This window comes from Oryza sativa, chromosome 8, assembly GCF_034140825.1.
Source record: "Oryza sativa Japonica Group chromosome 8, ASM3414082v1".
NCBI lineage: Eukaryota > Viridiplantae > Streptophyta > Magnoliopsida > Poales > Poaceae > Oryza > Oryza sativa.
In genome coordinates this window covers 3,174,738-3,246,347 of record NC_089042.1, presented here as the reverse complement: position 1 = coordinate 3,246,347, position 71,610 = coordinate 3,174,738, and the positions used below count along the sequence as shown (strand labels likewise).

The 71,610-nt window shown below is 40.6% G+C and overlaps 5 protein-coding genes across 6 annotated transcripts in view; 3 read left to right on the top strand and 2 right to left on the bottom strand.

The window, feature by feature from the left end:
- Nucleotides 1-7,960, top strand: part of LOC9267835 (DNA-directed RNA polymerase II subunit RPB1) — a 10,400-nt gene extending 2,440 nt beyond the window's left edge. The window contains exons 4-14 of the mRNA XM_015794333.3: nucleotides 1-30; nucleotides 123-284; nucleotides 363-583; nucleotides 1,342-1,483; nucleotides 1,582-1,917; nucleotides 1,995-2,281; nucleotides 2,385-2,643; nucleotides 2,751-5,866; nucleotides 5,977-6,048; nucleotides 7,005-7,064; nucleotides 7,532-7,960. The exon at nucleotides 1-30 is cut by the window's left edge and continues 129 nt beyond it. Coding sequence (XP_015649819.2) covers nucleotides 1-30; nucleotides 123-284; nucleotides 363-583; nucleotides 1,342-1,483; nucleotides 1,582-1,917; nucleotides 1,995-2,281; nucleotides 2,385-2,643; nucleotides 2,751-5,866; nucleotides 5,977-6,048; nucleotides 7,005-7,064; nucleotides 7,532-7,637 — 4,791 coding nt within the window. The 3' untranslated portion in view covers nucleotides 7,638-7,960. The remainder of the gene's footprint in view (nucleotides 31-122; nucleotides 285-362; nucleotides 584-1,341; nucleotides 1,484-1,581; nucleotides 1,918-1,994; nucleotides 2,282-2,384; nucleotides 2,644-2,750; nucleotides 5,867-5,976; nucleotides 6,049-7,004; nucleotides 7,065-7,531) is intronic.
- Nucleotides 7,961-42,033: 34,073 nt separating this feature from the next.
- On the top strand, nucleotides 42,034-50,178 carry LOC4344690 (protein NRT1/ PTR FAMILY 6.3). The gene is made up of 3 exons (XM_015794641.3): nucleotides 42,034-42,507; nucleotides 43,217-43,815; nucleotides 48,894-50,178. The coding sequence occupies exons 1-3, from the start codon at nucleotides 42,034-42,036 to the stop codon at nucleotides 49,753-49,755; spliced, it is 1,935 nt and encodes a 644-aa protein (XP_015650127.2). The 3' UTR covers nucleotides 49,756-50,178.
- A 6,937-nt stretch (nucleotides 50,179-57,115) lies between these two features.
- Nucleotides 57,116-60,918, bottom strand: LOC4344689 (vesicle-associated protein 1-3). The gene is made up of 8 exons (XM_015795638.3): nucleotides 60,602-60,918; nucleotides 59,780-59,850; nucleotides 59,604-59,685; nucleotides 59,374-59,489; nucleotides 59,113-59,274; nucleotides 58,964-59,008; nucleotides 57,992-58,069; nucleotides 57,116-57,534 (listed from the first exon to the last, which is right to left on the bottom strand). The coding sequence occupies exons 1-8, from the start codon at nucleotides 60,648-60,650 to the stop codon at nucleotides 57,424-57,426; spliced, it is 714 nt and encodes a 237-aa protein (XP_015651124.1). The 5' UTR covers nucleotides 60,651-60,918; the 3' UTR covers nucleotides 57,116-57,423.
- Nucleotides 60,919-61,965: 1,047 nt separating this feature from the next.
- Nucleotides 61,966-65,710, top strand: LOC4344688 (uncharacterized). The gene is made up of 8 exons (XM_015792717.3): nucleotides 61,966-62,238; nucleotides 62,322-62,431; nucleotides 62,544-62,594; nucleotides 62,758-62,901; nucleotides 63,011-63,100; nucleotides 64,963-65,069; nucleotides 65,173-65,257; nucleotides 65,347-65,710. The coding sequence occupies exons 1-8, from the start codon at nucleotides 62,043-62,045 to the stop codon at nucleotides 65,443-65,445; spliced, it is 882 nt and encodes a 293-aa protein (XP_015648203.1). The 5' UTR covers nucleotides 61,966-62,042; the 3' UTR covers nucleotides 65,446-65,710.
- Nucleotides 65,711-67,292: 1,582 nt separating this feature from the next.
- The window catches only part of LOC4344687 (oxysterol-binding protein-related protein 2A), a 6,513-nt gene continuing 2,195 nt past the window's right edge, over nucleotides 67,293-71,610 (bottom strand). For both annotated transcript variants that reach the window (XM_015792869.3, XM_015792870.3), the window contains exons 2-10: nucleotides 71,313-71,610; nucleotides 70,957-71,035; nucleotides 70,289-70,695; nucleotides 69,671-69,826; nucleotides 69,273-69,440; nucleotides 69,037-69,177; nucleotides 68,202-68,429; nucleotides 67,992-68,105; nucleotides 67,293-67,875 (exon numbers count right to left, since the gene is read on the bottom strand). The exon at nucleotides 71,313-71,610 is cut by the window's right edge and continues 65 nt beyond it. In XM_015792869.3, coding sequence (XP_015648355.1) covers nucleotides 67,720-67,875; nucleotides 67,992-68,105; nucleotides 68,202-68,429; nucleotides 69,037-69,177; nucleotides 69,273-69,440; nucleotides 69,671-69,826; nucleotides 70,289-70,695; nucleotides 70,957-71,035; nucleotides 71,313-71,610 — 1,747 coding nt within the window. In that variant the 3' untranslated portion in view covers nucleotides 67,293-67,719. The remainder of the gene's footprint in view (nucleotides 67,876-67,991; nucleotides 68,106-68,201; nucleotides 68,430-69,036; nucleotides 69,178-69,272; nucleotides 69,441-69,670; nucleotides 69,827-70,288; nucleotides 70,696-70,956; nucleotides 71,036-71,312) is intronic.

Genomic DNA, 71,610 nt, shown 5'->3' with positions numbered 1-71,610 from the left:
GTCATGATGGATACCTCTTCCAGAAGTGAGGTGAGTTATATGCCACACTTTTTTTTTTAACCTTCCTACTGGATGATTTTAAGAATGATGCACCTTCATGAACTCACTGCTATTCTTTACAGGATGATTTGACTCATCAATTAGCTATGATAATTCGACATAATGAGAACTTGAGGAGGCAGGAGAGAAATGGGGCCCCAGCTCACATAATAACAGAGTTTGCTCAATTGTTGCAATTTCACATTGCAACATACTTCGACAATGAACTTCCTGGCCAGCCAAGGGTGAGCAGATTACAGTCATTTTGCCATTTTATTTGATGCAAATAAGTTATCCTGATTATCTTTTGTTGCAATTTTCAGGCCACACAGCGTTCTGGAAGGCCTATTAAATCAATTTGCAGCAGGCTGAAAGCAAAGGAAGGCCGCATTAGAGGAAACTTGATGGGAAAGCGTGTTGATTTCTCAGCTCGTACTGTCATCACACCAGATCCGAATATTAACATTGATGAATTGGGAGTGCCATGGAGTATTGCTTTGAACTTGACATACCCAGAAACTGTCACTCCATATAACATCGAGAGGTAATAAAAAAAGGGGCAATTTCGTTTCTACCCCTACTTTGATGTCTAATATTGATTTTACCCCTACTTTTTAGGGTTTTCGTTTTTACCCTCACTTTTTTGAACTGAATGCTTGTTTTGCCCCTACTTTGGATGGTGAAGTTAACGGTGTTAAGTAATTGATAAAATGACGTTTATACCCTCTCATGTATGTTCATTAATTGTGTTTCCCATTTTATACATGTAGCTTTGGAACTTTATTTTTGGGAGTATATTTAAAATTAGATGACGCACATTGACTAATATAACAATTTGGACAAATTCTGAATTTGATGGAATTTTGATAAAATTTCAGCATTTTGATAGAACTTAAACAAAATTTTGACAACATTTTGTAAAATGTAATTATCTGTTCCCTTTAGATATTAGTCAATGTGCTTCATGTAATTTTAAATATACTCACAAAACTAAAGTTCTAAAGCTACATGCATAAAATGGGGACAAAAACACAATTAATGAGCATATATGAGAGGGTATAAATGTCATTTTGTCAATTACTTAACACCGTTAACTTCACCATCCAAAGTAGGGGTAAAACAAGCGTTCAGTTCAAAAAAGTGAGGGTAAAAACGAAAACCCTAAAAAGTAGGGGTAAAATCAATATTAGACATCAGAGTAGGGGCAGAAACGAAATTGTCCCATAGAACACATCTTTACTGTTATTGAGGCATGATCACAGTTCTTTAATGATCACTTACACCTAAATTCAATGATCTCAGATTGAAAGAGCTTGTTGAATATGGGCCTCACCCTCCCCCTGGCAAGACAGGTGCAAAGTATATTATCAGGGAAGACGGTCAGAGGCTTGATCTTCGTTATGTGAAGAAAAGTAGTGATCAGCATCTGGAGCTGGGATACAAGGTGAATACCAACTTTATTGTAGAATCTGCTTTACTGATGTTCATATGACAATATTGTCTTCTATATTAGTCCCCTCATTTGGTGTTCTATTTTGTCAGGTGGAAAGGCACCTCAATGATGGAGATTTTGTTCTCTTCAACCGGCAGCCCAGTCTTCACAAAATGTCTATCATGGGGCATCGCATTAAAATCATGCCGTATTCAACTTTTCGCCTAAACCTGTCCGTTACTTCACCATACAATGCAGATTTTGATGGGGATGAAATGAATATGCATGTTCCACAGTCATTTGAGACCAGAGCTGAAGTTCTAGAGTTGATGATGGTTCCAAAATGTATTGTGTCTCCTCAGTCGAATAGGCCTGTTATGGGTATTGTCCAGGACACGCTTCTTGGCTGTCGCAAAATTACTAAAAGAGATACTCTTATTGAAAAGGTTAGCAAGTCTGCACATGATACCTTAAGTAGTTCTTTTCTGCTCAGTTATGCTCATCATTCCCTTTTTTTCTCCAGGATGTGTTTATGAACATCTTAATGTGGTGGGAAGATTTCGATGGAAAGGTCCCTGCCCCTGCCATTTTGAAACCAAGGCCTATTTGGACTGGGAAACAAGTTTTCAACTTGATTATTCCCAAGCCAATCAATTTAATTAGATTTTCAGCCTGGCATTCTGAAGCTGAAACAGGATTTATTACTCCTGGTGATACTATGGTCCGGATAGAGAAGGGAGAGCTTCTATCTGGTACACTTTGCAAAAAGACACTTGGGACATCAACTGGAAGTCTTATTCATGTTATTTGGTGAGAATGCTGTAATTAACTTTTAATGTTGAAGATTAGCTGCAGTTTTTAGTTATATTCCGTTTGGCCTTTCGCTTAGCAAGTTATGTCTTGCTCTTTGCAGGGAAGAGGTTGGTCCAGATGCTGCTCGCAAGTTCTTAGGTCATACACAGTGGCTAGTCAACTACTGGCTTCTGCAAAATGGTTTCAGTATTGGAATTGGGGATACAATTGCAGATGCTGCCACCATGGTGAAGATTAATGAGACAATCTCAAAAGCTAAAGATGATGTGAAGGAGCTTATTAAGCAAAATCAGGATAAACAATTGGAAGCTGAGCCAGGACGCACCATGATGGAATCATTCGAAAATAGAGTAAATCAGGTACTGCTTGACTGTCTAGCTTTGTTCTGTCTATTGAAAAAGAAAAACCTACCCTTTCTCCATTTTGTAGAATTGCAACTTGCTAATCTACCCTTTCTCCATGCTAGGTTCTTAACAAGGCTCGTGATGATGCTGGAAGTAGTGCCCAGAAGAGTTTGTCTGAAAGCAACAACCTGAAGGCTATGGTTACTGCAGGCTCAAAAGGAAGTTTCATCAATATTTCTCAAATGACTGCTTGTGTCGGACAGCAGAATGTTGAGGGCAAGCGGATCCCATTTGGCTTCATCGATCGAACGTTGCCCCACTTCACAAAAGATGATTATGGTCCTGAAAGTCGTGGGTTTGTGGAGAACTCTTACCTTAGAGGTCTGACACCACAAGAATTTTTCTTTCATGCTATGGGTGGTAGAGAAGGTCTGATTGATACTGCTGTGAAGACCTCTGAGACTGGATATATCCAGCGACGACTTGTGAAGGCTATGGAAGATATCATGGTGAAATATGATGGTACGGTAAGAAATTCCTTGGGAGACGTCATTCAGTTCTTATATGGAGAAGATGGCATGGATGCTGTTTGGATTGAGTCACAGAAGTTGGATTCCTTGAAGATGAAGAAGGGTGAGTTTGATAATGTATTTCGTTATGAACTGGACGATGAGAACTGGAGGCCAAATTACATGTTACCAGAACATGTTGATGATTTGAAGACCATTCGTGAGTTTAGAAATGTGTTTGAAGCAGAGGTTCAGAAGCTAGAAGCTGACCGGTTCCAGCTTGGCTCTGAGATTGCCACAACTGGTGATAATACATGGCCTATGCCTGTCAACCTCAAACGGCTTATCTGGAATGCACAGAAGACATTCAAGATTGATCTCAGAAGGCCTTCTGACATGCACCCAATGGAAATTGTGGAGGCAATAGATAAGCTGCAAGAAAGACTGAAGGTTGTTCCTGGTGATGATGCTATGAGTATTGAGGCTCAGAAGAATGCAACTTTGTTCTTCAATATCCTGCTTCGAAGCACATTCGCTAGCAAGAGGGTCTTGAAGGAGTACAGGCTTACAAAGGAAGCTTTTGAATGGGTTATTGGTGAGATTGAATCGAGATTCCTTCAGTCTTTGGTGGCTCCTGGTGAAATGATTGGATGCGTAGCTGCACAGTCCATTGGAGAACCGGCAACTCAGATGACCCTGAATACTTTTCATTATGCTGGTGTCAGTGCCAAGAATGTCACTCTTGGAGTTCCCAGGCTGAGAGAGATCATTAATGTTGCTAAGAAGATAAAAACTCCATCATTGTCAGTTTACCTAAAGCCTGAGGTGAACAAGAAGAAAGAACTGGCTAAGAATGTCCAATGTGCCTTAGAGTACACTACTCTGCGCAGTGTGACACATGCTACAGAGATATGGTATGATCCTGATCCACTGGGAACCATTATTGAAGAAGATGTTGAATTTGTCCGGTCCTATTATGAAATGCCTGATGAGGATATTGACCCGGATAAAATTTCACCGTGGCTGCTGCGTATCGAGCTGAATCGTGAGATGATGGTTGATAAGAAGTTGAGCATGGCTGATATTGCAGAGAAGATCAATCATGAATTTGATGATGACTTGTCATGCATATTTAATGATGATAATGCGGATAAACTGATCCTTCGTGTCCGCATCACAAATGATGAAGCTCCAAAGGGAGAAATACAGGATGAGTCTGCTGAGGATGATGTCTTCCTCAAGAAGATTGAAAGTAACATGTTGACAGAGATGGCACTTCGTGGAATTCCAGATATTAACAAAGTTTTTATCAAATATGGGAAGGTCAATAAATTTGAGGACAATGTTGGCTTCAAAGCAGATAATGAGTGGATGCTTGATACAGAAGGTGTTAATCTCTTGGCTGTCATGTGCCATGAAGATGTTGATGCTACTAGGACAACAAGTAACCATTTGATCGAAGTAATTGAGGTTCTTGGAATCGAGGCTGTTCGTCGAGCTCTCTTGGATGAGCTGCGGGTGGTCATATCTTTCGATGGTTCTTATGTCAATTACAGACATCTGGCCATTCTTTGTGATACAATGACATACAGAGGGCATCTGATGGCTATTACAAGGCATGGTATCAACCGTAATGACACAGGGCCTCTTATGAGATGTTCCTTTGAAGAGACGGTGGATATCTTGCTTGATGCTGCTGTATATGCTGAATCTGACTACCTGAGAGGTGTCACTGAGAACATTATGCTTGGCCAGCTTGCACCTATCGGTACAGGAGGCTGTGCATTGTATCTCAATGATCAGATGCTGCAGCAGGCCATCGAACTTCAACTCCCAAGCTATGTTGAAGGCCTGGACTTTGGCATGACACCAGCACGCTCGCCCATCTCTGGGACACCATATCATGAAGGAATGATGTCACCGAGCTACCTGCTAAGTCCAAACATCAGGGCTTCCCCCATTACAGATGCTCAGTTCTCGCCATATGTTGGAGGAATGGCTTTCTCACCAGTACCTTCACCAGGCTACACTCCATCGTCAGGGGGTGGTTACAGTCCATCTTCTCCGGTATACAGTCCAGGGCCAGGATACAGCCCAACTTCTCCATCATATAGTCCTGCTTCACCCAGCTACAGTCCCACTTCTCCATCATATACACCTGGCTCTCCTACTTACTCTCCAACAAGTCCATCATACTCGCCTACCAGTCCATCATACTCGCCAACATCTCCAAGCTACAGCCCTACATCACCTAGCTATAGCCCTACATCTCCAAGTTACAGCCCGACCTCGCCAAGTTATAGTCCCACTTCTCCGAGCTACAGTCCGACATCACCAGTTTATAGTCCGACTTCTCCTGCATATAGTCCAACTTCTCCTGCATACAGCCCCACATCACCATCTTATAGCCCCACATCACCATCTTACAGCCCCACATCACCATCATATAGCCCAACATCTCCATCATACAGTCCAACATCTCCGTCTTACAGCCCCACTTCCCCCTCATACAGTCCGACATCACCCTCGTACAGTCCGACATCTCCTGCATACAGCCCTACATCACCTGGTTACAGCCCGACATCTCCAAGCTACAGCCCAACTTCACCAAATTACAGTCCAACTTCACCAAGCTACAATCCTTCTTCGGCCAAGTACAGTCCTTCCCACGCGTACTCTCCAAGCAGCCCAAGGCTGAGCCCTTATAGTCAGACTTCACCAAATTACAGGTAGCAATTTGTTACATGAACTATATAATCTTTCGCTTTGGCAGCATGCTCGATTGGCATGTCTTCATATATGCACCCTTGTTTATTTTGCTTATATTTTTGTTCCTCAGCCCAACATCGCCGACATACTCACCTACCTCACCATCATATTCACAACCAAGTCCGTCATACAGCCCAACAAGGTAAGACTTTATCATGTGTTTTATATCACTAGCCGAGTGTCCGTGCGCTGCAATGGATTTAAATAAACAATACCACAGATTTGCCGCTAACATGTAGATTGGCCTGTTTAACTGTAGAATCACTATAAAATATTTTTATCAGGTTTTCAGCTTGGAGAAGCACCTATTAGAAATCTTTTGTATCCTCAGAATCGTAAACTACCAACTGTTTTTTAATCTTGTATCAAGTTGCTCCTAACAATATAGTCGCTTCCATCTACAAAATGTAGAGCTAATTTTGTATTGACCATATATGAGTCTACAATCGTTAGGATTGAAAGCATTCAGTTAGTAGATGTGAATGTAATCGACATCACCCAAACTGTTGTGTCCTGCTACACTGGCCACATACTAAAAACTGCACATACGGTTTGAAAAATTCGACTTGCTTTCTGTGAATAGTGCTAATAAAAAACAGTTCTAAAGTTCTAATTTGCCTTTTGCTCATAAGTTCTATTTGTAAAAGATATAATTATGGAAGATTAACTTGATACAAAGATACAAATAGAATCCGTTTTCAGCTCATAAGTTACCTTGGTTCAAAATCCAAAATCCGTCCTAGAAATGTCGTTAGAAAGATTTTCCATTATTGACAATTTGACATGTAGACCAAAAGACCAAAGTTGCAATTCGACTTCTGTTAACTGATGAGTGAAAACTGAAACGAGTTATGCATGTAGAGTTAGTTCTAGATACAAAACACTGATGCTAAATAACAACAATTTTCTCAGTTAATTGTTTCAAATGAAGCCAAGATTAACTAATATAAATAATAACCTATGACTGTAAGCCATGGCAGAGGCATATGGTATTCTCCAGATAAGTTCCATATAAGTCTATTGCAGTAATCCTTTAATGTTCCTTGTCATATGAGACGATGAGATGACTTCTAATGTGCTGCTCTTTTCTGTTTTCAGCCCATACACCACATCTGGAGGGCCCAGCCCAGATTATAGCCCAACATCTCCGAATTACAGGTAAAGGCCCCCTTTGAATTGGAGGAAAAATGGAGGAAAAACAAAGGAATTGAAATCCTACACTATTCATGCCTTTGATTCGTAGGAGTAAACTTTCCTATTCCTACAATTCTAGAGCAAAAACGTAGTAAACTTTCCTATTCCTACAATTCTAGAGCAAAAACGTAGGAAAGTTAACATTCACTCTAATCTCTTGGAAAACTTTCCTTAAGTCTATCTCTCTCATCTGATTCCTGCATTTTTCCTGCGGTCTAATCAAACGGCTATTCCTATATTTTTTATGTGTTTTGCAATCCTCTGTTTTACACTTGCATTCTTACCAAAATCCTGTGTTTTTCCTATTCCTCTGTTTTTTCAATCCTACGATTCAAAGGGGCCAAAATTATTTTTCAGCATAATCTATCCTTCCTGTGAACCCAAGGCTTCATTAGAGTTCTCACCATCTCAATTATCTACCCTATGTACAGCCCTAGCGGAAGCTACTCCCCCACTGCACCGGGCTACTCACCATCCTCCACCGGCCAGCAGTTCTCTCCCCAAGCTGCCGACAAGGACAAGGAGAAGGCAAAATGAAGCCGCTGAAGAAGGATGGGTGGTGATTTGCTGGGGATGAATCCGCTGCGCGCTGCACCGACTTTTCCAGTTTTTGTTTGGTTGATGAATTATCTCAATAGTAAGTTTCCTTGTGCTGCTAATAGCAGCGAGGGTCTCATGTACTCATGTATGACTTGTCCACCAAAGAAAGGACCTTAACTTTTACGCATGCTTTGAAGCTGCTCTTTTTATCATAGGACTCAATGCCAATATCCATCGAGTGCCATGGCTCGATGGAATTATGCTAAAGTTGTAAGACTCTTGTCTGCCATTAGAGCTAAATCTTCTCTGAATTGCTGTCTTGGACTTTTGGCATGTTATACTTGTGGAATTTCGCCTGTGCTCGCAAATGTTGATGAACATGTTTTGCATACAGTTCTTGTGGGGTGGTCAGCTGCCTGTGTTTTTTTGGTTGCTTCCGTGTAATTTCGTGGCGATTTTTTTTCCATGTACTTTATTGTTGTGGAATAGCCTCGTCGACCTATTCGTGATAATTAACTTATATGTCAATTATATGTCAAAAAAAGTGAGGGTGAAATTAAAAAGGTAGGACATGACACGTGAGACGCTGCCTGGGGAACAATGCGATCGACAAGTGTATGGCCACAAACATGAGACGGTCGGCACCACTAAGAAAAAAATATTCCATCATCTTGCTTATACTCGCTTTTAAATTGCTAGTTAATTTTGTAATATTTATTTACGCTTTTTAATTCGTAGTTTATTTTGAAATATTTAGTTTTGAATTATTAAGAGTCCCATCGATTGACCTAATAAGCTAAAATAAAAGCCAAAATTTATATTTCTGGATTTGATTCTAAAGTTGATTTTAAAAGTAATTTATTTTTAGCATTGGCTTTTAAGCCACTATGAACAAATATATAAAAGTTTTACCTATAAATTAAATTTTATTCTTTTATTCCTAAATAAACCGTTTTGACTTATTAGGTAATATGAGCAACCGATGAGGCTCTAAATTATTTTTTTAAGTTACTTATAAGCAATGTGAATATGATAGGTAAACCTTTTATATATATTTTTAAGTTACTTATAAACCAAATGATATGGCTGATCAGCCAGCCGCTGTCAGCATTCCAAACGTGTCTGTGTTCTTATCACAGTTTTCCCAACTCCTCTCTCTCGTTATCCACGCGCACGCTTTTCAAACTACTAAATGGTGTATTTTTTAGAAAAATTTTCTATACAAAAGTTGTTTTAAAAAAATCATATTGATTTATTTTTTTTTAAAAAAATAGCTAATACTTAATTAATCACGACTGCTTCGTTTTTCGTACCAGAGAGGGAGAGTTCCCAACCAGAAGGTGCGAACACACCCAAATCAGTGCCACGAGATACACATAATTTTTATAAAGATACCGAGAGGATAAAAGCGTAGTCACGAGTATAAACCAACGTTTTGACTTGATAACCATACGCACGCAATAGTGCACGTATGATGATCCAACGCCATCAACCTTTTTCTATTTTTTCCCCCCTTTCTTTCCAGATACCGTTACACTACACCCTGGTTGATGATACTATATTCTACTAGTTGTGTCATATGTCACCACATAGCTAGTACTATTAATACTGTGTTGGTAGGCTCTATATTTTTATTGTTTGCAATCCTGGTACGCTTTGAAGTGTATTTTAGATATTGTTTTTGAAAGACTTGAAAGACATTATAAAAAGAAATAAATTTGGTGTCAAATCGTTGAGCAAGAGTAAACTTATGAGCATAGAATAGATTATCTCTCAAATAAAAATAAAATCTTGGGTGTACGGAGTATATCGATACCTTCCAAACTATCGTACTATCTTCGTTTTTAATAGAAGACTTAACTTATGAACACATGTTTGGCCATTCATTTTATTTAAAAAAATTATATAATTATAATTTATTTTATTGTGAGTTGTTTTATCACTAAAAATATTTTAAGCATGATTTAATATGTTACACATTTGCATAATTTTTTTTAATAAGATGAATGGTCAAAAGTGTGTCAAAAAGTTAACGGCGTCATCTTTAAAAAACGAAAAGGGCATATTTCTAATATAATGCACGTAGTATGATCCAACTTCATCAACCTCCTCCTTTCTTTCTTTCTTTTCTTCTTCTTTCTTTTTTTCATATACCACCGTGGTTGATGGTTGGTGCATCCCATGGCTAGTAAGTACTCCTATATACTACTAAGTTGGTAGGCCCTGGATTGTTATTGTCCATGCATATGCTGAAAATTTCATTTTGGCAATTGCCAACCGAAAGAGTCCCAGCCCATACACTTGAGCACCTGCCGTCATCAACTGCCGGCCCAAGCCCGGCCCCACATTGCAAGTGCCCGTGCAACGTGTGCTGGGCCCCCACCTGCATTATTTTTACCACTAAGCCCATTGTTTTGACCTTCTTCCTTAGTTGCCTTTCTCACAAAAAGTCAAACACTGATTACACCAATAATTATACAGGAAAGTAATTGCAAAGTGAAGGAGCCCTACTACATGAACCAAGATGAGAGTGAGGCCCACATATCACCCAAGAGACATTCCCAAGTGTATGGAGAGAATTATATGTACCAATGTTTACATATAATTTCATATGCTTTTCACATGTTTTGGAAAGTGAATTCTAGCCTCAAAAACCACTCACTGACCCAAATTGCAAATTGGGGGCTGGTTTCCATGGCCAGGAGAGGCAGTTCGCGTGTGCAAGTCACCCCCCACATGTTTTTAAAAAGGAAAAGTCTATACGTACTTTTTTTTTATAAAATGCTTACAAACTCTGATGTGGCAAGCTGTGAGTAAATTTAGATCTCTTGTAACTTTCATCTAGCTGAATCAAACGGTCGAGAAATTTGTTAGTAAGAGTTTTGTAAGAAAATTTTAGTACGTGTATAAGGGCATGTACAAAGGTAGGGTCCGATATGGTCTCTTAGTTAGTACATATTATTTAGAGACTATACTGCTACAATAGTTGAGACAACAAGAACTCTTAATTATTAATGCACCAAAATATTTTTTTTACTACTGTTCTTTCCTTTTCTCCACCCTCATGCAACAAAATTTCCTTTAATAAATGTTAAGAGTCGACTCTGAGCTGTTGTCATACATAGCAACCATGCTTTATCTTTCCTCTCCTCTTTCTTCCACATCATCAAATTTACTTACATGGCAACAAAGAGAGACCACTATTACACACGGTTGTACACATGGGCAGATCCAGAATAAGATTTAAGGGGGGACTCATTTCCTTCTTCCTTCTTCAGTCCCCCCTACTCTTCGTTTTCTCTCTATTCTTCCCCTTTCATCTCCCCTTCTATCAATAGTAATCCAGCGGAATAGGGGGGACTCTATGCCCTAAGTGCTCTTTCAAAAAAAAATAGTCACCCCACAGATAAGCAGTTAGCTGCAGCTCATTCCTACCTTAAAAATTTTCCAACTGCCTTTTGGTTTTCTACGGCTCTATGCCTTTTTTTTTTCAATAATGGAGTTCGATCCTTTTTCTTACTGTACACCTTTTTTCTGATAATAGAGTTTGATCCTATCATTCTCTAGGCGTAGCCTACTGGACCGTGTGCCACCCTCTGCAAACGTGGCATGACACGTCGGACATGAAGTGCAACAAGCCAGTGCCACATTGACACATCAGCACACGACAAATGGTGTTTAGTTGCAGGTTCAGGTGCTAATGTCCACTCAAAAGAGGGAGAGAGAGAAGGAAAGAGGGGATTAATCATTATCTTTGTCATGAGGGTTTAGTGGATCAATCCTCATTTTGTCTGGGATCTTGGGAGTTTATAATTAGTTGGTGTAGCATGCATGGATTGATGCTCCATGGCCTTGCCTCTGCTGTGATATGTCGGCCTTGATGCTCACTCCTGATTGGTTGTTGATTTGGGGGCTACATTTCTCTCTGCCACAGAACTTGCTCTTCAAGGGAACAAACCACAATCTGAAAAGACTCATTTTGCAAATGAAAATGTTCACTCATGTCAATCATCTCTAATACTATGTAGGAGTACTATATTTTTGTGGGAGTATTTATGCCATATTCTAGTGGGTTCACTTTAACAAATTTATATTGGTTTACACATCCATCTCCAAAGGCCTTAGCCCTTAGGTGTGCTGATTATAACCAAGAGCAGAACAACACTTTCTCATGAAACTTGTTTTCTCGTACTACATATATGTGGTAATTATGGTTCATTGAGAATAATATGATTTACTTGAAATATAACCATTGCGGAGGTCAAAAGTTATTTTCTATTATTAAAAAAATGATATAGGTTCGATCAGATATACAATATGGATTCGACATGGTTCATTACCTATTACATGCGTCTATAGAACTCTCCTAGCTTTACCACCAATATGTCAACTATCACAATTTGTCTAACGAAGTCCTAAACTAGTCGCAACTTTCTTGTTGTTCTAGACTTCTTTTTCGTAGATAATGTGTTGTTCTTTTCTTCTATTTACCTTTGCTACGGACTTCTTTTCTTTTTCTTATTTTCTTCACTTTATTTGTTACAATCTTTCAACTATCACAATTTATCTAACCAAGTCCTAAATTACTTGTGACAATTGGTAGAGAAAACTTGATTGTTGTTTACACTTCTTTTTGTACGATAATGTGGTGTTCTATACTTCTTTCTTCTCATTTTCTTCGCTTTATTTTTTGCAGTGAAGGATAACCATTCATCTGCAAACCATTAGTGGAGCCCCCATAATCTTATAAGCCCAGCTCATTGCATGTTCTGACCCCATCCCTGTCATTTGATCTATCTGTAACAAATAGTGCAAATATAATCTCTGAAAGAAAAGAATTTAGTAACATGCATTTGTCCCCCCACTATCTTCAAAAGTAATAAAATGTTGTTGCTTTGACTTATCTCAAAAATTTAGTCACTCCATAATTGAGATAATGCGTACATCTTCAATGAACATAACAGCTCAAACGGATCCTAATTTCCAAGGAGTCTCGTCAAATTCCTCGATAGAATTTGTGAACGAAGCTTTACAAAAAATAGTACTTAAAGTTTGTCAACTGAGTTTATTATTATAAACAATAATCAAGAACCAATCATGATTACTCAATCATCTATTCATACATCTAATTAAATTAAACAATGGAACATAATTGAGTAAATAAAATTTCCACTTTCAAAAGCCTGTGATCTCTCCTGTTATCATGTTATATCAAACTATATTATCTCTATTGGTCAACTCAGAAAATAATTTGTTTCTTTCCTATTACTTTTTTGCTTGAACGTGTGTAGCGCACATGCTCACGATAATTTCTTCACTGATACACTGTTTAGCTGTTAGAACAATAGTCGTGTAAGTTTCTGCATTCATTTAGTTGTTGTCAGTCCTTTTTGTTCTGTTGTTGGGTAGCATCCAAATATGCAGTGTTTTGTGACGTTGTTGTTGCTATTAGCAGCCCCCTTTTCTTCTTAGTACTCTCTCCGTTTTAATTTACTTGTCAGTCTAGCATTTAAAATTTTAATCAAAATACTTATCGTTCTCACTTTCGAGAGTACTTATAGAGTGTAGCAATGTAATTTGGCTTTGGGAATTTTAATGTTTGTTTTGGAAGATGACTAGGCTATAATTAATCAGAGTAGCAATGTAATCTGGCATAACCACTAGTTTAGTTTGAGATCGTCTAGAACGACAAGTAAATTGAAACGGAGGGAGTACAATAGACACGCAGATCAACTAGTCTTGAAGGAAATCATCTAGAAAGATACATGCTATCACCCTATCACCAATTTCCTAGATCGTTCCTTTGTCTTATAGTCCTGATCTGTGGTGTTCATGCAATAGCAGCTGAATGATCTTTTTCTCCAAGATGTGACTCCCATGATGTGGTTCAACGCATTAACCATGCCAATATGTGTCAACAGAGGCTGAGTCAAATTTGTAATGGTGATCAGTCAGAATGTGTTCGGAATTTTGATAGAAATCGAATGTGGAGTGTTTTGCTTTGTCAGCTAGTGATTGCAACATCCAACTGTGTTCCCAACACCTGTCTAGTTGTTGGACACAGTTTGTCAGGCTTCTTGTGCATGGCAGATATCAAACAGGAAATACCCTGAATGTTGCATCTAATGTTGGACTCATATTCCTTTTTGTATTCATTGTTCAGGGATCAAGCCTTTGGAAAATAGTGGCCGATGTTTTCAGGCCTTAATTTTTTTTAAAAGGTCAAAAACACTTGTTTTTTTAAACAAAAAGAACAATATGAGTATAAATACCCACTACTCAACTACTCACTCAACTACTCACCCCATTATCTAAAAAAACTCAACTACTCACCATTCTGTTTTAATAGTTATATACGTTTATAAATGCAATTTTCTAGGGACCATATGAATACAACATATTATTGCTGCACTCCACATCTGTAACTCCTGCATTGGGCAGCAGTTGTGCCAACACTGTTTAAACATATGAGGTTTCATGCACCTAGTTACTATCTCTCTGTTACAAAATAAAAACATTTCTAGGTTCTTTGGTAGAAACTAACATAGAGAAAATATTTTCTTTTAGTCACTTCACTGGTTAAATTTTGAATTGCTTAAATTTCCATCCCAAGTATCTCATTGGCTGAAGATGTATAAATTTCTGTGTATTGGAATCAGTGTCCTAGCAATGATTATATTATGGTATAAATTTTGAATCCTAGGAATGTTTATATTTTGGAACTGATGAAGTTGAACTTAAAAGTAGAGCCCACAGCATCAGTATTCAGTGGACAGCACACGCTAGATTCTTGAAAATTGAAAAAAAAGGGAGTTGTAATCAATCCTCGTAGGAACAGGAGACAAAAGTTTAACATTATTGAGTTGCAGTCCAGACAGCAAATCTGCTCAAGAGGAATGCTCCACTACATGCAGTTTTCCCCAGTATAATCTCTCTAATCTGAATCCCCTTCTCTCTCATCCATTATACACACCAAAATATGAGCAGCAACAGTGTCCTAGCAATGTAGTCTTCTCCTGCAATTGTTCTGTATCTAAATTCCACTTGTGCTACTTGTCTGTTTATAATTGTCTCAAATCCTTGGAAAACTATGTCCTACTGGCTCTCCCCAGTTTTTTTGCCACCTCAGGGTGTGGTTGATTGCTACGCATAATTTTTATTCAGCCGAGCGAAACAAATGTACAGATTTTTTAGATAATGAAACAAATGTATGAATGGTACTTTAAATTTGATTTGATGGTTTTAACAAGTAATTGTTTAATATTATTATAAATACATGATATGGGCTATGAAGATATTTAATTTGCTCCTGAAGTCCACACTTTGCTACTTCAAATTCTGGTCGGTTCTTGCTGGGACTATGTGTTTCAGTCACCGAAAACTCCAAACAGAACTTGGTCGAAAATTTGCTGGTCAATTCTGACCATTTTTGTGACGAAATGTTAGATTGACAACACACTAATATTTCTCTGTCTGAAATAATATTGAGAAACTTTTGTCTAATCGAGCACAGTTTGGAACACATATTGTTCAATTCCTGTTGGGATATCAGAAAATTCAGATGTTTGTGATGCTGTAACACTAACCGATACGGGACAGATTTGAACAAAATTCTTGCAGAAATCCTACAATGCAAACACGGTTTTACCTAAATTGGGCTAGTCTTTCTCCAAGAATAAAATAGCCCCAAATGCCTTTCGTTTAATAAAAAGCAGAGAACAATTTTAACAAACAACATGATGCACATATAATAAAGTGCATACAGTTAATAGTTTTAAATCAGCCACCTGACAATAACATGAATGATAGAATCTACGTATACCCTTACAAGAAAATAAAAGATGATTAGATAAGGTCAAGCAAAAGAAAGGAAGCCATGGTACCAGTTGTCATTATGTCTTATAATATGATGGCTACAAGCTATATAGTTCTAATATGCATGCTATTTTTAAGGGAAATATGAGTGCTGATTGGTGCAGATGATATGCGGCAATTTTTTTTTGGATCAAATATGACTACAGAGAGCATGTGAATGTGATGTAGATCACCAATCAATTAAGCTTTGACTGCCGTTGAACCAGGTATTATTATTAACTCCAATGGTACATAAGTTAGTAACCAATAATGCAGTTAGAAAATCATAGAGTCAGCATCCTATCTGGAAATGTGTTGGATAGGCTATCACATTACATGGTGCTAGAATACCTCTCCATTCAGAAAACTGGAGTCTTATAAAATCAACTTTTTTAGTTCACAAGTTTGAGTTGACGAGTTGCTAATGGAGGACATGCAAAGTTATATATACATATATGTAAACATGTTCATTGCTACAATGCTACTACAGCCATTTGCATCTCATTCTGCCACATATTTGATTGTTCCTAATATTCACACCAAGATGCACCTGAAAAATGAAGTTCTGAAGAAATGAGAACTGATGCAGTCTGCATCACAAGATTTTGCCGTCTCCTTGTAGTTTGAATATAATGTCAAGTGGTATCCTGCTACTCTAGTTTGTAGGCTGAGATTTTTTTAGAAAGAAGCCTAATCTTGCATATATGTTCATCCCACAACAAAAAGCATGTGAGCAGTACAGATGGATACTTGCCACTTACTTCAATAATGACACAATAGAGTTTTTGAGAAACTGGGCCGCCTTGAACAGAATAGCAGACTGCAAATACTGTTTGTGTTGGAGGTGATCAACTGCGCACTGTTGTAATCAGATAAAAAGGAAAAGAAACATACAAAATTCATATGATCATGAGATATGTACCCCTCTGTCCCAAAATATACCTACTTCTAGAATCAAAATGTGTCTCAAAATATAACAACTTCTCTACCTACTTTCTCTTTTAAACCGATCATAACATTTTCCCCATTTAATTTTTCCACATACTTCCTATTCTCAACCAATCACAACTTTCCTCATTTAATTTCACCTACTCCTTAGTACTCGCGTCCAAGACTAAAACTTCTTATATTTTTGGATAGAGGTAGTAGTAATTACAGTGTTAGGCATTTGCAACAATTACACCACTGCATTTTTGAGAAGTGCCAGTACCTTTCATATGAGTTATTGTCAAGAGGACCAGTTCAATAATGCAGCCTGCAATTAACATTGCCTGGGGTCTAGGCTGCTTAAAAAAGTTGCTGCTGTACTACTCCACAGGTCTTCACCCTATCAAATGAAAGAGCAACTTTTGCAGAATTTTGAGATATCTATCCAGCTACTACCGGGAACTTTCATCAGCTGAACTGTACATGTATATCAAATGAATGGAGATTTTGAACACGATGTAATGCCATTCAGATGGACACATGTATGAGATTTTCATCAGTTCTTATCCTGCTTTGAAAAGATCTTCTTTCTGGATGCTCAAACAGTAATCCAATTTACTGTTGGATGATTTTTTACTGTAGCGTGATACTGTAGCAGCTGATCTGTGCCGTCCGATAGAGATCCAATGGCTCAAAATATGAGCCAATGCAACTTACTGTAGATCCTCTGCATTTTACTCTTCAATGCAGAGGATCTCAATCCCTTCTTTACTGCTTGGGTAGTGTCTAGTGCCCCTGCTGCTTTGCTCTGTTTCACAGCAAAAAGTCACCAGTACATGAGGACAATAATGTGGACTGCAGTGCAGGATTGCCTTGCAGGCATAGAAATGGCCAGCAGCTTCATGCAATCCCTTAAAAAAAAACACCTTTATCCTCTAAGGCCAACTGATTGATAATGGCCAGTTTAGTTCCTACGCAAAAACTTTTCACCCTGTAACATTGAATGTTTGGACACATGCATGGAGTATTAAATATAAAAAAAAACCAATTACACAAATTGCGTGTAAATTGCGAGACGAATCTTTTAAGCCTAATTGCTCCATGATTTGACAATGTGGTGCTACAATAAACATTTGCTAATGACAGATTAATTAGACATAATAAATTCGTCTCGCAGTTTATAGGCGGAATATGTAATTTGTTTTGTTATTAGTCTACGTTTAATACTTTAAATGTGTGTCCGTATATTCGATGTGACACGTCAAAACTTTTCACCCCTGAACTAAACAGGGCCAATCTCACCAAGAACAGGTTAGTTATTTTTTTCAGATAATGGAAGTGGCTACATCTCCGGCCTCTGCCAATAGACACACAGCCAATTTTATATGATAAGTAGTGAGTACTTACTTCGGAAGCTTTAGTTTACTTATAGCTTGAGGGGATTAGCTTTTTTTAGATAAATGGAATAATCTGAAGAGATTAACTGAGCAATGGCTTCAAGGACAGTGACAAGTGGAAGGCCATTCTGTGGACACTCCAATATACACATCGCCATCAAGAGAGTCAAGAAAAAAGTTCAATAATGCAGCAGGAAGTTAACATTACCCAGCAAGTATGCCATTTAAAATGTGGTTTACAAATCGTTCTTTGTCTCCGAGACGCTGCAAACATCCAAAAGGACACGCAAGCTTGCTAATTAGAATAGTTCATTTTAAAGTTTGCATAGCATATGGTGTGTAATTCTTAATACAAATACCCCTATCAATCATCTTATGCACCTATCATCAATAGCATATATATGAAAGCTAGCCCATTTAATTCAAGTGGCAATACTAGCCATGTAAAATGCCTGTGTGTACTAGTTGAATTTTTAATTATGGAATCTTCTCATCGTGTTTGTTCTTATGGCATTATCCTCATCTTCAAAATAAAATGGATTAGGATTGCTTCTGAGCTTAAGCAATTGTTGATGGCCTTTCCAGTCTTGCAATATATTTGTTACATGGGTTTTGGTGAGATTTCAGGGTCCACAATCTGGTCATGTCTGTAAGAATATTAGATGGCAGGATTCATATGTATTGTAGTGTGTGAGAGCTCAATAATGCAGCTTGCTTAACAATCTTTGAAAGATGATTAAAAAAAGCATTGGGACAAGAACATACAATTTTGAAGATATCAGCAGCACATGTTTTGTCTTGGCAGTGATCCAAACCGGGAGTTAGGTTTGGATTTCAGGACACCTAAAACTGATGTAACAGCAGTTTAGAAAGTTGTGACAGCAGATGCAGGGTTGGAACTTTTCGGCGCATACTTTGGGATTTATCGAACATCTCACACTGTAGCTAAATATATTAGCAAATAATAAAATTCTATTAGGAAAATATTTTTTCTTGTTTTTATGAGATGCTCATTGTTAGTTACTTGTCCTAAAAATACCTTTGCTATCTTTATCTTTCAAGAGACGAACATGCCGTTTCTATCTGTCCTTTGGCCCTGTTCTTTTCCGGTTCTGGAATTTGGATTTTTCGTTTGCATGCTCTCCACGCTTCTAAACGGTGCATTTCATGCAAAATTTTTCTATAAATTTTTTTGGAGTACTTTACTAAAGCACCATATATCCATTATCTAAAAATTAGCATCATATATGTAAATTGATATCTCTTTACGCTGCTTCCATTTTTCTTTCTAATTTCATCTGGGAAAGATAGAATATTTCCAACATCCGCATAAACTGCTTGTCAGTATTTATCTTGATTGTCATCATATTAAATTTTCTGCAGTAGCACTAGTTTTATTATGATATCTTTTGTACAAGCATTTTGATCAGCTAAACCCAACTAGGTTCCAGTGGCTATCAGTGCAGGATTTGATAATAAACTCACAAAGCTAGAACCCAATAAAATTGCTTTTGAATGGGCACTTTGGCCAAATAATTATCTGTAGATAGTTTGGCAAAGTTGCTAAAGACAGTTCTATTTAATACAGCTATATTATATTTATTGCTGAATTTATGCTAATATATAGGATTAGCAAATTAAAAGGCTAAAACCAACAAATGAGGGCCATACACCTTGATGTTCCCAAAATAAAATTAAGCATTCACAGTACACTGGAAATAATTAATTTGTTAGATCCATCCACACTTAAGGAGGCTGCCGTTGCTCCTTGGAGAATCTAGAAAATTGCCCAGCTTAACAAACTTGCAAAGAAACAGACAAGATAGAGATATCATATCATTCATATTAATTAGTTGTTTTGCTTGCCTTATGCCATTTGGGGAATAAAGACCAAAGATGCAAGCCTCAAAGCTATAGCTTTTGGTGTTCCTTAGATAGTGCACATTTAGGACTGTGCATAGGGAGATAAAAACCACAACTTTGTGATCAAAGTGGAAAGGGAACAAATGAATAGTCATTCGATTTGAATTATTTTAGAGTTCTCCAAATATTGGAATAGTTCTTTGAAAAAAATAAAATGGAGAGGTAATGATACATAATTGCGACAATTGGTGCAACAGGGGATGGAAAAAATGATTCCAACAAATTAACAAGGACCGCGTTGGTGATAGTGCGATCCGTAGTCCTGAGCACAAACAATGGCAACACCTTAAGCTGAATAAAGAAATACAGCCCTTGATTTTTTTTTCTCCTAACAAAAAAATGTCACCACATTATACACATCCATTTTTTTATATCTACATCAAATTCCTAAACAACTGCGAAGTGAGCGTAGCTCAATTGGTTAGGTTCCTTATGGTGGAACCAGCCCAACCGTGTTTAAGTTCTAGACTTAGACATGGGTTATCGCATTTACGGCTAATTATTCTTTCAGTGGTAGAAGCTATGGGCGTCTATATTGTGTTTGTACTAAAATCATTCGGTCGAAATGCATGGAATAGAAAGATCGTTGAAATGTGAGGAAGATAATAATAACCTTAATTACACATGCCTTCTACCTGCAGAGTTAAATACATAATTATATATTAGATATTTGGTGAAAAAATTGCGAATGATATTGGAAATTTGTGCTTTCGTTTTTTAACTTGATGTTGCCATATTTCCCAGTTCTGTAAATGCCACCAAAAAGTGATAGCTTGCCCTGTCCACGAAATTTGCTGTTAACCCAGGTAATATAACCATCGTCAACCTTGTTAGATTTCTTTTTAAAAAAGAAGAAGACCAAAGTGCAGTTGATAAATATATTAGACCACTGTCGAGCTAAGCCATGACGTACGTCTTGTTGCAATGCAGAAATCACCAATCCCATCAGACTTTCTCACTGAACTTAATCAGAATACATATGGATGTACATAGCCATATATGGCTAGAAACCAACCACAATGCAAATGCAATGCTACTAGATGGTCAGTCCTCTTCGTGCCGTTCCAACATGAAGCTCATGTACAATTAGCCCAACATCTGTAGTGTCACATTGACTTGTACAGTACAATCCATCTTTCTTGTTGTTTTTCTTCTGTCTTTATTTGACATTTATAGTTTAATTTGAAGCCTCACACGTGTTGATATGTAACATACTCCCTCCGTTCCCGTTATAAGACTTTTTAGCATTGCCCATATTCACATATATATATATATATATATATATATATATATATATATATATATATATATATATATATATATATATATATATATATATATATATATATATATATATATATATATATATATATATATATATATATATATATATATATATATATATATATATATATATATATATATATATATATATATATATATATATATATATATAGATATATATATATATATATATATATATATATATATATATATATGTATGTATGTTAATAAATCTAGGTACGCATATATGTCTAAATTCATTACCATATATATGAATATGGGCAATGGTAGAAAGTCTTATAATATGAAACGTACGAATTATCAAATTAAAGTAGCATCACAGAGAATCTAAAGGCAAGAATGAAAGAGAACACATGTACAAACAGTACCACCAGAGTTTTAAACCAAACACAAACAGTACTATCTTTGCTTGTCCCTGTCTATGTAGCTCAAGTAGATGGAGAACAATCTATCAATTGGTATGTACTACCTCCGTATTTAAATATACAGACACTGTACGCACTTCTCTTTATTTAAATATACGATACTGTTAATTTTATTTGGTCTTGTGTGCAACTTTGACCACTATTTACTGTTAGAATATAATGATATTATCTCACAAAAAAAATAATATTATAGTATTGAAAAATGTACCCATATGATTTTTATGTTTTCAAACTAAATATTTTTGAGAGCTATGAATGATTATTACTTATTAAAGTTTCAAAAGTTCCACGTAATACAAACCAACAATATCATATATCTAAATACGGAGAGAGTATCTCCAAATTGTTTGAACCTTGCTAATTTGGATGCAATTTTGTAAGAATTTAATTGAAACCATTCAAGTGCTGCAGAAATATGTGGATTCCCTCATTGCAAGCAATGCATAACGGTCCGTGGTGGAAAAACCTAATATCTATTACCTGAGTTAAAAAAAAACCCTTAAAAGCTTCAAGATCAGGAGATTAATGGGTAGACAAAACAAGGAAGAGAGAGAGATTTTGGTATCACTCTCACAGATGAGGTAGGGTACAATTACAATCATGGAACCCTATGGAGGAAGAAAAAGGAATATGTCTGCTTATTGTTGCTTGGAGAGAAGCAACACTTGATTTGTGTGCCAGGATCAAACTCTAGCTAACTTGTTATTCCAGCCTCATTAGCTATGCACAACTCCCTTGCATCCATTCATGGTGGTCCTAACCTAAACCAAAAGGGAGATCACAAGATATATAATGTTCCTTCGTTGAATTCCTAGAGAGGGTCAGAACTGTCTCACTTTCTTCACAATTTAGGCACAAACACTAGTTCCCAATGCATGAAGATGAGATTAGTTCGAATCTAAATCCAACAGCTATGGAGAAAATGACACCATTCATGTTAAAACCATAGCCGCAAATATATAAGTTCAAACTAGGAATATGTAGCGGAAAAATACGGAAAATCTATGAGGATGTGATGCACGTACCCAAACATTATTAGTATCTTTCTCCAAGTTGATGATCGATAATGTTCTTCATGAGTTGAATGCAACAGGGAATTTGGCAACCTTTGAATCCAAGCAAGAAAGGAACTTTTTCATGACGAATTCACTTCTTTAGGAACATTTTTTCAGGACCATTTCATGAATTGATACCACAATTTGAGTAGTCATTTTAACAGGCCAGATTTTTTTTTGTGTGAAATGGAGATGGACAAATATTAAGGGAGTAGATTTGAGAGCTCTGATTGTTGGCTGAAAACATTAACTTGATTTTTGTAATTTGTACATTCTATAATTCTCTGCCCTCTTGTACATGGACACACTTATATTTATCGCCCTAAGTGGTTGCGTTGGCGAATACAAAAAGAAATATCATGGGAGACTGGACAAACTAGATAAAGCTCTAGCCCCTTTTGCCATGGATGTATGGTTTCAAGAGGGTTCAGTGGAGGCTCCTATAGTCGGAAAAATTATTTAGTAGAAATCACATATGTAGTGGAAACTATCGTTAGATTAAAAAAAATGAATGCTTGATATTTATCCATGTCATCAATGGTAAAAATTTTACTCCCAAATTCAACAATAAGTAAAAATTTTACTGAGAATAAAACGTTTACTCTTGGTGATATGGATGAATCTCTGACAGCCCTTCTTAGATCGATCGGTATAATTTTTTAGGTTGGCACTACTCCCTCCATCCCAAAATATAAGTATTTTTAGACTTCAACGTAGTTTCGATATACTACTTTGACCAACAATATTTATAAAAGTAATATGTTTTAAATACAAATAATTGCATAATATAAACTTTTTATATCGCATGAACTTTTTATGTAAAAGATCGTACCTTTAGCACTTCTCATATCAAATATACTAGAGGATGCCCCACGCGTTGCTGCGGGACTTGGTTAACATCAATTTGTTAGATAAGAGGTATAATCTCAAGAAGAAACAAAAAAAACAAATAGCTTTCTTGGAGAAATTCTTTTTAGCAGCCCTATCAAAATTTTGTAGATAATTTAGGTAGCACATGTCAACTGAAGGAGCGTTCAGCATAAAGCTCTTTTATACGGATTAACGGTCTGGATACATGTAGATGTGTGTGGAGATGGGCCAATGTATTCATGTGGGCTACATTTGGCACTGAGGAGGCCAAGAGACTCACCCGGTCGGTGACTGATGGGTTGGGCTCTATGATGCATTCCATCCAACGTCTGAGAAGCAATCTAATACATTCATCTAACGGTTCACAATTTGATGATGACGTGAAAGCACGAGATTTGAGCGTTTGGCCTTAACTTTATAGAAAGAAGTGATTAGCTTGTTTACTTGATGATGTTGTTTGTAATAGTAATTGCATCTAATGGGTTATATAACTCATATAGCAAAAGAGGATTTGCCCTTGGCAGCAACAGTGCTTGTGCACCGTCGACTTTGCTAAGCTAGAAAGTAGATGCACACATATAAACCCACAACCGTTATTAATATCGATTTCTCTAGTAGTACCACTTCTTACTAACGTTACACATGAATATATTCGGAAAAGAAAAATACAAGCTACACCTACACGTGCAGTTCTATCAAAACAAGAACCAAAAAAGAAAAAAAAAGCTACACGTGCAGTTTAATTTACCACGCGAAGAGCAGAGAATTTATTCAGAAAAAAGAACGAAAGTAAAAAAAAGGAAACAAGATTAGAGAAATGAAAAAAATGACAACACGATCACTGACAGCCTCCTCCTCAATGGGCATCGAATCCTCAATGGGCTACCGGCCGGACAGGTCACCGGTCGCCGGCCAATCAGCCGGTGACAAGTCAGCACGGTCACCGCCGACGTGGCGCTCCGAGAGCTCTCCACGTCTTCTTCTTCCTCGCTCTGATGCTGTTGTAGCTGGAGGAGAAATTCAGAGATAAGGTTCAGATATAGATGCAGATGCTGCTGCAGTGCTGAGCTGATCGGAGACGCAACCGTCGCTGGCCGGCCGGCGGCGGCCGGTGGTGGTGGCGGCACGCGTCGACCTCGCCGGCGGCATCTTAGCCTATCAAGAATCACATCAGATTAAAATAACTAATCTTAATTATTGTCAATTATTTGTGTTGTTTTTTCTCTTCTTGCTCAGCTCTGGCTTATTAGTTATTATAGGTGTTTTTTTGTGTGGGCCAGATAGTGAGATAAAGAATACAAATGATGCTTTGAATTAATTCCATATTTTAGTTGCCCTTTTATGGGGGGCATTTCTGCCTCCCCTAGCAATAACCTGGCTATGATCATTATCAAGTTGATCAGCTGCAATATTTGATAGGCTGGATGACTTCCCAATAGGAGCATCAATTTACTTCAATTCTCTTCCCCCCTTCATTTTCTTCCCTTTTCTTCATTCAATGTGTGCCACTGATAACATATTTTGTATTCGGTTAATACGATTTGTATTTTCAAATAATCTTGTCGGTCGAAGAAAAGTACAGTTTAAAATGAGAAATCTTGTTAAAATCATGAATTGGCTAAAGAGGCGCGCTTGTTTTTTTTCTTCCATTTGATCCACTGTAATAAAAAAAAACCAATGTAATCATCTCACATGGTTTATTCCGTTTTGATATCTTAGATTCCTAGCTCCACTCGTGCAAGCGTAATATGGTTTTGATGTTATATATGATTTTGTCAAAAGGTATGGTGGGTGAGGTAACCAATCTTTGCATGTAAACCTATGGAGTTATGACAACTATAACCACAAAATATTCCCAGGAAGAGGGCACCAAATATTTGTAGTGTAACTTAGATCACACCAAAATATGGGATTGCGGGCTACATATTAAAATCACTTTATGCCAAATCCTTTTGAGTTACACGAAAAAAACACAAATATCTCTATTAATTATTTATCTTGTTAGTATTAAAATATCCGGTGGCAATAAATTGGTTTCAAATCTCACCGACATATTCAGTACGTACTTATAACATTGTTTTGTATCCATTTAAATTAGAAATATGATTGAGGAACAAAGGTGGAAATTGTACCATCTGAATTGTTAATGTGGCTGATTCGTTTTTTCTTATTGGCTTTTAATTTATTTGGCACATGAATTTATTAACTGGAAGTGGATCAGCATGCACAGTTCTCTAGGAGGGAACCCTACAAGATGAAAGAATATTTTGGATATAGTCTATGTTATGTACTTATTAGAATTATATATAAATCTAGGTCGAATTGAGAAAAAAAAAGGCACTAGTGAACCAATTGACCTTATTGGAATGTGATTGAACTTTTATGAGTGTTTTATCGCAAGTGTGAAGAAAACAGATTCTGGATCCAAACCTGAAGTTTTGCCAGTGCCACAAAACAAGTTTTGAGTATCAAATTCAAAATTTATTGTTGCAGCGAGCACTAATATTATGAAAAAAAAAGTATACTTAAATTCTTTGTCATAAAATTAACCTTTAAGGGATTCCAATTGTGTGTTACCCCACAGATAATCTATGCTACAAACTAAATTGTTCTTGTAGGTAAATTGGTTCCCTTCCTATATATTCACTCTTTTCTAGAAAGATACATTCACAAGACTTATATATACCCTTTTTCGAGAAAGATACATTCACAAGACTCTTGCACTTTTGAGTTTTGAGGGAACTAAGCCAACCAGAGGGGGGGTGAATGGTTGGTATACCCAAAAACCGAAAACTTTTAGCGGAAATAAAAGTTACCCTCGAAATCGACGGAACGCGGTCTGACCGAAGTTGTGTGGACCCCCGTTTTTATAACAGGAATCATTCGTGTAAACCGTACCATTTCCCTGGATCAAGTAGTCTGGTACACACGAGTTCATAGCTGAAATACCAAATGCACATACACGAGAGTCTAGTGCTAATTATTACATCATAAGCCCTCAGGCACTGTCTTAAATCATTAGACCAAGCGGTCCGGAATACAACCAAAAGCAGAATTAGATAAGGCAGCGGAATTTAGGCAGCGGCATGCCATTGCCACAGGCAACGACCGTACTAAGACCTACTGAGCGCCATCGTCTTCATCTTCCTCCTGGTAGTAGGCATAGGGATCCTCCGGAGCTTTATCTCCCGCTTCTGATTAAGTTTATATTTGCAAGGGTGAGTACCAACCGTACTCAGCAAGCCACCACAGCAACAATGCATATGAAAGGGGGTATTTCAAAGGATGGCTATGGTTCTTTTGCGCAAAGCAAGTTTTGTAATTCTTTTCACAAACCTAAGACCTAGCATTGACTGATCAAATTTTAGTACCAGTGTTTATATTTAAACAACGACGGTTCTGTCCACCATCCATTGTGATCCCAAGGATAGCTTCCCACCATTGAATCGTTATGGTTTTCTGAGGACGCTCACTTTCCCCCTTCTCAGGAAGTGGCTCCATCAGCATAAAAATTCATCATGCAACAACCCATCCCACACAAGTTAAGAATTTAGAGACTAGCTGTGGAGATTATGGATATCCCATATCTACACGGCGATACTATTTGGGCTGGATATAGGATACCGAATATGTATAGAATATCTTATTTGTATCTCGGGTTTGTTTCTTAACTTGTACAACAAGGAAACACCTTGAGATTTAGTCGGTCACGACTGTATTTGTATTCCGTTAGGGATATAGATTATCTTTTGTAACCCGGACTCCTTCCCATATATAAGGGGGGTCCGGGCGCCTCTAGGGGCGGAGGTTAATTTTCTCTAAAATCATACAATCAATAATACACTCGGCGGATTCATCCCCGGACAGGAGTAGGGTATTACTTCTTTTATAAGAAGGCCTGAACCTGTATAAATCTTTTGTCTCCAAACCCATACACTTTTCTAGCTTGATAGCCACCCCCTTTTATTATTGCCGAAATCTAGTTTCGACAGTTGGCGCGCCAGGTAGGGGTAGCGTCAAGCTTTTCGCCGATCAGCGCAATGGGTTCCGTCTCCGGCATCGACGACCTCGTCTTCCCTCCCGGGCAGACGTTTCGGTTCGGCAGCCTCGACTTCATCACCAACAACTTTGGCAAGATTTCTCTCCTCGACTCGGAATCAGACCAGTCGGGAGAGAACCGGATTTCGGTCGGGTTTGGATTCCCGAACGCGGCTGAAAGCTACTTCAAGACCATCTCAACCGAGTCGGCTTCAAACCACTCGGCCGAGATCGCATCTTCTCCAACGACACCAGACCAAGATGATGGGACTTACCCACCAGTCCTGATGAAGCTCCCCGACGACTTAGCGGCCGTCTCCACCACGACAGCGTCTTCATCCCGTAGGCCTAGGCAGAAGTCGGCTTCAACACCGATTTCGCCTAGCTTCAGGGAAGTTGGCGTCATCCTCCAACCACTCGGCACGGTTTCGACGGATCAGCTGGATGACTACAACAGCTCTCCCACCGCCGACTCACGTCCTACTGACATCGTGGAGTACGACGAATTTAGTTCTCGCTACAACGACTTCAACGACTTCGACGACTTCGACGGAAGCCTAGATGACAACTACACCCCTCTCTACTTTGGCGTTTTCATGGCCAATAATGAGACGGAGGAGCAACGCCAAGCCCGGGAGACCGAAGAACGTCGCCGACTGGAGGAGGAGCATCAAGCACAAGAACAAGAACGGCTACGGCGTGAGCAGCAGGACCGTGAGCGGACCGCGAAGGAGGCTGAGGATCGACGTCAGCGAGCTTTGGAAGCAGGGCGCCGAGCGCGTGATCTCATCGGCCAACAAGACGTCGAAGGGACACCGGTTTTCCGTACCCCTCAACAGAATGCGGTTGCCGCGATCACCCTTCTCGACACCCTCCTCAACCAAAACGAGCTCAATCGATCCGACCACGTCGTCAACATCTTGAACCAGACGAAGACCATGATTGCGGCCTCGGTCCCAGTTAACTCCGAAAGTGTCCACACGCCGACTGGCAGCCGAGTTCCCCACTTCCGATCTCATGACTACCGTCATCCAAGCCTCAGCATCACCGGCGCAGGATCCAACCGCAGGAGCAGGGGTCACGACGAGCGGTCTGTTCACTCACCTCCCGACCTTCATAGGGAGCGCCGAGTGGAACGGCCTCGCTCACCACCTCGTCGCCGCCCCATCGATCTTCGCGACACAATCATACAGCGCCGAGCGGCTCGAGGCTACCATCACTCGCCGGACCGCCACGACGACGACCTTGACGGAGTAGCAGCCTTCACCGACGACCTGCGTCGAGTGGATTGGCCAGCCGGCTTCAAACCGACTGGAATAGAGAAGTATGACGGCACCACTAACCCCGAATCGTGGCTCACCGTCTACGGTCTCGCAATCCGCGCAGCAGGAGGAGACAACAAGGCCATGGCGAACTATTTACCAGTGGCTTTAGCGGATTCCGCCCGATCTTGGCTCCATGGATTGCCCCGTGGCACAATTGGATCTTGGGCCGAACTACGCGACCACTTCATCGCCAACTTCCAAGGCACCTTCGAGCGTCCCGGCACACAATATGATCTCTACAACGTCATTCAGAAGTCCGGAGAATCCCTTCGAGATTACATCCGGCGGTTTTCTGAACAACGTAACAAGATCTCCGACATCACCGACGACGTCATCATCGCCGCGTTCACCAAAGGGATTCGCCACGAAGAACTAGTCGGCAAGTTTGGGCGCAAGCCTCCCAGGACAGTCAAGCTCATGTTTGAAAAAGCCAACGAGTACGCCAAAGCTGAAGACGCCGTCACCGCATCAAAGCAGTCGGGTCCCAGTTGGAAGCCAAAAAAGGATACGCCGGCTACGGGAGGAGGTGGAAGTAACAATCATAAGGACCGCAAGCGTAAGCCTGCGGAACTTGTTGCAACCGCCAGCCACTCTTCTCGACAGCGTTCGCGCGTCAACACGTTCGACAAGATCATGAACTCCCAATGCCCGCACCATCCTAACTCCAACCATGTGGCCAAAGATTGCTTCGTCTACAAGCAATTCGCGGATCAATACACCAAGACTGCACGGAAGAATTCCGACGAAGAACAAAGCACGTCGAGGAAGAAGGACGACGGCGACACCCCGGCAGGTTTTCAAGATCACCGCAAGGAGCTCAACCATATCTTCGGCGGCCCCCTGGCTTATGAGTCTAAACGGAAGCAGAAGTTGACTGAACGGGAGATCAATGCTGTTCAGCCCGACATGCCCCAGTATCTTCGATGGTCAGAGATTGCAATCAAGTTTGACCGCTCGGATCATCCTGACCGAGTGGTCCACCCGGGGCGGTACCCCCTGGTACTAGACCCAGTGGTCCGCAATGTCAAGCTTCGCAGAACCCTCATTGACGGTGGCAGCGCACTCAATATCCTCTTCGCCAAGACCTTGGATGATATGCAGATTCCTCGCTCCGAGCTAAAACCAAGCAATGCGCCTTTTCACGGAGTGATTCCAGGATTATCCGCAACTCCACTCGGCCAGATCACCCTCCCGGTCACTTTCGGCACTCGGGAAAACTTTCGCACAGAGAATATCAGCTTCGAAGTCGCCGATTTCGAGACAGCTTACCATGCCATACTCGGACGCCCGGCGTTAGCCAAGTTCATGGCCGTCCCGCACTACACTTACATGATGATGAAGATGCCTGGTCCCCGAGGAGTGCTATCCCTACGGAGTGACATCAAGCAAGCCGTCACATGCGACAAGGAGAGTTGCGACATGGCTCAAACCCGCGAGATGGCGTCTGCCCGAGAGGATATCCGACTGGCTGCAGCCACGGCAAGCGAAGGAGAAATACCTGCTACCAAGACTTCAAAAAGTGGAGAAAGCGAAGCCAAGACTAAGAAGATTCCCCTAGATCCCTCTGATCCTACTAAAACTGCTGTAATAGGCGCCGAGTTAGATTGTAAATAGGAAAGCGCGCTCATCACCTTTCTTCAGAATAATAAAGATATCTTTGCGTGGAAACCATCGGATATGCCCGGTATTCCTAGAGAGGTGATTGAGCACTCCTTACATGTCAAAGAAGATGCAAAGCCCATCAAACAACGACTCCGCCGATTCGCACAAGACAGGAAGGACGCGATCAAGGAGGAATTAACCAAGCTGTTAGCAGCAGGCTTCATCAAAGAAGTCCTTCATCCCGACTGGCTGGCAAACCCGGTTCTAGTTCGGAAGAAAACAGGGCAATGGCGCATGTGTGTCGATTATACCGACCTCAACAAGTCTTGTCCCAAAGATCCTTTTGGGTTGCCTCGCATTGACCAGGTAGTCGACTCGACCGCCGGCTGTGAGCTTCTCAGTTTTTTGGATTGCTACTCGGGGTATCATCAGATCCGACTGAAGGAATCCGACTGCTTGAAGACTTCATTCATCACGCCTTTTGGGGCATACTGCTACGTCACCATGCCGTTCGGACTAAAAAACGCAGGAGCAACTTATCAACGTATGATCCAAAGATGCTTCTCAACGCAGATCGGCCGCAACGTTGAAGCCTATGTGGATGATGTAGTCGTTAAGACCAAGCAAAAGGATGATTTGATCTCGGATCTAGAAGAAACCTTTGCGAGCATCCGTGCTTTCAGGATGAAATTGAACCCTGAAAAGTGCACCTTCGGAGTACCGTCAGGGAAGCTGCTTGGCTTTATGGTGTCTCATAGGGGCATCCAAGCCAACCCGGAGAAAGTTACTGCCATCCTCAACATGAAACCGCCAAGTACCCAGAAAGATGTTCAGAAGCTGACTGGATGCATGGCGGCGCTCAGCCGATTTGTTTCAAGACTTGGCGAGCGGGGGATGCCCTTCTTTAAGCTGCTGAAGAAAACAGATAATTTCCAGTGGGGACCCGAAGCACAGGAGGCCTTCGAAGATTTCAAGAAACTCCTCACCGAGCCACCAGTCTTAGCCTCGCCACACCCGCAGGAGCCGTTGTTGCTGTATGTATCAGCCACCTCCCAGGTTGTGAGCACAGTCTTGGTCGTTGAGCGCGAGGAAGAAGGCCATGTCCAAAAAGTCCAGCGACCGATTTATTTTGTCAGCGAGGTCCTAGCCGACTCCAAAACGAGGTACCCTCAGGTTCAGAAGCTGTTATATGGTATTCTAATTACTACCAGGAAGCTATCTCACTACTTTCAAGGTCACTCGGTAACGGTGGTCACATCATTTCCACTCGGTGATATACTGCACAACCGCGAGGCAAACGGACGTATTGCTAAGTGGGCTTTGGAGTTGATGTCTTTGGACATATCATTCAAGCCCCGAATTTCAATCAAGTCCCAAGCGCTAGCTGATTTTGTCGCCGAATGGACCGAGTGCCAGGAGGATACCCCTGCGGAGAACATGGAGCACTGGACCATGCATTTTGACGGGTCAAAAAGACTTTCGGGCACTGGAGCAGGAGTGGTTTTGATTTCCCCGACTGGAGAAAGATTGAGCTATGTGCTTTGGATACATTTTTCGGCGTCCCACAACGTTGCCGAGTATGAGGCCCTCCTTCATGGACTACGGATTGCAATTTCCCTAGGGATAAAGCGTCTGATTGTTCGAGGCGATTCACAGCTGGTCGTCAACCAAGTCATGAAAGAGTGGTCCTGCATTGACGACAATATGATGGCATATCGACAAGAGGTGCGCAAATTGGAAGACAAGTTCGATGGACTCGAGCTCAGTCACGTTCTTCGACACAACAATGAAGCCGCCGACAGACTTGCCAATCTTGGATCCAAGCGCGAGACGGCGCCCTCAGATGTTTTCGTCGAACACCTTTATACACCGACCGTACCTCATAAAGATACTACTCAAGATGCGGACACTCATGACATAGCTATGGTTGAAGCCGACTGGCGAGAGCCCTTCATACGATTCTTAACTTCTCAAGAGCTCCCTCAAAATAAAGATGAAGCCGAGCGGATTTCAAGGCGGAGCAAACTCTATGTTATGCATGAATCTGAGCTATACAAGAAAAGCCCTTCAGGAGTTCTGCAACGCTGCGTATCTTTAGAGGAAGGGAGACAATTGCTGAAAGACATACATTCTGGGATATGCGGAAACCATGCCGCTGCACGCACCATTGTCGGCAAAGCTTACCGGCAGGGTTTTTTCTGGCCTACTGCTGTGTCCGACGCCGACAAGATTGTGCGCACGTGCGAAGGTTGCCAATTTTTCGCTAGACAAATTCATCTACCAGCTCAAGAGTTGCAAACTATCCCGCTGTCTTGGCCGTTTGCGGTTTGGGGGCTCGACATGGTTGGCCCGTTTAAAAAGGCAGTCGGCGGTTACACGCATCTCTTCGTGGCCATTGATAAGTTCTCCAAGTGGATTGAAGCTAAACCGGTTGTCACAATCACAGCAGATAATGCTCGAGACTTCTTCATCAACATTGTACATAGATTTGGAGTGCCCAATCGGATCATCACTGATAATGGCACACAATTCACTGGCGGAGTTTTTAAAGACTTTTGTGAGGACTTTGGAATCAAGATTTGCTATGCCTCCGTGGCGCACCCCATGAGCAATGGACAGGTGGAGCGAGCCAATGGCATGATACTTCAAGGGATTAAAGCACGTGTTTTATGTTCAAAATTGTCCATTGAACATAATTGTCATGCCGATCATAATTGTCCATAAATACTTCAAGGGATTGAACATAAAACCAAGTGTAATACATGTCCCGGTGCTCAATAACCGCGAGCACGGCTATTCGAATAGATTTGGTTTACTCACACTGCAGTGGATGTACACTTTACCCACACTCCGCGACTGCCCAACACATGAGCCTTGTCTCAACACATGAGACGCGTCACGGTAAAGCTTTTCGATAACCTCGCATTGGCAGTACCCGCTCCATGAACGTTACATCCTCATGCACTCTAGGCGTACACGGTTTCTAGCAGTGAGAGGAGTTCTGGCGCACCTGGGAAGGGAAGACTCACACATGCATTAAGTTATAATTATGTTTTAGATTCTCACATGGCAGTCCTACCGATGGTGACACCACTGTAGACACCCGCCTCGCGGTCCTACCAATGGTTGCCCCACCGTAGAGCCCCTGCCTTACACATCAAGAAACCACTATGCATGGATACTGCCTCCGCTCAGCTATTTACTCCGCTAGGTCTATCCCCATACGAGAAGTGTGGTTGTACGGGGTCGTTTCATGCTTAACTTCATGGCTCGGTCCTTAATTGACCGGGGACGGTACTAGCCTTTCCCAGATACCACCCAAATCCACCGTCCGCCCCAGTCTAAAACAAGTTGTTTAATTTCTTTCCTACTTTCACAAATCATGTCATCATTATCATGGCAATATGGCGCTCATGTCTCCACATGCCGCATCTCAATTACCTTCCCAAAGGTAATTGCCCAAGCATATAATATTTGATAAACATGAGTATGCAAGATTCTAAAGTAGCATTTCTAAGCAAGTGTCATAGTTGACTAGGGACTCATACGTAATCATGGTTACAAAGATTTAAGGGTAAACAATAATCAAGGCATGGCATAATCACAAGTAGGATGTTCATCATTGCATGCAATCTTATTTGTAAGCAAAAATTGATTTCACAATTGGGATCAACGTGATCAAAGAATAGTGATGACTTGCCTTGCTCGAGGTCTTGCGGGTCTTGGCCTTCACTTGGATCCGCGGCTCCCTCGGGCTCTATAGTTACGTGTGAAAATTGATTTGAATTCGGTTAGAATTCAAATAAAAATCCAAATAAATCCAAATGAAAGTCGAATGCGAAAGTCAATTCCTTTATATTAACTTTACTATTCGCGAACTAAGGCAAACCCAATTTCGAATTAAACTATTTTGCGGGTATAAATATTTGTTGTCATAAGTTTTTAATTTAATCTACCCGAGCATTACATCCATATAATAGGCTAGAAATTTCTATCGCGAGCTAAAAATCGGACGAAATCCTAGAAATATTATACGATTTAATTTAGTCTATGACTAAATGATTAAATATATTACACGGCTAAAATCCCTAGTAATTAAATCCGAATTTCTACCGTGAATCGATTACTTATAGAGATTACCCAAAAATAATCTATAATAATCTATAAGAATTCATCTATTTGTTTAGTTATTAATTACATCTAAATTACTACCGCGAATCGATTTCTTATAGAAATTACCAAGAATAATCCATAATTTATATTAAACTTTGCAATTCTACGACTATAATTAATCTATAATTAAATTCTAATTATTTTAAATTTTCTAGACTTCCCTAATCTCCCTCTAATTTCTATTTATTTTTTTTCTTTTCTTTTTCTCTCCTCTTTTCTCTCTTTTCTTTTCTTTTTCCTTCTCTTTCTCTCTTTTCTTTTCTTTTTCCTTCTCTTTCTCTCCCTCCCGGTTTCTCTCCTTCTTTCTTTCTTCTTTCTCTCCCTCGGCTTCTCCCTTCATCTCTCTCTCTCGGCTCTCTCTCTACCCGGCGGCACGGCGACAAACAGGGGGGGCAGCGGCTCACCGAAGGCGGCGGCGGCGACGACGGCGCACGGCGCGGCACACTGGGGCGGCGGCGCGGAGGCACGAAAGCGGCGGCACGACAGCACGAGGGCGGCGGCGCGGCGGCACGACGGCGGCGGTGCGTGGAGAAGGGGAGAGGGAGAGGAGGAGGGAATGGAGTGGGGTGGAGAAGGGGGAAGGGGCCGGGGTTTTTATAGGGGAGACAGGGGGGGAAAAGGGAGAGAAGGAGTGGGAGGGGTGAAACGACGGCGGCGTGGCGGCGCGGGGTGCGAGGCAGTGAGGGGACGGGCGCGCGGCGACGGGACGGGCGACACGACGGCGCTCGGCTCGGGGCGGCGAAGCGATGGGCGGGCGACGCGACGGGCGGTGACGGGGCGCGTGGGCGCGCGGGGCGACGGGATGGCGGCGTGGCGCGGCGCGGCAGCGGCGAAGTGACGGCGCGCGGTGGCTCGGGGCGCGAGGCGCGCGCAGCAGGGGAGATGGGACGGGCGCGCGGCGAGGCGACGGCGCGCGGCGCGCGGCGCGGCAGGCGGCAGCGGCGCGGCGCGGGGCGGGGCTCGAGGCGACGCGACGGCGCGCGGCGCGGCAGCGACGATGGCGACGGCGCAGCAGCGGCGATGGGACGGTGACGCGGCGACGGGACGGCGCGGCGCGGCGCGGGGCTCGGCGCGCGGCTAGGGGCAGAGGTGGGAGAGGAGGGGGAAGGCTAGGGACCGCATCGAACACCTACGCCATAATGAACAGTGTATTTTCCTATTTATCCCGATTTTAGTTTGTTTCCCATATAAATTTGATTCTATAATTTCTAAATCTTGCATAAATGAAGTTTACTCAATATTTGTGTTATCTCAACTAATGAATTCACCCTAGATTAATATTACTCATATTTTATTTGTATAATTTATTTGAATTTTTAATTAGGGTTAATTCTTATTCCATCGCATTTAAATTTAATTGATACGAATATGATCGTCGTCGTAGTCGCTCTCGTCTTCAAAAATACGAGCATCCTCCCCCTGAACCTGTGACAGTGTACCTGCAATATCGGGTCTAGTACCTGGACTAGCCTCATCAAAAGAAACTTCGCAAGTCTCAACAATTTTGTTAGTCCCTAAAATAAGTACACGATAGCCACGAGTATGTGCGGGGTAACCAAGAAACAATCCATCGGTAGAGCGTGCCTCAAACTTATCCAAATTTCCAGATTTCAAGACAAAGCACTTGCAACCAAAAACACGCAAATGTGAAACTTTGGGTTGATGACCAAATCGAAGTTCATAAGAAGTTTTTCCAAGTTTAGAACGCAAGAAAACTCGATTTGAAATATAGCAAGCAGTGTTAATCGCCTCAGCCCAAAATTTTCTAGGAGTTTTATATTCATCCAACATCGTTCTAGCCATCTCAACCAAAACACGATTTTTCCTTTCAACAACACCGTTTTGTTGAGGAACACGAGGAGAAGAAAATTCATGTTCAAGACCCCTTTCGTTGCAAAATTGTTCAAATGAAGCATTTTTAAACTCTCCACCATTATCACTTCGAATTCTTTTCAAAGAACTAGGAAATTCAAGCTCCAATCGAAGAAACAAACCACGAAAGTGTTGAAAAGCTTCATCCTTAGTTGCCATAAAGAAAACCCAAGAATATCGAGAAAAATCGTTAACTATAACCAACACATACCACTTTCCTCCAACAGATTGCACTCTATTTGGACCAACAGTGTCCATATGTAATAGCTGTCCCGGTGCATCCGTCATCACAGAAACAATAGGAGCATGTGAAGTAGAAACCATCTTAGCATGACGACACGGTGTACAAACCAAATCAAGATCTTTCTTAAGTTTAGGCAAACCACGAACAAGATCCAAACCACTTAACCTAGTGAGATGATCAAAACCAACATGTCCAAGTCTACGATGCCAAAACATCACATCTTTATCAAACTTAACAACCAAACATGTTATCACAGGTGAAATAGAATTTTCAAAATCAGCTTTAAACACTCTTCCATAGCGAGAAATATTCAGCATAGAATCACCACGAGAATCAAAAACTTTACTTCCAGTTTTCTTAAAGTGAACTTCAAACTCTTCATCAACAATTTGTGAAACCGAAAGCAAATTGTACTTTAAATCCTTAACCAAAGCTACATTCTTCAATTCAAATTTTTCATTTACCTTAACCAAATCTGTAGCAACAACGACACTAGTAGAAACATCAGCAAAGACAATTGACTCAGTCTTGGATGCCTTTTTGAGGGAGGAGAACCAATCTTTATCACCGGTCATGTGCCGCGAACAACCGGAATCCACGATCCACACGTTCTCCTTCCTTGCCATCAAAGCCTACACACAAGCAGATGTCGAAGCCTCAGTACTGGGGTTAGATGATAATAAAAATTTAGGAATCCAGTACTGAGACACACGACCAGAAGATCCAATAGGCATATATCCACGAGCAAAATCAATTTTAGAATTTTCAGAAAAATTCCTCCGAGGCCGATCTGACCGAGGTACAGTGGCCGGTCTGACCGGGGGCCGGTCTGACCGCCTCTGTACCGCCGGTCTGACCGAGGCTGTTCAGCCAGTCTGACCGGTCGCCGGTCTGACCGCGGGACCCACTGCGGTCTGACCGGTTTCCTCGAGGGAAAACCAGATTTTTGCCACTTTGATTTTGCAAAAGCAATCTCTATCTCCTTTTTCTGTTTATGAGCTAATCTGAAACAAAAATCAACAATATGTCCATCTTTGCCAAAAAAGAACAAGTATATTTCTCACGTTGTTTAGACACTTTGTTAGAACTAGAAGTTTTAGCAATACAAGCAGAAACAAGAGGTTTTGCATGCACAACATTGGATTGTAGGATCGTAAAGGGCCTTTCCCACCCCAAAAGCTAGTCATTGAGGTGAGGGGCTCCCCCACTTATATCTTAGGTCATTTGCCCTTCCACAACCAATGTGGGACTATTCAACAATCTCCCCCTTCACACATTGGTGTCCCTCAGCCCTTCACCGCCCCTTCACCGTATCCGGGCCCCCACCGGCCCACGGTCCATCAGGTATACGGGCCCCGCAGGCACCCACGGTCCATCAGGCCTTCACACGTGTCCATCGGGCCAGAGATGTTAACCTAGCCAGGCTCTGATACCACTTGTAGGATCGAATTATAAGAATTAAGCCAACCAGAGGGGGGGTAAATGGTTGGTATACCCAAAAACCGAAAACTTTTAGCGGAAATAAAAGTTACCCTCGAAATCGACGGAACGCGGTCTGACCGAAGTTGCCTTGCCGGTCTGACCGCTCGGATGCCGCCGGTCTGACCGCCGCTTGCCGCCGGTCTGACCGCCAGTAGATCGCCGGTTAGACCGCCGAAACCCGATGAAACACAAATCAAAGAACTCTTAAAGTGGATGACGACTTTATTACTTCTCTCTGTGTTTACAAAGTGCACCAACAGCACTCCTTACAAAAATTTCGACTAAACTCGAAACCCTAACTCTAAACTCAACTCAATTGCTCTCTAAAGCGATACCGGGAAGCCTCACGCTCCCCCTCTATTTATACATGAGGTAGGCAGCCTAAAGCCACGAACCAAACTCATACTATGAGTCCTAAACACCTTAGGAAACCCACTAGTACAAGAAAGAAACTTTACATAACCAAACGTACCAAATTTGGACTCCTTCCAAATTCGACTCCGCGTCCCATACGCACACAATTCCTCCATCGTATGCCATATGGAATCTCCATCAACCACATGCATCAACTCAGTCTAAGTATCCCGCATGATCTCTGACCACTACAGACGTCGTCTTATCCCCAAGCCGACTCCCGGTCCATCACCGCAAATACTCTCCCGAGACATCGAGTCACCTACACATGGAATAAACAAAGAAACCATATTCCGAGACCAAGCTATTTCCAACTTGACTCATTAGCAGCAAACAATAGTATTACATACGTATAGTATCCATCTAGAAGTCATAATCATGGAATAAACTCGGATATCCAAATAAACAATCCGAAACCGAAACCGACACAGTGTCGGCCGGTCAGACCGCAGGCTGCGCCGGTCTGACCGCGCATTACACGCCGGTCTGACCGGCAGCACAAGCCCGGTCTGACCGGTCCCACATATATATTCACCTGTGAAATCCAATCATCTCCAAAACCACTTCGTGAATAAATTCCAAATAACAAAACCAATAATCTCCAATGCCCAATCGTTCATCACAGAATAATAATCAAAAACACCTTTGATTTTACAATGACACGTGTGAAGGCCTGATGGACCGTGGGTGCCTGCGGGGCCCGTATACCTGATGGACCGTGGGCCGGTGGGGGCCCGGATACGGTGAAGGGGCGGTGAAGGGCTGAGGGACACCAATGTGTGAAGGGGGGATTGTTGAATAGTCCCACATTGGTTGTGGAAGGGCAAATGACCTAAGATATAAGTGGGGGAGCCCCTCACCTCAATGGCTAGCTTTTGGGGTGGAAAAGGCCCTTTACGATCCTACAGGAACAAAGGAATTTATATGGTTATTCGATAATTACATGCATTGACAAGAAAAAAAAAACATTGGTTTACTATTATTCGATCCTATCCAATTGATCGATGACTCTTGTTTAGTACATTCCGATTGTATATTGCCTCTTTTTTGCATCATTATCATCACCAGAAAAATAATTAGAAAAACATGTGAAAAATTAAAACCTACTCTTTTTTTTTTTTGAACTTCACCACCGGGTTGTTTATTAATACCTGGATTCAGTGGAATCACGAATCACTTTGGCCCTTACAAACCTTGGGAGGGGGTCAACCCACACATAAGATTGACCCGGATCCCAACTCACACCAAGTCGAGCAAGTTCATGCGCAACATTATTATAAGACCGTGGCGCAAAATAGAAATCAAAACTAGAAAACTGAAATTGGAGAACCGTTTTTATCTCAGTGAAGATTGTAGCACCAGTAGCTAAGTCATGCGAAGAGGACTTGATTGCCGACACCAACAATTCCGAATCAGACTCAATATCAACCACCGAAACACCTTGCGCCAGAATGGCTAATAAAGCTGCCAAACACGCCTTTGCTTCAGCTGAGATAGCATCACTGACAAACTCCAAACGCCCAGCGCCCGCACACAAAGCATGCCCCACCTCATCGCGCAGGCAAATCCCCATCCTCCTGTCTTACTCTTTTTGGCTTAACTAGGAGAAAAATAATGGTGTAGGTGTCTTATCTCAAAGAACCTTCACATTACAACAACTTAACTACCGCTTGTCCCAATTATGACCGGAGAATTAACGTAAATGTAACGAAATTTCTAGTTTTTTTCTGATAGCGTCTAGAAGAGACCCAAATCGATCCAAGTCCGTGACTGTGTGTGACATGATTGATCGTTCGATCTCCCACGTAAGACCACTCCTTTTGTTTTTTGTTTTTCTTCTTGAGGTGTATGATGTTTAATTGCATCGTAATTGCAATGTTTTGTTCTTAATAACATTTGTGTGTTATCTTCCTATTTCATCCTCTCTAATCTCGTTTAGACGTACTCCATCCGTCTAGAAAAACTTCTATATATTAACGAATCTGAACAACATATACGTTGGGCATGAGTGTGATGTGTATGCATCTATACGTCGGAATTGTACTTGGGAAAAGAAGTGCTTTCAAACCCAAGAATATATCTAGCATGTCTGTTATGATTTTAGAAGTCACCAATAGTAATTGAATGCTTATGCGTTTTTTATCCCATCATTATTAATATAAAATATAATAATATAATAACTGGAGGGTGCATAACTTTTCAAGGTGATGTAATACATATTCTTTTTCACCAAGAAGGTGCTATAACATTACTATAAAAAAAAAGAAGGTGCTATAACATTTTTTTTTGCTACTATGTATTATTGGTGAATACGCTCTAGCACAAGATATTCATTTCATTAGTAATTGTTAATTAAGGAAGACACACTTGTAGATAGTATGTGTATTCCATATAAACAAAAACATGTAACTATTTTTTCTATCCAAAAAATATATAACTACTGCCACAACTTAGGGCCATTCTTTTCCTCTTAAGGATTATTAATTATGATATGTCACTTCTCAAGCTACTTAAACAACGCATATTTTAAAAAATAAGTTATTTATCAGCATTTCTTACAAAACCAACATTTCACTTTTATTTAATTCATCCATTTATGTCCTTAAATAACTACAGTAAACTCAATTCCATCTATAACCCTATCATGTATGTATTTGGTTGAATAGGTAGAGTAGGTCAGGTTGGATCGAACCAATTTTCAAAATGTTTAGTTTGAAGATAGGTGGGATAAGGTTGATTCCGTAACGAGAATATTCCCCCGAAATCCGAGTTAGCTTCACACCTTAAAATCTAGCATATCAATCCAACACATTTACTCTCTATTATTGACATGTGGGCCATAACCTCCCATACCTAAAAAAGACAAAACCACTCCATCCCTCATGGCAAACTGATAATGGGACCACCATAAAAAAAACAAGGATAAGTCTAACTCATTTCACCTTATCTCTAAATCAAACACATGCTAAGCAAGTGAAACCCATCCTACCATAAAGCCAAGTTTCATCCATAATCCTTATTTTTCATAGTTGCCTCCAATTTCACTCTGAGCTAAGTGAAGCAGTGTCCAATTTCACTCTGAACCAAGTGAAGCAGTGAGTGCCCTGATCCAGGCATGATTTGTTTTCAAGGTTATATCCCTAGTCAGTCTATCTATCTATCTATCCATCTACTCACTCCATCCTAAAAATCATAATTTTAAGACAGAATATATTATATCCTAAGACAACTAATCTGGATAAGACTTTGCTATCTTAGGACGTATGGAGTATATATCTATCTATAATCTATCTATCTATCTTCCCCTTGTTGATACAAAAACCCAACCCAACGGTAAGTGAGGATTAATCAAGCTTAATCTCACCACTAATCAATCATCACCACCATCTAATTTAACGACCACGGTCCAGTAGGCCCACCCCCACACGTGGGCCCCCACCTGGGGGTAGCATAGTAGATTCTCTCCCTCGGCGAAGTATATATAGCCATGGCCACCTCCCCTCCAACCTCACCACCACCACCACTCGCCTCCGACGAGCTCCTCCTCCCTCTCACTCTCACCTGCGTTTGTCGCCGGCGGCGAGGAAGAAGAAGAAGAGAGAGAGAGAAGATGGTGGGGATGTTGCCGGAGACGAATGCGCAGGCGGCGGCGGAGGAGGTGCTGGGCGACGCGTGGGACTACCGGGGGCGGCCGGCGGCGAGGTCGCGGACGGGGAGGTGGGGCGCGGCGGCGATGATACTGGTGGCGGAGCTGAACGAGCGGCTGACGACGCTGGGGATCGCCGTGAACCTGGTCACCTACCTGACGGCGACGATGCACGCCGGCAACGCCGAGGCCGCCAACGTCGTCACCAACTTCATGGGCACCTCCTTCATGCTCTGCCTCCTCGGCGGCTTCGTCGCCGACTCCTTCCTCGGCCGCTACCTCACCATCGCCATCTTCACCGCCGTCCAAGCCTCGGTCAGTCCCCTGATTTGACGTTCGTGCTCACTGCTTTGACGTTCGTGCGAACTGCTTTGGCGTTCGTGCCACCAGTGCGAGCTGAGCCGGCCGCCATGGCCGGAGCGAGCTGAGCTCTCCGGCAACTCAGGAGAGATGGTGCTTTTTTTTTTGTTTTTAAATCTGACTCTGCTTTTTTTTTTATCTTGAAAAGTTTTTTTTACTTTTTATCTTTTGAGGATGGATGGATGGATGGTTGGTTAGTTATTTTAATTCGATGAGCAGAAAATATCCAGTATTTTTCTCCATTTTTGGATTTTTACCATGCATAGTGGAGCAGTAAAAAAAAAAGGATCAAACCTTTTTTGGGAGATTCTCTTGTGAAAATAACATGCACCAAAACAACAACAGTATTAATCAATTGTTAAATAAATCAAGTATCTGGACTAACCATCACCAGCAGCTGCCATCATATCATGTAATTAATACTACACAAGCCAAGATTGAATTTCATTTCTTCTCACATATTTTTCATATGACTAATTAATTATTACAGTACAAAATGTCAGTAATTTTCCGTGGTAGTAAAATTTAAATATTAAACAAACTCCATGTACTACACATGCCAAGATTGAAAACTTTTTTTTTTGCTTATATATTTTTCATCATATGATAATTCAATTAATTATAATAAGTATAAAAATTAATAAAAATAATTTCGTGCGTGCAGGGGGTGACGATCCTGACGATCTCGACGGCGGCGCCGGGGCTGAGGCCGGCGGCGTGCGCGGCGGGGTCGGCGGCGTGCGAGCGCGCGACGGGGGCGCAGATGGGGGTGCTGTACCTGGCGCTCTACCTGACGGCGCTGGGCACCGGCGGGCTCAAGTCGAGCGTCTCCGGCTTCGGCTCCGACCAGTTCGACGAGTCGGACTCCGGCGAGAAGTCGCAGATGATGCGGTTCTTCAACTGGTTCTTCTTCTTCATCAGCCTCGGCTCGCTGCTCGCCGTCACCGTGCTCGTCTACGTCCAGGACAACCTCGGCCGGCCGTGGGGGTACGGCGCGTGCGCCGCCGCCATCGCGGCGGGGCTCGTCGTGTTCCTCGCCGGGACGCGGAGGTACAGGTTCAAGAAGCTGGTGGGGAGCCCCCTGACGCAGATCGCCGCCGTCGTCGTCGCCGCGTGGCGGAAGCGCCGCCTCGAGCTCCCCTCCGACCCCGCCATGCTCTACGACATCGACGTCGGCAAGCTCGCCGCCGCCGAGGTCGAGCTGGCCGCCTCCTCCAAGAAGAGCAAGCTCAAGCAGCGACTCCCCCACACCAAGCAATTCAGGTAATTATTTATCTAATTTCTTTTAGTTTTTTGCTTAAGTAATTGATGATGATTTTTTCTTATACTACCTCTGTCCCATATTTAAAATTTGTTTCAAAATAATTGTCATGATAAAGTATTAATGATCTTATTAATCACTTTCCATTTAAATGTCTCCTTATTTTACCCTTAACTACGCTTCCATTCTTACCTATGCACCATTTAATAAGATGCATCATAGTCTTTCTTTTCAAAATTTAATATATGCTAAATAAATTACAATTTATATGGGACAGAGGTAGTAGTTGTTTGATTGAATGCACAATTTGGTTCTGATGATGATTATAGATTAATTACCTCGTGATTTGGGCATTGGTTGCTTGAGTATATATGATAATTGATTGATTAATTATTTATTAGTATTAAACAACTCCTAATTGCACCGTTTGCTTGTGATAATCATAGATTAATTAGCACATGGTTCAGCCATTGGTTGCTTGAGTATATATGGGTCAAACTTGCATGGACACTGATGATGTAGTGATATAGGACCATGGTTGTTCCCAACTTTTTTTAACCATAGGAGAGGAAGACAACAAAAAAATAAGACTTGAGGAGAATTGTTTATAGATTTTAATGTACAACATTGAGGGGTCCAATCAAATTTGCAAGTTGGGTGTAGATTCAGATTGCACTGTTCATCTTGTCCCCCTACTCCAGCTAGTTTTATCATCTTCTCCCAAGTTGCAATGTCACATGATGATGTTCACCTTACACCAATGAATGCATTTTGGTGCATTTGTAGTTATTTACCAATCCGCAAATGTGTCTTGTGTTTCTTAGATGCAGTACCATCTATGGTATTGCTAACCGCGTAGGAATTCTGCGGACGGGTCCATATTCCTCTAGGGCTTGGATCCGTCTCGCCGTGGTTTCTATCCGTCACCTATTCATCATGGTACTAACTTGAACTATCAATTGGGTCATCGACAAGTGGGATGTCGGCTATAATAGTTGCCGACAAATGGTATGTCGGCTACGACAGCCGGTGAAATAAGGGAGAAATTTTTGGGTTCCGACAAGAGTTAGGGAATTTTTTTTCCGGATACGAGAATTAAGAGATTTTATTTCTAGATTCTGGGAGAGTCAAGAGGAAAATTTTCTGGATTCCGACGAGAATTGAACTGTTTTTCGAAAAATCCCTTTCTTGAAGACAAGATGGCCCTAGAGAATATAACATCTAGGATAACCAACAACCATGCATGGACTTCCATATAGGAGAAGACAAACAGAAAATTTGGCAGTGACCAGCCAATAATTGCATGTATTCTAATCGGGCAGCATGTGTCACGGACTATGCTTCCTGTAGTTCTGCTACTGACCTCCATCTGATCCTGAAAATCCTGATGAACATGTCATCCTGTGCCTGATGCTCTGCACTGAAATGCAGACTCTGAAACAGAACACTATCCTCTGAAAGATAAAACTAGTCAGAAGATATTGGAGATCAGGACTCATCAGGCTGGTCGGCAGGCTATGCCAAATGGCCATTTAAGACTTCGATTAATTGGCATGTTTTTTTTATGAGTAATAGTACATTTGCAGTCTATCTATCACTCACCTTGTTCCTCCTGTGGAGAGAAAGCTGTCTCACACCTACTACTGCTGCTATCTAGTCGAAATTTCAGAGAAATTTCATGTCCTGTTTCATGGAATTTTTGTTGAAAAAGTACTAGTCTAGTGAGATTGAAAATTCCTGAGAGTGATTGTTTTCCAATGTTTAGGGGAAAATAGGATCAATAGTGCTTTGATGTTTTGGTGCTCTCAACATCCTGCAATTTATGATAGCTGGAAACGTTTTGGAGCAAAAGGTTGATTCAGATTCCTTGGTCCTAAAGTGTTATTAGAAAAATACCTGATTTTTGAAAAATAAATCTCGAATAATTAGCGAAGCCTAGAACACCATTCTTCAGTGTGATTAAGACATGAACATAGTAAAGTTAACCAAGTATTAACTTAGAGTGGGGGCAAGAATATTGTTAGCTAAAGCATTTAGCTCACATGTGTCATGGACTAGTACGGTGGTTGGAATAGCTTCTCAAGAGAAAAAGCTTGTATTCTAGTACTTCTGTTTGGTCTCCCATCTGGTCTGAGAGAGTAAATCGGCTGTCATTTCCTCATGTCATCTTCTTGATGATTTGATCTTTGCAAGTTAAAACAAAAGTTAACCTAATTACCATTCAAAAATGCCAGTACATGTCTCATCAGCATCAACTTTTTATCACTTGAAGTATTTAACCATATCATGGAGTTAGCTTGTGAAAGTCAAATCTCATTTGCTCTATAAATAAACTATATAACCTAAAAAGTCTTATTTCTACATATTATTTATCAAATCAAAGTGACATTGCTTCAAAGAGAGGTTAAGCCTCTCTTTGAAGCCTTGAAGAAGCTGTGCTTATCTGCTACTATTGCAAACACAGTACAGTAGGATCAAGCATTAGAACTAAGAAAATATTCAAGAATCACTAGTTACTAATAGTGACTAAACATACACGTGTGTACAAGAAATTCCATGATGAGAACTCCATTGTGGGCCATTAGAAAGCTAATCCAAAAGCAACTAGTAAAAAAATATGGCATATCGTCTCAATTATTAGCAGACTGTTTCTGAACAGGACCGAGACGTGTGCACACCGAAAGTTAGAGGCCAGGAAAAAGGTAGAAAAAAACAGAAGAAAGTTAGCCCTAGAAGCCACAACTAGCTTAACAAGAGCTAGTGTATCATTTTGTGTAGGCAATCTCCATCTTGCAAGTGATCAGGACAAGGAGATCTAAGCAGCAAACCTCTCTCTGTCTCTCTTGTCTTTCTCTTTCTCACATGCATCAGCCTTTCATTTTGGCATGGCTCACTTGGAGTTGCATTGCACATCTGTCCATTTTCTTGATGCTTCAAAAGCAATGGGGATCATTCATCTCCATGGATTGGACCATATGCAAAAGTAGCTTGAGAAAAGGAAGGAGGGGCATGTGAGCAGTGTAGTTTTAGCATTGTGGGTCTCCCCTATAGTTGTCTTAGGTTGGTGAGGTTGATGGGAGAAACTAAATCTACCCCCCATAGTTATTATTATTGTCCGCATCGATAAAAAAGTTACCTTCTCTTCCCCTATAGTTATCTTATGTTGGTGAGGTTGATAGGAGAAACCAAATCTACCCTCCGTAGTTATTATTATTGTTCGCATAGATTAAAAAGCCGCCTTTTTAAGTCAAAAGAGCAGTGGTGATATGTGAGAATTCAGGTACACCTCGTGGTTAATTAATTACACTTTTTAAGCCTGCGAGCGACACTTGTCGTGTCACTCACCTCGAGATTCATGACTGTTATTTTAGTTAGGCACACGTGATCACATTCATTTTAGCCATGGTAGTCGGCCTCAGCACGGATATAGTAGGGCAGAGTTCAAGAAAATGCCTTCATGGCAACTTCCCTGCCATGAACTCTTCAGCCCCATGGTGTTCCACATGATAAAGTTCAGCTCCTTTTTTTGAACAGTAACAATCAAAGTCATGTCAGATTAACACTTTGAATAAAAACATTATGAGATTATGTTTTATCTTATCGATAGGTTGGTGTCAGTCTACATGGTTGTTTAGTCTCTGTTCGATCTGTCAGTGTCTCCAGATTATGAACTCACATCTTCAGAGTTTATCTGGGGATGTATAGAGCCGCAGATGCGTATATGATTATTATCAACATTGCATCAAATCACATGAAAACATGTTGCTTGTTCCTGATACTAATTAGTAGCTTGACAGATCAGATCAACTTGTGCAAATGGGAAGAATACTGCCAACTATGAGACACACTTGACAAATTGTTTAGTCCTTAGTTTTGGCTGGAAACTCTGACGATGTTGTTTTCAGAAAGATAAGCCCTGGAAGACTTAGCTGCTGACGACGATTCCCTCACGAAATGAGAGGGTGATTTTAATTTGACGAATAGATTATAGATGGTCATGTTAATGGGGGCATAATCAGAGCAACTAACTGGGATAAAATTGTTTTAGTGTTATGATTGGATTTGTGTCTTGTTCTTGTGAAGCATCTTGTTTCTGTGACCACTGCTTTAGCTTGCACACGACCTCCTTGTTGCCTTTTTTTTTCTTTGGTCCCAAAGGTGAAAAGAACATTGCAATAGCTTTTGTTTCAATTAAAATAGGTCAATGATAGACACAAGTATTGCAAAAGTCTTACTTTATATGTTTTCTGCAATCACTGCCTAAACTTTTTGAAAAGTTACCAAGTTTGCAAAAATTGCTGATGAGGTTTCTGAATCTGAACTCTGAAGAGAACAACTCAATCCTTCGAAATTCCTGCATGCTGATTGAAAGAATTAGCTGACGATTGTACTACACATGGTTGAAACTGAACTGACAATTGATGTACACGTGTTTGAAACTTAAGTGAAAATTGATGGACACATGGTTGAAACTTCAGTGACAACTGTAGTACACATGATTGAAACTTAACTGAAAGTTAATGCACACAAAGATTGAAACTATACATGGTTGAAAATTTTAACTGAAAATTGATGCACTCATCATTGAAGCTTAAACTGAAAATCGATGCACACGTGATTGAATCTTAACTGGAAATTGATTTTTTTTTCTTTTTGCAAGTAAGCTTAATAAACTCTGCACTACACATGATTGCAACTTGACTGAAATTGATGCACACATGATTGAAACTCAACTGACAATTGTACTACACATGATCGAAACTCAACTGAAAATTGATGCACGCATGATTGCAGCTTCACTGAATACTGATGTACACACACATGATTGAAACTTAACTGAAAAAACTTAAATGTACAATACATATTATTGAAACTTAACTGAAAAAACTTGATGCACAATACACATGATTGAAACTTAAACTGAACAAACTTGATGTTACAATACATATGATGATTGAAACTTAACCTGAAAGAACTTGATGTACAGTACAATACAAATGGCTGAAACTTGGTAGTAACTGAAAACTGATGTTCTTCTGCAAGTAAGCTTAACAAAAGTTGCAAATGTTTTTCTCCTCAGGTTCTTGGACCATGCGGCGATCAACGACGCGCCGGACGGCGAGCAGAGCAAGTGGACGCTGGCGACGCTGACGGACGTGGAGGAGGTGAAGACGGTGGCGAGGATGCTGCCGATCTGGGCGACGACGATCATGTTCTGGACGGTGTACGCCCAGATGACCACCTTCTCCGTGTCCCAGGCGACCACCATGGACCGCCACATCGGCGCCTCCTTCCAGATCCCGGCGGGCTCCCTCACCGTCTTCTTCGTCGGCTCCATCCTCCTCACCGTGCCCATCTACGACCGCCTCGTCGTGCCCGTGGCGCGGCGCGCCACCGGCAACCCGCACGGGCTCACCCCGCTCCAGCGCATCGGCGTCGGGCTGGTGCTGTCCATCGTCGCCATGGTGTGCGCCGCGCTGACGGAGGTGAGGCGGCTCCGCGTGGCGAGGGACGCGCGCGTCGGCGGCGGCGAGGCCGTGCCCATGACCGTGTTCTGGCTGATCCCGCAGTTCCTGTTCGTCGGCGCCGGCGAGGCGTTCACCTACATCGGCCAGCTCGACTTCTTCCTCCGCGAGTGCCCCAAGGGGATGAAGACGATGAGCACGGGGCTGTTCCTGAGCACGCTCTCGCTGGGGTTCTTCGTCAGCTCGGCGCTCGTCGCCGCCGTCCACAAGCTCACCGGCGACCGCCACCCCTGGCTCGCCGACGACCTCAACAAGGGCCAGCTCCACAAGTTCTACTGGCTCCTCGCCGGCGTCTGCCTCGCCAACCTCCTCGTATACCTCGTCGCCGCCAGGTGGTACAAGTACAAGGCCGGCCGCGCCGCCGCCGCCGGCGACGGCGGCGTCGAGATGGCCGACGCCGAGCCATGCCTCCACTGATCCACACCGTCCATCCATCCATCCATCAGACGGCTACGATTTCTTCTTCGCATCTTGTACTATATATATACTAGTATACTACTAGTACGTACGTACGTACGTGTGTACCAAGCGAGGCGTGTATGCGTATACGTATACGTGTACGTGTGCCTGCGTGTAGTATAATGGAATTAATAACTTGTTAGAGGGGGGAAACAGTAAAAAAAATGACGAAATTAATGGTGGGGATTAGGGAGAGATTTTTAAGGGTGGTGGTGGTGGGGTCGGGGTGTCAGTGACTCGAGGTTGGTGCATTTTGTGTCGTGTGGGAGAGTCTTCGTGGTGTGGTAAAAAAAAAGAGAACACCACGGCTTCATCAGTGTACAATCATCCGATCGAAAGGAAAAGATGAAAAAATTGCGTGCTTTTCATTAACCTACAAAATCATTGTTGTGTCCCAGTTCATCCATCGTCTATTTGTCTCCTTTGACAGTGTCTTCTTCACATTTGACATGATGTTTTTCTTTTCGTATAATGCAAGATGACATGTGACATATTGTTTCTTTAAAAAAAACATATAACACATACATACGTTCATATACACGTATGCACAATTACCCTTATAAGCAACTCTCCAAACAATAGGCATTTTTTTTTAGTCAGAGACTCATGTACACGTGTTGAGTCAGTGATTCAAAAAAAAATAGTCATAATATGACCAAGCGCGAAGTGAGGTACGTAAAAAAAAAGTGTCATAATGTGACCAAGTGCAAAGACACTCAACTAGTTAGGTTCTGGTTAGAGTCACAGTAAATATAGATCAACTGGTTAGATTCATGTCGCCAAGTGCAAATTGAGCGTAGCTTAAAAAAATAGCCGAATTTTTTATTTATAATAATTAATAATATTTAAATTAAATAATTAGTAATTCCTTGTGAGTATTTACCAAAATAAGAAGGACGCTATTCTAAACAGCTTCCGCATCAGGACGCTCCTGTAAACAGCGTCCGCGGATGGACGCTAATCCAAACGACGTCTAGACCGGTGTAGCCACTTCAAATGCAGCGAACCGAGCGAAAGAAAAAAAAGGAAGAAAAATTACGGCGGCGCTAGGGTAGGTTGCCGCCGCCGCCGTTGCCTCCTTCCACCGTTTGCCTCAACATCGGGAGGCTGTAGCAGACGCCTGCCCCCGGGAGGCCCTCACGACCGCCCGCATCGATTCCAGAGGACGCTGCCATTGGCGGCTTCCAATTTGGGAGGCCGAAGGTTGTTGTCCTCCCCGGAGGCTGCTGCTGCTATCTGCTCGACTCCTGGGAGACCGTTGAATTCCATTATCCTGATAAAGTACGTATGAACACAATGTATACAGCAGTTGATCAATGGTAATTAGCTAAACGTATGCATGGGCACCTGTTGCCTCCCACCGAAAGACATAAGTAGATCAATGTGAAAGACATGCATGTCTTACAGTTCACCTGTCGCCAGCGAGCAGCCAACGAACTTGCCGCTCAAGACGCTGTGGCTGGATTGATGGCGCTGAGTAATGGACCAATCCAAGGCGCCGGCGTCGACAAGGACAGTAATAGTGGCGACGTGGTTTGCAAGGTGAAGCGTACGGAATACAGCCCCCCGATCGAAGACGAATACGACGACACCGGTGATCCCTGACCCTAGCCAGGTTGAACAACTTTTGTTTCAACTAGAAAGATAGCCCGCGCACATGCGCGGGCACCTTCTTATATAATATGTGAAATTTTATTATGAATATTTATGTGTTGGTGTTATTTATTAAAATATTTTTTATTATATTATAAAGTTAAATGTATTTTGTGTGATTCGAGCGCTGATTATTTTCTTATAATTACCCTTGTAACATTTAAATTCTAAAATAAAATTACTTGAGAACATGTGGTTTTGAATTGATGAGAAAATATTGTGTCGAAACAAAGGAGGTGGTTCCTATAAGAAAATTCAGGATATTTAACTCCCCAGTAGGATATCTTACAACCAAAAAAATCCAATAATATCAATTTTTTGATTGATTGTATTATATATATATATATATATATATATATATATATATATATATATATATATATATATATATATATATATATATATTCATTCAAACAGAATTTTTCTATTTACAGTGGGTTTTAAATCTAGCAACATTTGCTCAATTTCCAATTGTAAAGGCCGCCTCAAGGTTGTTTCACTGTTAAGATTCCTAGGTGCAACCCACATGCTTATTGGTATGATGTTCAACTGGCCACACATTTATTTTTAACCTATTGTCTATATTGCTAGATGAATACCTATTATGATTAGTGACTTCATAGATCATATGTGTAATTGGGATGCTATGATCATCTTTCTTATGAATATTTATTTATCTCCTAATAAGATCGTTTTAAAAGTATCAAGGTCAATTTGTATAGGTACATAGCCCTCATAGGCATGTTAAGAGAAATTAATTAAGTTAGTAGAAAGTCGTTAGACGCCTGACAGGATATAAGTAATAGATGGAGGTCCATTTGTGTATTTTTTACATATAGATAATTTTAATTTCAGTTGATAAGGAGATAAAAAATAGAGAGAAAAGAATGGCGCACGCTGTACGCTAGCAGGGAGGAAGGGAGATTTCGGATGTTCTTTTTCTAAATGATTAATCTAACAAACTAAAATTATGTGTCAGATGTTTAAGTCGAAGATGATGGTCGAATGTTTTATTTTCTTGTAAGAATTTTTACGATTTTCTCTTATTTAAGAGAACGACGTAATATCTTAAGAGTGTATTTTCTCCGATTTAAGAGAACGACATAATATCTTAGAAGCATTTATAAGATGCGTACTTTTTACTATGTTACAATGTTGGGGGGGGGGGCTATTTTTTTAATATTACTCATAGATCTGTTCATTTTACTTTTATTAGATATAATTTAATTATTATCAAGTTATATACGATGACAAAAATATATATCATTAATTTTTATAGTTTTAAAATTGCTTAAATGACACGCAAAAGTCAGAAAATGTAGCCCAAATTAATGTGACATTTCTCTCTTTACAGTTGAATTAAAGAGGACATGAGTTTTAAAATGTAAAATATCTAAAGACATAAGCAGATCAAATATTAGCATTATAATTTAGATGCTGCATTTGCTTAATTGTTTGGCATACAATTTTTGCTTTTCTAAAAGAATGAAAATAGAAGAAAAAATAGGTGAAAAAATGGGTGAAAGAATTAGGGGGGGGGGGGTTGAGCAGACGTACGTACGTACGTACATGCAATTGCCAACAGGCCGAGGTGGGCCTAGGGATAAGGATATGTTTTTTTCTAATAAATCTAATGGTTACAAATAATGGTCCACAAAATTTAATAAAAATCAACGGTTATACGTTGTGTCCTTTTAAGAATTTCTCTAATTTATAGGATGCCACGTGGCGGCTTAGGAGCATTTATAGAATGCCACGTGGAGGCTTAGGAGCGTTTGTAGGAAGTTTAGTGTTGATTAATTTTTTATTATAAATCCTTATGTGGAAGACTTTTAAGGAAAAAGTCGAATTACACCCTTAAACAATAAGAACGGTACGAATTGTCCCGGTTATATATAATCTGATCTCTCACCATCGTTCGCAAACATATAAACTAATATATTTTTTGTTTTGTTTTTTCTTTTATTATATATCTGATTTACCTATGTATGTTCATGGGTAATATACGATGGAATAATCTATATTGTCAAAATTATTTGTCCTAATTATTAACATTATATAGATGAGAATGACATAATTAAAAAGATATAATGTGGTTCTATGCGGCATTTTCGATGATATGTGTATATGTTTTTTCTAGCAAATACTAAGCACATACTTTTTCCTTTTTTTGGAGACAAATATTTTTTCTTTTAGGGTAGGTGTGTGTATGTGTATTTATATGATGGGTGAGCACACGTTTATATATGCGCTCGTGATTGCTTTTTTTAAGGAAACATGATTGCCTTATACATCATTAGTAAAAAAATACTTTCAAAAAATTTAGCGAGATGGCGTGAAGCGGTGCTGCGGCCGCGTGAATTCTTTGACAAACTCGCCAAGGGTGGTTGCTGCTCATATGCACAATTTGAGGAAAATCTCAGAGCCACAAAGAAAGAAAGAAAAAACTACTCGATGGAGCTGATCTTGTACACATTCTTCTTTTTTTTTCCTTTATGACATCTCTTGCGTAGATATAGATATAAAATAATGGTTGAAAATAATATATCCACGGGTTATGTACAAATAAGTAGCTAGATTTTGTTTTTTATATATAGGATGACCCTTATATATATACAGTACGTACTCCTGGGTGTATATAACCATTTTTCTATATATTTTTTCTTAGATAAGCACGGGATATGCAATATTTGATACTTAATTAATCTTACGCTGATGGCATGCTTTGTTTCGCGTGTCCTAGATAAGCTCATCCAATGAGATAGACCGAATGAAGCTTAAGAGATAAAAGGGCATCCACATGGTGTAAAAAATATATATGGTTGTTAATTTTCCAAAAAAAATATATGAATACAGAAACATAGAATATATGAAAATACATTCTTGATAAATTTAATAATGTCATTTGGATATATCAGTATTACACAATAGGGCGTGAGTAAATTTTTAAAATGCTACTCAAAATTTAAATTGCTTTTTTAATTATAAGTCCAATTTAATTGTGATATACAATCATATAGTCTATAATGTTAATTATTAATATTTTTTTATGGATGTTTCAATGAGATGCGCTATTTAGAATAAAACTTAAAATAACATATATTTTTACAACTTAAAACATATGGTTAACATGAACTTTTTAGTTTTTCATCTAATCTAAGTATATAAGAAGGAAAAAGAAAAGGACATGGAGGGGATATGTACGTACATCGGACATACGGACATATAGGTCCAGGGGACACGGCCGAGTAACGTGGGATTCTTTTAGATAGATTGATTTGTTTTTTCTTAAAATAAAGATCTAGTGGTTAAAAATAATGGGTCCACTAGATTAAATGAAAACCGATGGTTGGATGTTAAAGCTCCACGTGCCGATCTAGAAGCGTTTGTAGGAGCGCCACGTGGCGGCTTGAGAGCGTTTGTAGAAAGTTTAATGGACTTTTAGTATATAATAGATAGATAGATACTTCTCTTAGCGTATTGGTGGCGTAGTGATGGTCTGACTGCACCAGGAAGGTGGACGTTGTTTCTAGTAGCGTCCAGACAATTTCTAGTAGCGTCCATGTCTGGACGCTGTTTGAATGAGCGTCCAAGTCTGGACGCTGTTTCTACCCGCGTCCATCCTATTTTAGTTAATCCTCCTAGAGAATTACTAATTATTTAATTTAAATATTACTTATTATTATAAATAAAAAATTTGGAAAAAATAGTCATAATGTGACCAAGGGCAAAGACACTCAACTGGTTAGGGTCACATTGAGCGTAGCTCAACTGGTTAGGTTCTTGTGACCAAGTGCGAAGTGAGCATAGCTCAACTGATTAGGTTCCTTGTGGTGAGTTGCGCTCGTGGTGACTTCGTCAATCTCAAGATATACCGGCATGGTCTTCCGGAGATGCTCATAGTTGTTTTAGTTGCTGTGGTGGGTGCATGTTCCGGTGTTGAGGTGCATGTGGTGACTTCGTTAATATCAAGATATACTGGCTCAGTCTTCTGGAGATGCTCATAGGTGTTCCGATTCAAAGCTAAAAATACTTATATGCTAGTAGGATGGAGGGAGTATCGAATTTGCATTTGGAAATTTTTAAATAAACTTGGTTAAATCATATTGAAGAATACTGTTAAGAATATAATAGGTGTTGCCGATTCGACATGTTGAGTTGGAGATACCATCAAATCAAATTTATTCAAAATAATTAAACAGTGAAAAATAATAACTCCATACTTTATTTAAAGAAAGGAAATCCAAGCTACATAGTTTTTTTTTAAAGAAAGTAAACTACATATAGTTATAAACTAGCCCTCCATCAAAGAAAGGAAATCCAAGCTACAAAGTTTCTTTAAGATGATGTATCACAAAACTAAAAATTTAGCAATACATTTATCATAAACTATACAAGTTTAAGGCTAAATATCACAAAACTACAGATTTAATAATAAAATTATCACACAACTATACATTTAAGGGTTTAAATCCTTACCACTAATGTTATGTGTGAGTTATAAATGTTTTGTTTTAAAGAAAGGAAACTGCATAGTTAAACGAAGCTACATAGTTTTGTTTTAAGAAAGTAAATCCGAGCTATATTTTGTCCTTTTGAGAAAGCATGGAAACTACCCTTTTGGCGGCATGAACAAACTAACTAGAGTATGAAACCTCTTCATCATTGTTCCCTTGTAATTTCCTACGAAATAGACCACACCCAACGAGGCAACCCGGCCCATGAATTTTCAAAAAAGAAATATCCCCAAAAACTCCAATTTCACTCAACTTGTGTTCATGTTCATCCAAACTCCAAACCAAATCAAAAAAAACCCCACAAACGTGCATGCAAACTCCCAAAGAAAAAGCGTGTGCCACTTTCCCAGAAAGGCGCGGCGTAGGCTACAGCCTACAAATCCGGGAGTTAGTTGGCGATCCGACGGCCCACGTCGCCTCCCCACCCGATCCGACGGCCCACAACCCCCCACGAAGCCTCAAGAAGAGAGACCAGAAGCGACTCTCCGCCGCCGTATCGTATACAGAAGAGAGTCACCGCCAGCCGCCGCCGCCGCACAGATGAATCGCGACGGCGACATGTCCGGCAGCAACGGCGACCATGTCACCGCCGGCGGCGGCAATGCGTCGGCGGCGGCGGCGGCGGAGGAGGAGAAGATGACAGGAGTTGGCAGCGGCGGGAAGGAGAGTGGCTCGTCGCCGCCGTCGCCGTCGTCGACGTCGACGTCGACGGTGATAGCCACGGCGTCGGAGGGGGAGAGGCCTGCGGCGGCGGCGGCGGCTACGACGTCTCCGGCTGTGTGGCACTGGCACGTGCTGAGTCTGCTGCTAGGGTTCGTCGTCGGCGTGGTCGTGGCGGCGGCGGCGATGCTGTTCCTGAAGCGCGGCGGCGGCGGCGGGTCGCCTGAACTTTGCTTCGTTCCAACCTGAAGATTTTCTGACGATCCAACGGTAGCAGCACACAAGTAATGCTTGTACATTATTTATCTTCTCTTAACTTCTCTCAGGTTTTACCCTGACATGTTCAACACTTGTGGTATGATATGATCTGATATGAGATGAATGCTAGATTTGCATCATTGCAATTGCATAGAGTTCATGTTTAAAGATCTGACAAGCTAATAATATATGAGATCAAGCACTGCCTGCCAATGTGACTGGAAGAGAAATTTAAAGTTTAACAGTATGATGATAAATTGATCAGAAAGAAAGAATAAAAGATTATGGAGAATGTCAAACAGTTGCACCAGTTAAAACTCTTAAAAATCAAGCCTAGTCAATGTAAAAAAAAAAAAAACCGCAGCGAAGCGTAAAACCACCATAATGTACACAAACCATGGCATCTAGGAGGAGTATTGTTGTTACAAGTTAGGACAGGTGCTCCTTTTAGGAGGGAAAAAAACACGATGCGCGGCATACCAATATGAGGGGTATCCTTTCCTGGGAGTATAACTTTTGTTGGGAACCTCTACCTCTTCTATGTCTTCTTGAGGATGTAGCCCACGATGATGCCGAGAAGACCAACGATGGCCAAGAAGGTGAGGGAGAAACCGCCACTGCTTTTGCTGCTTTCTTTCCGTAGGAGCTCCTGATTGAAAGATAAATAGAGATTTCATCAACACAATGTTCAGTTCGTAGAATCCATTAAATTCACAGGCGTGTGCAAGCTATAGATAAAATGCAGCATTGAGCAAGTGCAGAATTTAGCAGCCGGATTTGTATTGCGCATGTTTGTTTTGTCTCCAAATCGACAAATCTGGATTTGTCAGTGAGAACTTAGTCACCAGATTCTAGTCATCACATGACAGTTGATATGATTGGTTTAATTGAATTAAGCAGAACAAAAAAACAATGGCCAATGGGTCACAAATTTGAAATTCACAGTCCATAAAAAAAAAAAGTAGAAGTCCAGTTGTACGAAGAAAGCAGCAACTTCTTGATATGCCTTTTAGCAATGTCAACCATCAGTTCTTGTGATCGCAATTATTTATTTCCTTTGAATGATGGTACGACTAGTGCTGTTTCATAATGGTTGAAGTACTTACCAGCTCATGTCGTAACTTCTGGTTTTGCTGAATAGCAACCCTATTCTCCTCATTTAGTTTGGAGATCATGGACGATGGCTGATAAGAATATAAATCATCAACAAGTGATTTATCAAAAGAAATCTTAAAAGCATTTTGGAATATAAAGACATGCTAACAACTAAATGTAGCTCCTGTTCCTGTATTTTGGCTTTTCTATTATCACTGAATTATCTCATACGGTACGTAAAATGCCTGATTACTATCATGACCTATATTTTCCTGTGTGCCAAGCTCATCACTCATTGGATGCACTCTGTCATTCATGGCTAAAGCAAGGAAAAGCTTGCAGCAAATAGACAAGTTCATATGAATCATAAACAACCAAGGCGCCCCGGTTTTCCAAAAGAAAATATTGACTTGTGTAGTACTGAATTTAAAGCTAAGTTGATTCTAGCTTTCAGATTAGATATTAGCAAGTAATCAGATATTTTGCATAAATCAATTCAGTGAGATAATAAACATATATGTGGTGACATGCCATCCATGAATTACTTATAAGTACATGTCGCATCTCCACATATATGTTGTAATTGTGCTCATCAATTCAATTTTAAAGAGGGGCATGCTGGGAAAGCAAACAAAAGCTATAATTTTGGTCTCATGAAAGCATACTAAACACTAAAATGTCATGCTGCGCGGCAGTCAGGATTCATGATCACTTGCAATTCAACTACAGCATATACTCAGATCCAGGATGCCTGGGCTTATGCTCTGCAATTATCTCCAGTTTTACTTAACTTTGTTATCATAAGCTGTGCATTATTAGTTACTTGAGCACAATAAGTAAAGTCGAAAAGAACAAGGGCACATCACATAATTCCAACATTATTATTTGACACTTAGTTCATCTAGAAAGTTGCAATACTTTTCTATAATAATACTGATTCTTCAATTAAATATCTAACTACAAAAGTAAGATAAAAAGACTACCTCTGTGGGCCTCTCCTTTGTTGGTTCAGCAGATGATCTAAAAACCTAAATGTTGCACATCGGTACAAATAATTAAAAAATAGATCCTCCGAAGTCTGATTACAAACAAGAGCACAAAATAAAGAAATGAGGAAACATGATCGACTTACAGGTTGTGGCATTGTTGAATTATGGATACCATTTTCTTGTGCAAATGGCCGAGCAGAACTTCCTTGTTCAGAGTCTTCAGGCATTGCGGAGGATGTAGTCGTTGGCACATAGACTACACGTAGCTTGAATTCCTCAACAACCTTTCCTGCCACCTTATTGAACTGTTATCATAATAAAAACATAAGGGATGAGATGTTGTAACAGATGCATATAGCAAATTGATTGAAACAACACAAAATGAAGAGCTGCAAAGTAGTTACCATTTCTGCACTAATATCTTGAGTTGTTGCACCATTCTCAGCTGCAACACTTTGAACAAGGAACTTATCCTTGCACTGCATATCCGGAGGTGCCTCCCTCTGTGCTTGCATCGTCACTAATAAAACCAAATGTTAAGCAGACTTCTAAATAGATATCTGAGCTATCTATCTTAAACAGACTTGTACTGGTATTATCCTATAGTTTCACTATGTAATGGAGTGGCAGCTACCTGTAACATCACATGTAGACCCCGGCAATACGACGCCAATATTAGGGCGCACACAGTATTGCTTTGGGTTGGTTGTTTTGACCTGCCAGCCATGGATGAGGTAACAGATTTAAATCATTCAGAAATGAATGGTGACAACTAGAAACGTGTGAGAGGTGACATCTCAAGTAGATTACCTTAAATGCAACATAATGGTCGGTCTTATTGGTGAGTTGCATGGAGCATGAGCTCTGCTTCAGTAGTTCAACTGCATATACGAAACAGTAAATTAGTTTCAAGAGAATATCTGAAGCAAAAAAAAAAAAAAAACACAATAGAACCCACCGGACATTCGCTACAAAGACATACTCTATCATTTTAGGACAAAATGAAAAAAGAAGCAACAAACTTAAGTAAAAAAATGAAAAAAAAATCAACATACTAAGCATGCTATATCAATCTAAGACTTATAACTGCCATCGAATCAAATCCCAATAACCATGAAGAATTGCATGGACATTGCATTCGAGCTTCCCGACAAATCAGGAGCAGATCAGCATGGTCAAAAGGCACATACTAGCTGACAAGATCCCAAAACTCCTGGAAGTACAGACAGCTACCAAACGATGATTCTACGCAAATGCGAAGCAGGCCATCACCAAATTTAGTCCCCGTATCGATTCATCAACCAACCACACGAGACCTAGCTCACACAAATCCCAGCAAAACAAACAAGGCAGACACACATGCAGTAGCAGCAAGAGCAACCACCACAAGAATCACACACACACACACACACACTCTCTCTCTCTCTCTCTCTCTTTCTCTCTTCCACGATCCAATGGCCGAATCGACCACAGCACTCGACGAATCTCAAGCTGACACGGATCAAACAGAGAGCAAACAGCCTCTCTTCCACCCCCAAGATCCAAAGCTTTGACCAAGATCCATCAACGACTCACATCGATCAATTCGAGCAGGGGGAGGGGAAGGAGGCGAGATCTGGGCCAAAAACTTACAGGGGAATGAGAGCTCCGAAGGCTGGATCTCGAGGAAACTCGCGCTCATCTTCGCCACACTCCTCACGAATCAAGAGATCAAACTCGAGCAGGAGGAAGAGAAACCCAACAAGAAAAAGAAAACCAGAAACGAAAAAGAAAAGAAGTGGTTTTTATTGCTCGCTTTCCACCGGATTCGATCGGGGGAAAAAAAGCCAAGAACACGGGGGCTTCTCCTCGCTCCGATCCGACCACCAATCGACGCGGAATCTCTCCTCCCCCACACGGATGAACAGCAAAAATCGTGGGGGAAAATCTCCGCTCGCGAGCTCGTGGATGCAACCGCGATGGATGGATGGAAGCTTTTATTAAAAATGGGAGAAATTTCGTCGAGTGAATGAATGAGTTGGTGTTCGTTGGGACCCTGCGGTAAAATGACGATAATGCCCTCGGTTTGGGTGGGTGTGAGCGCAAGGGGGTGAGGGGTATGGATGGTATTTAGGCTGAGCTGGGGCGAGGCGTGACGTGGCGCTTTAATGGGCGTGCGAGGGTGGCCCCACCCGTCAGTAAATAAATAGATTAAAGTGCAGGTGGGAGAAACAACGTGTGTGCCTCTCACTGATTGACGATGGCTTTGCTCAAATTCAAATAAAATTGATCTTCCATTCCATTCGCTGCAATTTGCGATTCCGTTTGGTAGAACGAATCTCAAACGAAACACTTTTTGAGAATTCCAACTCTTCATTGAACATTTTTTTTCAACTATATAAAAGAAGTACAATTCACTTGTACTCCCGCACTTACAATAGGTGGTGGGCTAGGAATCCTTTCCTTGGGCAGGTACTTAAAATAAGGAGCGGAACACGTGATTAAATAAATATTAGATATAAAAATTTTAAAAATAAACTAGCTTTCTTATATAATTTCTTTTTTTTTGAAAAAACGAACCGTTTAACCATCCGAGAAACGTCGCGAAGAAAATAAGGAAGTAAAAATTGGGAAAATATAGTATAAAACATAGACTTAGTGTTTCAAAAGATTTTCTTTTTGTTGAACAATTTTCGCTCGTACGAAAATCATACTACTTCCTCGTCTCATAATATAGCAATCTAGTATGGAATGAGACACATCATGTATAGATTTACTCCAGTATTATGATATGTTTCATTTGCGTAACTATGTTGCTATATATATTATGGGGTGGACAACAAAAAAAACAAGACATTGACACATTGTCTTAAAAAAAAAAAAGAAGAAGCGGGACATTATGGGCTCGGCCCATATACCATGATGGGCCTAATGGGCCAAGCCCATCAAGGCCCACACCCACGCATTCCCCCCCTCTAGGCGTCTACATAAACGTGCCCTTGTCCGGCGTCGCCGCCGGTGAAGCCGCTAGGGTTTATCGCCGCCGCTCCGACCACTTCACTAGGGTTTTGCACGCGGCGGCGGCGGCGGCGAGATGCTGCGGCGGAACACGCGGCTCCGGCGGGAGTACCTGTACCGCAAGAGCCTCGAGGGGAAGGAGCGGCAGCACTACGAGAAGAAGCGGCGCCTCCGGGAGGCGCTCGACGAGGGGAAGCCCATCCCCACCGAGCTCCGCAACGAGGAGCTCGCCCTCCGCCGCGAGATCGACCTCGAGGACAAGGACTCCGCTGGTCCAGCTCCCTCCCCTTCCCTCCTCCCCTTCCTCTCCCGCTCCCCGTCGCCTTAGATTTGGCCCTGTGATGTTGTGATGCAGTTCCGAGGAGCCTCATCGATGACGAGTACGCGGGCGCGGCGCTCCGCGAGCCCAAGATCCTACTCACCACCTCTCGCAATCCCAGCGCGCCCCTCACTCAGTTTGTCAAGGTGCGGCTTTTGATTCGTGGACTTCTCTTTTTTTTTTTTGGGTTCTCGATAAGTTGAAAATGGGTGCATTTGGATGATGAAGCTAAACCAGCCGTTTCTGTCCATTTGATAGGAGCTCAAAGTCGTCTTCCCTAACTCGCAAAGAATGAACCGTGGTGGTCAGGTATAATTCGGCAATACTCCATGTTGTTGTCTCTTTTTGTCGCCGCGTGCTTGAATAGAATTCAGATTTGGGTTGCTAGGAGTGAATAGTTGGGAAATGCGGTTCAAGCTTTTGTGAACTTGGTTCAGGTGCATCTTACTGATCTATAGTTTCTTTTCGGCAGGTGATATCGGAAATTGTTGAGTCTTGCCGTTCGCATGATATCACCGACCTTGTTTTGGTGCATGAACATCGTGGCCAGCCCGATGGTTTAATCGTCTGCCATCTTCCATTTGGGCCAACTGCATATTTTGGGTTGCTCAATGTGGTAAGTAGTGCATATCTGTGTTATTATCAATGTATGCTGAGTCTTCGTCATGTACGATTTGGGTTGCGAGGCAATACTTTTGGTAACCCTGGATATAATTGTTGAACAGGTGACACGCCACGATATTAAAGATAGGAAGGCCATGGGTAAAATGTCAGAAGCGTACCCCCATTTAATACTAGATAACTTCACAACCAAGGTACTGAAATACTTTGCTTTGAGTTGTTTTGTTCTAAAGCGTTCATTTCGTGTAAGCAACAAACGGGTTTTATCTGATGTTTTAAGACAATATATTTAAGTTGCATGGCAAGTAGATAATCTTATGTGTTTTGAAAGTTGTTTTTTTTGTTTGAAAAGGATTCATGATTTTTCAAACCAAGGTATACAAGATTGAAGTGTCATGATGAACACAATAGTGAGCGCTTACATTTATCTTTTTCTTCAAAAAGTGGGAGGCTTCAAGCCTACTATGATGCTCTTTTCGATGTTTTCGTAAGTTCATTGACATGTTCATGTGTTAAAACACGCGGGAACTGGAGGGTGCTGTGATGATTCTTTCTAATCCGGGTACTCTTGCCAAATGGTCTCCTCTCTCTCTCTCTCTCTCTCTCTCTCTCTCTCTCTCTCTCTCTCTCTCTCTCTCTCTCTCTCTGCCTGCCTGCCTGGCTGCCTTCCTGCCTGTCTGTCTGTCTATCTATCTATCTATCTATCTGGAAGGCAACCTGTCAGTCATCACACATGCATACACACATACATATTCTCAGGAATTCAAGAGTACTGGCAATAATGGCTTCTTGTTAAGCAATATTGCTAGAAGTGATGATACAAAGTTCATTTTTACCTGAAAGTGCTGAGCACCTCCAGTTCTATTGATTCTTCTGCTGTTGTTGAGCATATTTATTGTTTTGTTCCCTTTGGAGTATCCTATGCTCATTGTCTTTCTCACAATTGTTTCTATTCAATTATAATGCATAGAAGTGAACATCTTTTTACACTACGATTTGCTTATTATTTTTGGTGGCTGCAATGATGGTTTTCTCGTTAACCTGAGATCTACCATGAGGACTATATCTATCCATTCCAAAACTTATCTGAGCAGCTTTAATATCTTGCTGATATTGTAGCGTGGTGAGGGGTGTACCATGTGTTCCTACTTCCTAATAATCTTGTTTGTATACTTTTTTGTGACTTGCATCCCGGCATGTAAATACCTGTGTTGCAAAGTTGGAGGTTACAATGATGTCTTTCTCGTTAACCTGAGACTTGTTTCTTCTATGAAAGACGCTTAAATCCATTCAAAACTCTAGACTGAGATCCTCCAACTTTACTTACCCGTTTCTTTCCAAAATTTCCTTTACTTCAGTTTCTTAGTGTTTCTTAAGTTGTATGGAGGCTTCTGTGATGTCTTTCTCGTTAACCTGAGACTTGTTTCTTCTATGAAAGACGCTTAAATCCATTCAAAACTCTGGACTGAGATCCTCCAACTTTACTTGCTGTTTATTTCCAAAAATTTCTTTTACTTCTGTTTCTTGGTGCTTCTAAAGTTGTGGAGGCTTCTGTGATGTTTTTCTCGTTAACCTGAGACTTGTTTCTTCTATGAAAGACACTTCAATCCATTCAAAACAATATACTGAGAGCCTCCTTTTTCATTTGTTCTTAGTTTCCTTTTAGTTCTGGTTGTCGTTTGTTTGTTTTTCCTGAATTAACCCTGGCATGATGATATTTTTCTTGTTAACCTGAGAAGTACTGACCATCAGGACAAATTTAATCCATTCAGAATAACTAAACTGAGTGCCTCTGCTTTTTACAGCTTGTGTTGTTGGCTTTAATTTTAATTCTTTAATTCTCTGCTCCACTGAACCCAAATAAATTGAATCCACTGAGTTTGTTGTTTTGGTTGCTTAATTATTTTAGGTTGAAGGAAATAGAACTCCTCTAGCGTATAGCTTGCATTTAAACACATAGATACATTTCTACTTTTGTCTCTGCCCTTCGGCAGGGGATTATGCTGCTTCAGTCTGTGCTCCACCGCATCTGTTTGATAAGATTCTATTGTTACAGACTGGTGAAAGGACTGCTAATATTGTCAAGCATCTCTTTCCAGTGCCAAAGCCAGATTCAAAACGGATAATTACTTTCGCTAACAGAGATGACTACATCTCATTCAGGTTAATGAGTGCTAATATTGTCAAGCATCTTTTGTTCCTTCTGACATCCAATTCGATGTAAAATACCTAACCACCTTAACTGTGAACCGTTCTCCTGCAACAGGCATCACGTATATGAAAAACATGGTGGCCCAAAATCCCTTGACCTGAAGGAGGTTGGCCCTCGATTCGAGTTGCGACTATATCAGGTGAAGATGGATCTGCAGTTCAGTGTTTGAATCTTGTCTGGGCCAGTAGAACTTTCTGGTATTAATTCTTTGCTCATTTGATCTTGCAGATCAAGCGAGGAACTGTCGACCAAGCGGAGGCGCAAAACGAGTTTGTGCTACGGCCATACATGAACACAGCGAAGAAGCAAAAATCTCTTGGTGCCTGATTAGCCTGCAAGGCTGCAACTGCTGTAGTACATCAATTTTGAGTTTCTGTTTCATCCTTGTAACGTTAGCTCAGTGTGTCTAATGTATCCTGCTGTGATAATGGTTCCATCGAAATAGTTACTGGGTCCAATTTGTTGGATTGTTTTTACACCTCTGCTGTGGATTGGGGCCCAATAACGGCCAATTTTTGTAGAAATGGCAGCCCACATCATGCAAGATAGAACTTCCAAAATCATTTAAAGGAATGTTTTACTGATGTTATAATTGATGAATCTGAATGCATCAGATTCAGAGTATGACACAAGATGTTAGTTTTTCTTTGTGCTCCATTCGTGTTTAAGTTCTAGATTAGGCATAGGTGTTTGAATCAGTCTTAGGCGACGAGGTGTCATCTTAAAATATGACAAACTAGTTTTTTTTATATGGAATACCGAATACCCGTGTGTGCGTTCATTTATAGGGTATACTTGTGCGGTAGAGCTAATTCGCGGGCCCGCCGGCGCGCGCGCCGACAGCGTTACTTATTTTTTTCGCTTTTCTTTTTTTTGGTGATTTTTTCCTTTCCTTTTTTCGATTATTTTTAGAAAAAAGTTTCGCTTTCTTTTTTCCGTGATTTTTTTTCACATTTTATTACTTTTTTAATCTTCCAACAACACGTGTTTTTCAAATGTCTTTGTAGAAAGTTTTTAAAATTAACTTAAAAATTTTCAAATCTTAACTTAAAATTTTTTAAATCTCGAGCTGAAAGTTTTCAAATCTCAAGTTGAAAGTTTTCAATCCTGAGTTGAAAGTTTTCAAACCCGAGCTGAAAGTTTTCAAAATCTTGAGTTGAAAGTTTTTAAATTCGAGTTGAAAGTTTTCAAACCCGAGTTGAAAGTTTTCAAAATCTCGACTTGAAAGTTTTCAAACCCGAGTTAAAAGTTTTCAAAATCTTGAGTTGAAAGTTTTTAAACCCTAGTAGAAAGTTTTTTCAAATTTGAGATGAAAAGTTGAAAGTTTTCAAATTTTGGCTTCAAAAATTCAATTTTCAAGTTGAAAAGTTTTTAAATCTAGACTGAAAGTTTTCTAAATTTGACTTCACATATAAATTTGTTTTCGATCTGTTACTTTAAAAATATCTTCTAGAAAAAAAGTCTTTATCTTAATTACCGTCATTATCTAAAACTAATGTGTTAGTTACGTTAGATATACTCGTCGAAAAAAATCCACCGGCATACGCGATAAAAAAAAACCACGGAAAAAAATCCGAAAGTGAAAAAAAGAGTAATAGAAAGAAAAAAAAAAAGAAAACCTACCCTAGAGGTTGTGTGCGTGTTGCCGACGCGCACGCGCCAACTAGGAAGCCTCATACTTGTGAGTGTTCAGGAAGTGATTATATGAGATAAAGGTTCATAGGGATAAGTGTGTAAATGTGATTATATGAGCGCTTAGGGCAAGTTTTATAATAGGGGTAGTTGTCACATTTAATTTTATCTATGCAAGATAAGAGGTGATATATACAATACACCACATTTTCACTACTCTAGCATACTAATCTAAATAATTTTATTTTATTTGTTTGTCTAATCTCTTTTTCTTTTCTAAATAATTTTATTTTATTTGTTTGTCTAATCTCTTTTTCTTTCATCTCTTTTTTTCTTGGGGTTTGTACGAAGGTTGTCCCTTGTACGAGGGGATGGCTCACATTTTCTTTTCTTATTTATTTCTTCACCTTATCACCTATTCGAGGGAAATTTAACTATTTGCAACTAGTAGGTTTGGCTTGTTCAAATGCTCTCCTTAGATTTCTTAGATTTCTCAGTGAACAAGGCACAAGTGCAAAACTTGAAATGCAAGAACGATCACATTTTCAGTCCAAAAGATCTGAATATGGTTTTCTAATAATGCAGCGTCACATTCCATGGTGATCTTTTTTCATCTAAATTTACCCCTTTTTCCTTTTCTACAAATGATGCTCGATCTGTGCAATCGACATGTGCTGGCCTCACAATCCCAACATGGATCCAAGGCAACGAACAAAAGAAGAGCAACATTATTACGAATAATTGTTCAGGAAATGAGCTAATAACAGCCCGGTAACCAACGCCATCCATGCATATCTACCACTGAAGATGGCAATGCTCTCTATTGTCTATTCCTTCCTCATATTGCATTGCATTGCATTTGCATTGCTGTCCTTGTTTCTATGCAGAAAAACCTGCAAATGCTTCAGAGTTCCAACTGAACTTGGAGTTGGTCTAATGCTACTAAAAGCAACTGAACCTGAGCATTCATCATGTCTCTGAAAACTCCCCAAATATGTCAAGGCAGTCATCCCATTGTCCATGCTCCCTTGCTTCCCAGTAACCGCCTTTGAAGCGATATGTCCCGTCTTCGCCATCCTTCTGGAACCATCTCGGCTTCCAGCCATTGTCTTGAAGCTTACTCGACTGCGACAAAGCAGATTACAATCAAAATGCAGCAACTGCGTGATGGTTTCTACAAGCTAAATCTATGTTCATCTTAAAGAGTTCTTTTCACAGAGAGAGAGAGAGAGAGAACATACCATTCTTTGTCGTCGTTCCAACCTCAGCTTCTCCGCGTTTGCCTTCTCATATTCACCGTTCTCTAGATGCCGCTGGTCTGGCCTTAGCCGTGAATCAGTAGGAGGGAGTTTGTCCTTTGAACATGACCAATCAATTCAATTAGGATCATTGAGTCTTGATATCAAGTAAACAATTCAAAGCTTGTGGAGTATTCATGACTACACACATACCTGAAGATCAGGAGACAGTTCGTTCAATGTGATAGCGAACGACGATAGATTGTATCGCGTTGGATTAGGAGAAGGTTTGTTCTTTTCCCACAGAAGTACGGCACCTTTCAATTGATCAACGCTCTTGACCTTGGAAGTATCTAAATTACTATAATACATATTTTCATCCCATTTTCCTATCAAAAACGAAGGTTTGTTCCCATCATCATCCTCTACAAAGCCTTGTACCTGTGGACATAAAAAGTGTAAGCACGGTATGAAGATATATCCACCAGAAACACTTGTGTTCACAAGTAAAAACAGTGCATAGTTTCTTACAGTAGCATTCAGAATGAACTACATGGAAAAAAGGGCCAAATAAATTTCCACAACATAGGGAATTTTCGCATGGAAAAATCACTACTCTCATTGCAAGGGCATTTCATGCTACTACCATATCAGCATGAAAATGGACTAGTTTCATCAAATCCATATACAATCAATGGACTGATAATTCTAACAGCACCGATGGGCAGCTCAGAGTAGGAACTTGCAACCTTGCATTGAGTTTGTGGTTTAAATTTATACTACTATAACGCATTAAAATAAGAACATGCTTGTGCAATTAATGTATCAGATGGTACGATTGAAGGAGACCACTCAGCTCTTCATGTTATAAGTGACCCGTTGTCCACACTCCACACATGCAATGTTTGACAAGGAAATAAGCGTAATATACAGATTAGTCAGAAGGTACTGTACACAGAAAACATGGTTTTCTCCACATATCAGGCTAACAGTAATAAAAATGACAGTTAAGGATGACAAGGAAAAAAGGAGGTGAAACAAAACATACCAGGTGAGGATTGCGATCAAGAAGCGATGGCTCTTTGAACTTGAGTTTACATGAATACTGGCGATTCCCTTTTATGTGCATGGTTCCATGATGGCTGCAGTACAGCTTCCCAAGGATGAGATTATGAATAGTTGTTGTCACCTAAAATGGCACTAGCACTTTAGCATGAGACATACACAACTTTGTTATGAAGAACATAAAAATCATAGATTCCGTTCAGGTATCATCCTACAGACCTTACTCCATTGGAAGATTTCACCGTCATCGAATTCCACTGTCAGAACACCAATCGGATCGACTTGAATTGACTGCCCCCAAAACTTGGATTTGAGATTGCTGTCGCCCCAGAATTTCCAGCCCTTGCCTTCACAGTGGCAGGCAATCAGCATGGGGTGATGACTAACCTAGTGATGAAAATGACGAAAAGCAATGTGTTGCAATTAAATGCTTCACACTATCAAGATATTAAATTTTAGTTCACAGATAGAAAAGGAGGCAAGTGTCATGCCTTGTGGAACTTACATTAATTTTCAGTAGATATCAGTTTTGCATTATATCCTTCACATAAAATTGAAATGGAAGATAAAATATTTCCTTTGCACAGAAAAATACAATAAAGAGTTAGATAACCAACCTTTTCTGCAAAGAAACGGACCCCTCTTTCAGGGAAATCGGCTTCATAAGTCTCTCCTAGCAGCGGGTTGAATGGTTTGCAAGGTCTTGCGACAGATGAAGCATAGCCAGAGACTGCAAATGCAGCTACTTTGAGAATTCTCATGAGACTGTTTCCCTAAATTTTAGATTTAACAGACACGTGAAAAAAAAGAACTCGTTATAATAGAGAGACATGCCAGTTGATACATAGAGTTAAAATAATTTCCGAACTCAACTATGACTATTTTCATACCTACACCAAACCAGCTGATCGAAACTACAATATGAACAATCAACAAAAGTCTTTTATGTGTAAAATTATTAAAGCACCACACTTCTTAAAGAGTTTTGTCGCTTCAGCAAGACTAACATTGTATAGCAGAGATCATTTTTGTAGCACAGAATGATTGATCTCAACACAAATCTGCAAACTACAGACGTAATGCGCTTGTTTTTGTTTTCTTCATGATCACGTCTAGGGATTGACATTGAGCTGAAGTCTAATATTATTGTAAATGATCTCTATACTCTCATCATAAAACAAGCAAATATCCTGGAAACGTAGAAATACAGAACCACATATGTAAAATGATCTTACCATCTTTCCGTATTGATAAGCTTGATCCAAAAGGTGTGAATATTCTAAATCTTCAAAGCCCTTTTGGAGGGATGAGAGTGGTTCATTAAAGTAAACTGGAAGGCATACTCGTGTCAAATCCTTGCCGACACTATCTTTAATAATTGACCAAAGGCTGATGCCTCTCTCTTTCTCTGTAGGCTCTGGTAGTTTACTCCGCCGTTTGATTTGTGGTAATAAGTGACTAGAATCTTCCATTTGGATATCCAAAAGTCCCTCACCACAACTGGTTGAGCTTAACATTGCTGAAGATCTGTCGTTTGGTTCAATGAAGTAGTCTGCAGCATCAAAGAAAGTAGACTCATCTTCACAAGTCAAGTCACCACCATCTTGCTTCTCAAATTCATCAGATTCTGTAGTGCTGTATTCTGCATGACAAGCAAACAACTACAACATTAACAAATGCTAATGTCAATTTAATGAATGAAAGTTATAGCCACTGACTAGTAAACAACATCAGGTTTTTCCTTCTAATACAAGGCAGAACTAGTATACTCAGGCAACTAAATGAATCATAAACATTCAAAAATGCCCGATGGAGTGGCGTGAAGAAGGATAAAATCGCCAGAAGACTATCTGTGCAGCTAATCATGTGCAGAAATAGCTCAGTACGTTCTATGAAAACATACCGCTAAAATTTCCATGTCGAGAACTGGAAAAGTCATTTCTTGTCAACGCCCCCTGTATTATACTTGCATCTTTGCCTTCCTGCACAAATATGTGTGTAATACGTAAAATTCCTGCAGGAAAAGAGAGCAGAGTAACCTTTCAAGGAGAGTAACTTTGCAGAGTTAGAAAACAAGTCCCAAAGAAGATCTATGTATTGATCAGCAGCATTTTAAGAACTAATAAGAATATCAAGATAAATTTCCACGGGCATAAGAGGTTTTTGTTAGCTGCCGATTCCATTCCAAGTTAGGCATGTGAAGGTTTGCACTGGTCCTAAAAATAGGGCATCCAATAATTAACGCATGCAGTTCCTTACCTCAAAATGGTGCCTACAGGATCCAAACAAGCTTAGCTGGTCCTCGTAGCACAGCTTCAGTTGTTTGCGAAAGCTGGAGAACTCCGTAAGCACAATCTGCTCACACTCTTGTATAAGACTTTCATTCAGTCCCTCTTGCTGCATCCGATTCCGAAGCCTGGCAGTCGAGACCGAAACATCGCTTTGCACAAAAGTTATCCTTCCGCTGAGTGATCTTAGCGAATAAAAACTCCTCGCCAAGATCAAGGCCTCGATCCAGGCAACACGGTCTTCTTTTGAATCTGTCTTCAAATGAAGT

Bases quoted from the DNA above. Each gene is read 5' to 3' on its own strand.
- LOC4344690 (XM_015794641.3), top strand. From the start codon at position 42,034: ATGGCCACCTCCCCTCCAACCTCACCACCACCACCACTCGCCTCCGAC. The intron at 42,508-43,216 runs GTCAGTCCCCTG...TCGTGCGTGCAG, and splicing joins TCACCGCCGTCCAAGCCTCG to GGGGTGACGATCCTGACGAT. The intron at 43,816-48,893 runs GTAATTATTTAT...TTTTCTCCTCAG, and splicing joins CCCCACACCAAGCAATTCAG to GTTCTTGGACCATGCGGCGA.
- LOC4344689 (XM_015795638.3), bottom strand. From the start codon at position 60,650: ATGAGCGCGAGTTTCCTCGAGATCCAGCCTTCGGAGCTCTCATTCCCC. The intron at 59,490-59,603 runs GTAGCTGCCACT...TGGTTTTATTAG, and splicing joins GTCTACATGTGATGTTACAG to TGACGATGCAAGCACAGAGG. The intron at 57,535-57,991 runs GTAAGTACTTCA...TCTTTCAATCAG, and splicing joins AGAAGTTACGACATGAGCTG to GAGCTCCTACGGAAAGAAAG.
- LOC4344688 (XM_015792717.3), top strand. From the start codon at position 62,043: ATGCTGCGGCGGAACACGCGGCTCCGGCGGGAGTACCTGTACCGCAAG. The intron at 62,902-63,010 runs GTAAGTAGTGCA...ATTGTTGAACAG, and splicing joins ATTTTGGGTTGCTCAATGTG to GTGACACGCCACGATATTAA. The intron at 65,258-65,346 runs GTGAAGATGGAT...TTGATCTTGCAG, and splicing joins TCGAGTTGCGACTATATCAG to ATCAAGCGAGGAACTGTCGA.